This window comes from Hyperolius riggenbachi, chromosome 6 (genome assembly GCF_040937935.1).
Source record: "Hyperolius riggenbachi isolate aHypRig1 chromosome 6, aHypRig1.pri, whole genome shotgun sequence".
In the NCBI taxonomy this organism is placed as follows: Eukaryota; Metazoa; Chordata; class Amphibia; order Anura; family Hyperoliidae; genus Hyperolius; species Hyperolius riggenbachi.
In genome coordinates, this window is record NC_090651.1 from 337,274,009 (window position 1) to 337,346,097 (window position 72,089).

A 72,089-nucleotide genomic window follows, 5' to 3' on the forward strand; every position below is an offset into this window, starting at 1 on the left:
ATGCTGCGAAAGCCAAGATGATGAGAATCCCCAAAACAGGTGACATGACTGCAGTGCGGAGTGAGGTGGTCCAGTCCAACAAAATGATTGCAAAGTTTGGTGGAACTCCTTTTATACTCCTCTACATCATGCATGTGGCCATCCGGACGTGCTTCAAGACGAGTAGAAAAGTAGGATGTTGAAACCACTGAAAAACAAGTGCAATTTGGAGTTTCCTTATCTCCAAGAACACACCAAACTCTCAGAAATGATGTCAGCACTGTCAGAGGAGGAAATGCAATGTGCAATTTTTTATTTCCCACTTTAGATGTTTCAGTTCAGAAAAAGTAATGTAGTCTCCCAGACTTTTTATACATTTTGTATGTACACTACAGGGGCATAACTAGAGGGGAGAAGCCCTGCGGTTGCAGAGGGCCTAAAGCTGTTTTAGGGCCCCAAGTACTAACCTTCCCTTCCCCCGATACAGGGGACTGTACTTCTGATCAGGTGTTTTTGTGGCTACACTTCTTATGGGTGTGAAGATAATGGTGGCTACATTTGTTGTATGACCCCTATGAGATGGAACCCAAGCCAAGGCCACGGAGGGCACAACGGGGAGGCAAGGGAATGGGCTTGAACATCGGTTGGGTCACATAAATTGTTTTTCTGGGGGGCTCCAAAAATTGTAGTTACACCAGTGTCTGTATCACATTAAACCAAGAGAAACTGTTAGGCTTGGTGGTATATTTTCCACAGTCAGCACGTAATGCATATCCTGACGTGAAGGAGGTACACACGCTAGCACAAGTTACCAGGATATCCCCAGTTTAGTGGAGGAGAGAACTAACTCCAACAGTAGATGTGGCGCACAGAGCAGGCGTAGATCCGAACAGCCACAAACAATCCCTTCACTATAGTGGCTCAGCGCAAGGTAGCGCTGAGCGCATAAACCAGAACTCAGAAGATCAGGACAGGTAACAGAGTGAACGCTTGCTGAACTAGTCACTGCTTAAGTGACAGCAAACGTCCAAGACAAGACAGACTGGTATGAGGCAGCCAATGCGATTTCAGCGGTGGCGTGCCTCACAAGGACAGGACAGTAGTGGTGCTCACCGCCAGGTCGTGATCACGCTTACGCGTGGATTCACGACCATTTTGACGCATTCCGCCTTGGACACGCTAAGCCGTGAATAGATTTTCAACCACGAAAATCTGCTTCGGCTACGCGTGAATGCGGACAGAAATCCGCATTCACGGTCGTGAAACCCGGCGCTGAAGTCGTGGTTTGCGGAAATGCGTCAAACTATGCGGAAGTGACACATTGCAGGCCAATCAGAGTGCCCCAGCCAGGCCCTAGCAACCAATCACAGGAGGGGAGCTATGCCCTCCCCTCCTGAATATAAAGCGGCGGCCATGATGGAAAAGCTCTGTCCTTGCTAGACTGTGGTGCTGAGAGGATTATCTCCAGGCCATTGTTGTTTGAGCAAGTGCATTTATTGTGTTAAAAACAAAGCGTTTTTTTTGCTAACACTGCTCTTATACTGTACACAGTAAGCTAGTCAGTGAGTGATTGCTGTAGTTAGTTGTAGTCAGTGTAGTGTAGTGGGAGTGTGGGAGTCTAGTGATTATTTAACTGTGTGTAGTGCTGTGCAGGCAGGTTCAGTGCTGCAGTGTAGTGGGAGTGGGGATTATCTGTGTGTAGAGTGCAGGCAGGCAGGTTAGTGCAGCTGCAGTGTTCACTTGTATATTCCAGTGACAGTTATACACTTGTACTATTTGCAGGCAGCCAGTCACACCGCCGGCGCCGCCACTCTCTGCCAGCGCTGTTCATTCATTCTGTCAGTGACCTTGTGCCATGCCCAGTGCCCCCTGCTCGCTCGCTCGCTGGCATATGAGCATCTCATTACACAGTGTGACATCCTTGTGTGCCCACTGCATCCTTCAGTGACCTAGTTGTATATCCAGTGCCCACTGCTGTGCCCACTGAATCCTTCAGTGACCTTGTACTGTGGCCACTGCATCCTTCAGTGACCTAGTTGTATATCCAGTGGCCACTGCTGTGCCCACTGCATCCTTCAGTGACCTTGTACTGTGCCCACTGCATCCTCCAGTGACCTTGTACTGTGGCCACTGCATCCTTCAGTGACCTAGTTGTATATCCAGTGCCCACTGCTGTGCCCAGTGCATCCTTCAGTGCAGTGGCGGACACAGGCAGCAGTGGGCCCCTGTGCAAAATATCAATTGTGGGCCCTCTGACCTGCGGCGCGCGAAGAGCGCCGCGTCAAAAATGGGTGCAGCTATAACCTGCGGCGCGCAAAGTATAAACAATACTAGTTGCCTGGCGGCCCTGCTGATCTATTTGGCTGCAGTAATAAACTGAATTACACCAGCAACAAGCATGCAGCTTAATCTTCTCAGTTCTGACAATATTGTCAGAAACCCCTGACCTGCTGCATGCTTGTTCAGGGTCTATGGTTGAAAGAATAAGAGGCAGAGGACCAGAACGGCAACCAGGCAACTGGTATTGCTTAAAAGGAGAGAAATATGGCAGCCTCAATATTATTCTCACCTCAGGTTCCCTTGAAAAGTGCAACGCAAAGACAGTGGGCCCAAGTTTTGGTGACCCTTTCCCCAGAAAATTCACATAATTGTGCAGGTTTTCTCAAGAAAATACACATAATGTGAGCAGATTTGCCCAGAAAATACATTCAATCATGTCGGCAGATATGCCCAGAAAATACGTGCAATGATGTCGGCAGATATGCCCAGAAAATACGTGCAATGATGTCGGCAGATATGCCCAGAAAATACGTGCAATGATGTCGGCAGATATGCCCAGAAAATACGTGCAATGATGTCGGCAGATATGCCCAGAAAATACGTGCAATCATGTCGGCAGATATGCCCAGAAAATACGTGCAATCATGTCGGCAGATATGCCCAGAAAATACGTGCAATCATGTCGGCAGATATGCCCAGAAAATACGTGCAATCATGTCGGCAGATATGCCCAGAAAATACCTGCAATCATGTCGGCAGATATGCCCAGAAAATACCTGCAATCATGTCGGCAGATATGCCCAGAAAATACCTGCAATCATGTCGGCAGATATGCCCAGAAAATACCTGCAATCATGTCGGCAGATATGCCCAGAAAATACCTGCAATCATGTCGGCAGATATGCCCAGAAAATACGTGCAATCATGTCGGCAGATTTGCCCAGAAAACACATGCAATCATGTAGCAAATTTGCCCAGAACATACATGCAATCATGTGGCAGACCTGCCCAGAACATACACGCAATCATGTGGCAGACCTGCCCAGAACATACACGCAATCATGTGGCAGACCTGCCCAGAACATACACCTGCTAAAATAAATAATAAAAAAAAAACATTTACTCACCTGCAGCAGCAGACCTCCTGTCCCAGCCTCCATCCGGCGCGCAGCTCCCATGGGTGGTTGGGTGGATAGGTAGCCTGGTGGGTAGGTAGGCAGCCGGGTGGGTAGGTAGGTAGCCCTTAGCCGGGTGGGTAAGTAGCCTGGTGGGTGGCTGGGTAGCCGGGTGGGTAGCCTGGTGGGTGGCTGGGTAGGCGGGTGGGTAGGTAGCCTGGTGGGTGGGTAGGTGGGTGGTTAGGTAGCTGGGTGGGTGGGTAGGTAGCCTGGTGGGTTGGTAGGTAGCCGGGTGGGTAGGTAGGTAGGTAGCCTGGTGGGTAGGTAGGTAGCCGGGTGGGTGTGTAGGTAGCCGGGTGGGTGGTTAGGTAGCCGGGTGGGTAGGTAGCCGGGTGGGTAGGTAGGTATCCGGGTGGGTAGGTAGCCGGGTGGGTGGGTAGGTAGCCGGGTGGGTGGGTAGCCAGGTAGATAGCCGGCAGGGTGGTTAGGTAGCCGGGTGGGTAGGTAGCCAGGTAGATAGCCGGCAGGGTGGTTAGGTAGCCGGGTGGGTAGCTAGGTAGCCGGGTGGTTAGGTAGCCGGGTGGGTAGGTAGCCAGGTAGATAGCCGGCAGGGTGGTTAGGTAGCCGGGTGGGTAGCTAGGTAGCCGGGTGGGTGGGTAGGTAGCCTGGTTAGGTAGCCGGGTAGGTAGCCGGGTGGATGGTTAGGTAGCGGGGTAGGTAGCCGGGTGGGTAGGTAGCCGGGTGGGTGGGTAGGTAGCCGGGTGGGTAGGTAGGTATCCGGGTGGGTAGGTAGCCGGGTGGGTGGGTAGGTAGCCGGGTGGGTAGGTAGCCAGCAGGGTGGTTAGGTAGCCGGGTGGGTGGGTAGGTAGCCAGGTAGATAGCCGGCAGGGTGGTTAGGTAGCCGGGTGGGTAGCTAGGTAGCCGGGTGGGTAGGTAGCCAGGTAGATAGCCGGCAGGGTGGTTAGGTAGCCGGGTGGGTAGCTAGGTAGCCGGGTGGGTGGGTAGGTAGCCTGGTTAGGTAGCCGGGTAGGTAGCCGGGTGGATGGTTAGGTAGCGGGGTAGGTAGCCGGGTGGGTAGGTAGCCGGGTGGGTGGGTAGGTAGCCGGGTGGGTAGGTAGGTATCCGGGTGGGTAGGTAGCCGGGTGGGTGGGTAGGTAGCCGGGTGGGTAGGTAGCCAGCAGGGTGGTTAGGTAGCCGGGTGGGTGGGTAGGTAGCCAGGTAGATAGCCGGCAGGGTGGTTAGGTAGCCGGGTGGGTAGCTAGGTAGCCGGGTGGGTAGGTAGCCAGGTAGATAGCCGGCAGGGTGGTTAGGTAGCCGGGTGGGTAGCTAGGTAGCCGGGTGGGTAGGTAGCCAGGTAGGTAGCCGGCAGGGTGGTTAGGTAGCCGGGTGGGTAGCTAGGTAGCCGGGTGGGTAGGTAGCCGGGTGGGTAGGTAGCCAGGTAGATAGCCGGCAGGGTGGTTAGGTAGCCGGGTGGGTAGCTAGGTAGCCGGGTGGGTAGGTAGCCAGGTAGATAGCCGGCAGGGTGGTTAGGTAGCCGGGTGGGTAGCTAGGTAGCCGGGTGGGTAGGTAGCCAGGTAGGTAGCCGGCAGGGTGGTTAGGTAGCCGGGTGGGTAGCTAGGTAGCCGGGTGGGTAGGTAGCCAGGTAGATAGCCGGCAGGGTGGTTAGGTAGCCGGGTGGGTAGGTAGCCAGGTAGATAGCCGGCAGGGTGGTTAGGTAGCCGGGTGGGTAGCTAGGTAGCCGGGTGGTTAGGTAGCCGGGTGGGTAGGTAGCCAGGTAGATAGCCGGCAGGGTGGTTAGGTAGCCGGGTGGGTAGCTAGGTAGCCGGGTGGGTGGGTAGGTAGCCTGGTTAGGTAGCCGGGTAGGTAGCCGGGTGGATGGTTAGGTAGCGGGGTAGGTAGCCGGGTGGGTGGGTAAGGTAGCCGGGTGGGTAGCTATCCGGGTGGGGGGCCCGACTCCTATCCTCCCTCACTCACCTCGGGGCCCCCCTCCCGGTATGCGCTGCAGCCGGCGGGAGAGCAGAAAATACAGGAAGTCTCCGGCCGGGGCTGCAGCAGACGCTAGAGGCAGCTGCTGCTTAGTTTCCGATATGTCTCCAAAGTTGGAGACCAAGCGGCAGCTGCCGCCCCGGCCGGAGACTTCTTGTATTTTCCGCTCTCCCGCCGCATGAGGGGGGGGGGGGGGCGAGGTGAGGGGGGAGGACAGGAGTTGGGCCCCCCAGGTTAAAAAAAAAAAACATAAAAAAAAAAACAAAAAACCCTGCAATACTTAATGGGCCCCTGAAGCAGCAGAACTTCAGGGGCCCTTGTGCGGCGGCACGGCCTGCACGGCCGTATGTCCGCCACTGCTTCAGTGACCTTGTACTGTGGCCACTGCATCCTTCAGTGACCTAGTTGTATATCCAGTGGCCACTGCTGTGCCCACTGCATCCTTCAGTGACCTTGTACTGTGCCCACTGCATCCTTCAGTGACCTTGTACTGTGCCCACTGCATCCTTCAGTGACCTAGTTGTATATCCAGTGCCCACTGCTGTGCCCACTGCATCCTTCAGTGACCTTGTACTGTGGCCACTGCATCCTTCAGTGACCTAGTTGTATATCCAGTGCCCACTGCTGTGCCCACTGCATCCTTCAGTGACCTTGTACTGTGCCCACTGCATCCTTCAGTGACCTTGTACTGTGCCCACTGCATCCAGTGATTCATTACTAGCAACTTGTCTGGCAGGGTTTCGCGGGGTGAGAGGAAAGGGAGTTCAATTGCCTCAGCCACTTCTGGGACTGCTCCACGTCCAGGGAGAGGACGCCCAGCTGTACGTGGTCATGATGCAGCAGAAAGGGGGGCAGCAAAGCCTGGGCCGCGTCAGCGGACGCCATTGTCCAAATATTTTAAAGTTTCTGGTCCCCGTGTGGTGGTTGAGCAAATGGAACCTGACGTACTCATGGACATCATGACTTCCTCCCAGACCTCTACTGTGAGCACCACTCCAAGCAGCAGCAGCCAACGTCCCACGCTTGTTGTGACATCCACCCCAGCACCCACTGGTCAGCAGCCCTCCCAGGATGACAGCGTTCTGTCCCTCAGTCCGGCTTCTGGGAACCTGCTGATGCAAGAAGCTCAGGACTTACTGGGGACTGATGTGGCAGAGATTGAGATCGGGCCACAATCACAAGCGTTGTTGAGTTCTGATGATGAAGAAGAGGGGTCTGTGTCTGGGGATGTAGGGACAGAAGAGGAGGCAGGGGAGTCAGAGGAAGAGCTGGATTATGAAGATGCTGCTGATGATGACGACGTTGTGGACCCTAACTATGTGCAGCCTGCTGAGTCCGTGGAAGAATGGTCAGAGGCAGAGCAGGATGACGAGTCACCTCGGCCTAGGCAAGGATATCGCCATATGTCAGGCAGGGGCAGGGGCATGGGCAGCAGTGGGCGTGGAGGAAGTAGACAGGACACTGCTTCAGCCGGCACCACCACCATGCAACCCCCGGCAACTACTACCACACATTGTTCCGCTGCACCCTGTGCTAGTGGGGGCCGCAGTAAATTAAAGTCACCAGTGTGGGATTGCTTTGAGGAATGTACTGAAGACAAAAGGTATGCTGTGTGCAGGTTATGCAGCAAAAGATTGAGCCGTGGGAAAAGTCTGAGCAAGATGGGTACCTCATCCCTCCAGGGCCACCTAAGAAGCCGCCACTGCCGCGAGTATGCGGAGTTTAAGAGGAAGCAGGCACTGCTGGCAGGGGTTCCTGAGAGCAGAAGGCCCACCAGCGCAGCAGCATCATCCCTCCCTCAGGGTCGTGAATCCCCAACAGCAGCAGCAGTAGTAGCACGCAAGCGCTCTTCCACCTCGGCCACTCAGGACACAGACATTGAGGCTGGCAGCCAGTGTTCGTCTCTCTCCTCTGTCTCCCCTGCATCCCAGCGTCGTCAGACTCTGCTGAGCGACACCTTTCAGGGTCTGACCAAGCCTCTGCCTCCAAGCCAAAGGCGAATCCGCAAACTAAATGGCTTGCTGGCCCGGGCCATGGCATCACAGCTGCTTCCCTACTCCCTGGTGCAGGAGGGGAGCACCATGCGGACGCTGCTCCAATTTGGCATCCCCGAGTGGCAAGTCCCCAGTCGCCACTATTTCAGCAGGAGCGCGATCCCAGCACTCCACAAGTTTGCGGTGGAAAACGTGGCCCGTTCCCTGGACTACTCTGTGGGCAAGCGGGTCCACGTGACCATGGACTCGTGGAGTAGCAGATTTGGGACAGGTCGCTACCTGTCCTTTACGGCCCACTGGGTGACACTGATGGAAGGGAGGGAGGACAAGGGCGCATCAGCCCAGCTAGTGGTGCCACCACGCGGGATCAGGGGGGATGCAGAAGGGTCCTGTCACGACACTCCCTCAGCACCCAGAAAGCAAGCCCGCCTCTGCAGCAGCAGCGCCAAGCCTCGGCACTGCCAAGCCCTTTTAAAATTGGTGACCCTGGGGAAGGAGAGGCCTACGGCCACCAACGTCCTGGCCGCCCTCAGGAAGCAGGAGCGGAGGTGGCTGACCCCCAGAGGCCTGGAAGTGGGGTATGTGGCAGCCGATAACGGGGCCAACCTGGTGGCAGCAGTGCAGCAGGGAAACCTCCAGCACATCCCCTGCTTTGCCCACGTGCTCAATCTTGTGGTGCAGCGCTTCTTGCGCACCTACCAGGGGATGAGCGAGCTGCTGCAGGATGCCCGGGCGGTGGTACGCTTTTTCCACCTGTCAGCCACTGCCTCTGCACTCTTGTCCACCTTACAGCAGCAGTATGAAAGGCCACAACACCGGATGATCATCGACATGCCAGTTCGCTGGAATTCGACTCTGGCCATGTTGGAGCGGCTGTGTCAGCACAGGCTGGCTCTTAGGGCCTACATGCTAGACCCAAGTGTCCCCAGCAACCAGCAAGTCCCCATGATTACTGCCACTCAGTGGACACTGATGCAGCAAGTATGCCTGGTGCTGAGTCCCTTCCTGGAGGCAACCAAGATGGTCAGTGAGGAGCGGGCCTCTGTGTGCCAGTGGGTGCCCTTGGTTTGTCTACTGGAGCAGGCAATGGACAATTTAATTGAGCGTGGGGATGAAGCCCTGGGGCAGTTGGAAGAACAGGAGCAGATGGCAGCACAGTCCAGCTCAGAGGAGGGCTCACAGCAGGTAGTGGAAGAGTTGGAGGTCCCTAACCTGAATGAGGAGGAGGAGGAGGAGCAGAGTGCAGCAGGCGTTGTACGTGGATGGCGGTTTGAGGAGGACAACGACATGGCACAGGAAGAGGACAGGCATGCGTTATGGGACAATGGCGAGGACGAGGAAGATCTTGCTGGCAAGGCCCACTTGTTTCCCATGGCTGTGCACATGTTGCGCTGCCTTCGCAGGGACCCCCGGGTGATCCAGATGCGTTCAAGGGAGGACATCTGGATTACCTTGATGCTTGATCCCCGTCTGAAGGGGAAGCTGGGAGACTTAATGACGCCATCCACCACCGAGCAACGCACAAGGGAGTTGAAGGAGGCCCTTGTGCGCAGACTACTGGAAGCATTCCCCCAGCCTTCCACCCCCACTGTAACTGCTCTGCCAAGCCAGCAAGAGGTGCCTGCCATTGCCACTAGCAGCACAACAACAACCACCAGCAGCAGCAGCAGCAACTGGCGCCCCGGAGACCTGAAGAGCCTAAGCAAGAGCCTGTATGCAGTGCAGCAGCCCAGCACAGAGGTGCCCGCCACAGCATCCACCACCAACCAGCACAAGCAACGACTGACCACCATGGTGTCTGACTATATGGGGTCATCCAGCGGGCTCAATGACACCGACAGCCCCGTGGACCCCTTGGAGTACTGGGTCAAGAGACTGGACATCTGGAGCGAGCTTTCCCAGTACGCCCTGGAACTCCTATCCTGCCCTCCTTCCAGTGTCCTCTCAGAGAGATGCTTTAGTGCGGCCGGTGGCGTGGTCACAGAGAAGCGCTCTCGGCTCTCCCACGCCTCTGTGGACAAACTCACCTTCCTGAAAATCAACCAGGCTTGGGTGGAAGGTGAGTTCCTGGCCCCTATTGTCGGACACAGGGGGACATGAAGTGGCTGCTGCATGTGCTGTTGTTAACTATGCCTGCCTTTATAAAGACATTTACTACCTGCCTAGTGCCTACCTTGGTTAATTTTTTGGTGTTATGGTACTACTACCAGTAAGTTGCCATGGTCCTCCTTCTGAGCTGCTGAACTGACCGCCCGCTTTGTCCTCCTGACTCAGTCGCTACTACACTCTGCGTTCACACTGCCCGGGTCGCCGGGTGCATTTAATTTTTTGGCCAGCACTATGACGCTGTGCTACTACTACTGTGCTGCTGCTGCTGAACTGACCGCCCGCTTTGTCCTCCTGACTCAGTCGCTACTACACTCTGCGTTCACACTGCCCGGGTCGCCGGGTGCATTTAATTTTTTGGCCAGCACTATGACGCTGTGCTACTACTACTGTGCTGCTGCTGCTGAACTGACCGCCCGCTTTGTCCTCCTGACTCAGTCACTACTACACTCTGCGTTCACACTGCCCGGGTCGCCGGGTGCATTTAATTTTTTGGCCAGCACTATGACGCTGTACTACTACTACTGTGCTGCTGCTGCTGAACTGACCGCCCGCTTTGTCCTCCTGACTCAGTCGCTACTACACTCTGCGTTCACACTGCCCGGGTCGCCGGGTGCATTTAATTTTTTGGCCAGCACTATGACGCTGTGCTACTACTACTGTGCTGCTGCTGCTGAACTGACCGCCCGCTTTGTCCTCCTGACTCAGTCGCTACTACACTCTGCGTTCACACTGCCCGGGTCGCCGGGTGCATTTAATTTTTTGGCCAGCACTATGACGCTGTGCTACTACTACTGTGCTGCTGCTGCTGAACTGACCGCCCGCTTTGTCCTCCTGACTCAGTCGCTACTACACTCTGCGTTCACACTGCCCGGGTCGCCGGGTGCATTTAATTTTTTGGCCAGTACTATGACGCTGTGCTACTACTACTGTGCTGCTGCTGCTGAACTGACCGCCCGCTTTATCCTCCTGACTCAGTCGCTACTACACTCTGCGTTCACACTGCCCGGGTCGCCGGGTGCATTTAATTTTTTGGCCAGCACTATGACGCTGTGCTACTACTACTGTGCTGCTGCTGCTGAACTGACCGCCCGATTTGTCCTCCTGACTCAGTCGCTACTACACTCTGCGTTCACACTGCCCGGGTCGCCGGGTGCATTTAATTTTTTGGCCAGCACTATGACGCTGTGCTACTACTACTGTGCTGCTGCTGCTGAACTGACCGCCCGCTTTGTCCTCCTGACTCAGTCGCTACTACACTCTGCGTTCACACTGCCCGGGTCGCCGGGTGCATTTAATTTTTTGGCCAGCACTATGACGCTGTGCTACTACTACTGTGCTGCTGCTGCTGAACTGACCGCCCGCTTTGTCCTCCTGACTCAGTCGCTACTACACTCTGCGTTCACACTGCCCGGGTCACCGGATGCATTAAATTTTTTGGCCAGCACTATGACGCTGTGCTGCTACTACTACCACCAGTATGTTGCCGTGGTCCTTCTGTGCTGCTAAACTGACCGCCCGCATAGTCCTTCTCCTGACTCAGTCGCTACCACCACTGCACTCTGCGTTCACACTGCCCGTGTCCACTGACAACTCTGCTGCGATGTCATTGCTAATTGCTGCAAAAAAACCAAAAAAAAATTACAAAAACCTCTCTGGAGCCTTTTTGCCGTCAGCCACTCATCCTCCTCCAGCGGTACCTTCGCCGCCAAGTGCTATTGGAACTCGCCTTCACCTCTTTGACTGCTTAACGTGTGTATCCCTTTTTAAAACCACTTATTACCAATTAATAGCCCCATTTGAAGTGTTGATTTCACTTTAAAATCCATTTTCTCTAGAAAAAAAAAAATTTGGGAATTTTTTATGTTGAAGTTATGTTGCCCCTTATCACCTCGATAATCCATGCTATTTGGGGGACTGTAGCATGTATGGGGGCTTTGTTATTAACGTTAAAAGAAAATCCGCCTCCGGGCGTGAATCCACGCGTGATTACGCCATTCACGGGTAAACATCCGCGTGGTTGCGTGGACGCGGACGAAAATCCGCATGCGGCGGGGCCGAATGTGGATTTTTTTTGCAACCGCGCGGATTGCCGAATTCGTGGATGAGGCACATCCGAGCATCCCTGCAGGACAGAATAGTCGGGAAATAGAGTCAAAGAAGGCAGACGTAATACACACAAATATACAATAGGTATGATTCCCTAGCGTACTACGATTACAGCTATCAATGAAACTAAAAACAACTGACTGACATATGTATATATCGGCGATAAACCGATATATGACATAAGCAAGGAACACGAACTAATAACTGGAGCAGGACGAGGAACAGGACTAAACTAGCTAAGCACGGGTGATCACAATACGCGCAACCTACCAAAACGTGCTGGAAACTGACTGAATGAACACAGGATATAAACAGTCCGAGTATGTATATATCAGCGACACTGATGTATTAACGTAACACGAATATACGGAAAATAACAAACACGCTAGTATGCGTATATATTGGCGATGAACCGATATATGATTCAAGACTAGCAAAGTAGCAATTACTGATAAACAGAACAGGACTTAGAAGGACTCACTGACCCCTTTGCAGGAGTCAGTGCAGTCCACACGAGATCTAGGAGCGAGGGGGCCGAGACAGAGTAACAGACTGATCTGAAACTATGATAGTCCGAGGAGCCCTGCAGGAAGCAGAAAGCACAGGTGAATGGTAATCATTTAATCCTGAGCTGGCCAGAACTGCAGAGCCATTGCAGATGGAATCAGCAACTAGTTTGAGTGCAAACAAAACTATGCAAGCAAATGCATGTAATGACATCAAAAACTGCTTGTCTTCAGTAAAACTGCAGCCAGCAGTACATGCTGCAGACGTGATCATAACAGAAACAAGATGTAAAATATAATCAGGAATGAAAAAATGACATATAGGCTGAGTACCCGGGCTAAAGAACAGCTTTGCCTCTGGGTCTGTCTTTAACCCATTCGCGTTCCGTCGTTTTACTTGAGAAATGTTCACCTCCCATTCATTAGCCTATAACTTTATCACTACTTATCACAATGAATTGATCTATAGCTTGTTTTTTCCGCCACCAATTAGGCTTTCTTTGGGGGGTACATTTTGCTAAGAGCCACTTTACTGTAAATGCATTTTAACAGGAAGAATAAGAAAAAAACGGAAAAAAACATTATTTCTCAGTTTTCAGCCACTATAGTTTTAATATAATACATGCCTCCATAATTAAAACTCACGTATTGTATTTGCCCATATGTCCCGGTTATTCCACCGTTAAAATTATGTCCCTATCACAATGTATGGCGACAATATTTTATTTGGAAATAAAGGTGCATTTTTTCCGTTTTGCATCTATCACTATTTACAAGTTTAAAATTAAAAAAAAAAATAGAAATATTTTATCTTTACATTGATATTTAAAAAGTTTAGACCCTTAGGTAAATATTTACATGTTTTTTATTGTAATGTTTTTTTTTTTATAATAAACATTTTATTTGGGTATTTTTGGGTGGGTGGGATGTAAACAATATGTTTTTAATGTAATTGTGTAATGATTTTATTTATTTTTTACTTTTAGGTGTAGTTTTACTTTTTGGCCACAAGATGGCGGCCATGAGTTTGTTTACATTACGTCACTCTAAGCGTAACACACGCTTAGAGTTACGCATCCCCCATGCAACAGCCAGAAAAAGCGCAGCTTCCGAGAGAAGGCGGGGGAGAGGAATCACTGATCGGGCACCATAGCCGATTCACTGATTGCCTGGCTAACGAACCGCGGGCCGGGAGCGCGCGTGCAAGCGCAAGATCGGCCGCGGGGGCGCGCGGTAGTGCGCATGGTTCCTGGACGTAGTTTCTACGTCCAGGAACCAAAATAGGTTAATACACAATCATTAAACTCAGATATTAGCAATTGGTGTCTGATGGACACAACACAGGTCAGAGTATACTATGAAGTGCACCTCCCACCATTTTTGAGATAACAAAAAGGGGCAGCTTTAAGACACGCCCCTACCATGCCCCTAGTCATGCCCCCACTACACCCCTAGTCACTGATACCAGAAAGAATGTAATTTTATAATGTACATTACACCACTGATCCTTTTTATCATCACTACTTTTGCTTTGTATTAACATTTGAAATTAGGAAATATATCAATTTAAAAGATGAGAATAAAGTTTAGTAAAATACATTTTTCAGTAATACAATACATTCATTTATATAGATCTTTACATCAGTCCTGAAAGAGGGACAAATGAAGAGGAAAGAGGGACAGAGGGACTGGGTTCCAAAAGAGGGGTTCTAAATTCAAAAGAAGGACAATTGGGAGCTCTGCAAAATGTGAGTACATGTACAACATGTGCGCAAGCGTACACGATGTATGTGCACAGCATGTGGATACTACAGCATGAAAGATTACATTAGGTAGGTGAACAGTGTAGGAAAGTGAACACTGTTCATGTGTGTACAATGTGTGCGTACATGTACAGTGTAAGACATGCCCCTGACACACCTCCAACCACACCCCACCACACCTCTCACCATGCACATTAGGATTCAAAAGATGTAGTTTAATCATTCAAACCACGCCGGTCCTTTCTATCCTCATTCATTTTTCTTCATTTTAACATTTGAAAATAAGAAATATATCAATTTAATTGATGGGAATAAAGTTTAGAGTCAATTAAACACACACATTTTTCAGTAGATAAATTCATATATCTGTACATCAGTCCTTAAAGAGGGACACATGAGGAAGAAAGAGGGACAGAGGGATTTGGTTTCCAAAGAGGGAGTTTCCAAAGAGAGACTGTCCTTCCAAAAGAGGGACAGCTGGGAGCTGTGCATGTGCTGTATGCATGCACATGCACAGTTTGTACATCACACCCCCCACCGTACCCACATACACATACACTTTATGTACTGTGTACATTGCACTCATGTGTTTGGTACATTGATCATATTTTTCAAATCAGAAACATTGATTGTGACCCTTGAATTGAAAACACATTTTGAAAAGTGTATAGTATGTGTGTAGTGTGTGGCCACCTTAAGAGTATTTCATGAAATTTTAGTTTTCAGATTTTAATCTCACTTCAAGCAAAAAAAAAAAAACAACAAGTCTTACATAAAAATAAAGCACTGTAAGGTAGCACAGTAGTGGGTTATTAACTACTTGCCGACCAAGTCACGCCGATGGGCGTGGATGCGGCGGCAGCCCCAGGAGCACCTAATGCCGATCGGCGTAAGGTCCTGTGGGTTTTGCATCTCTGGTTGTTAGGCGGAGTTCTGCCTTCAGTCTCCCAGTAGCAATCGCCGCTAGGAGACTGTTAGACGGCGAGACTGTTAGACGGCGCCGTCTAATTACCCCGTACAGTGCTGCGATCTAAGGCAGCGCTGTACTGGGTACAGTCGTGTGACACGGCTGTCCCCTCTGGATGCACAGTGGTGATCGGCTGTCATAGGCTGAAGCCTATGACAGTCGATCACTGTGATTGGCTGGCTGGGGGAGGGAGGGGAGTATAGAAAATAAAGAAAAAAATAGGTAATTTTATTTAAAAAATAAACAAATAGATATTGATTAAAAAAAATTAACATTGGGGAGCGATCAGACTCCACCAACAGAAAGCTTTGTAGGTGGGGAGAAAAGTGTGTGTGGGGGGGGGGGGAGAGGGCGAGAATCACTTGTGTGCTGACATGTGCGGCCCTGCAGCGAGGCCTTAAAGCTGCAGTGGCCTATTTTTTGACAAATGGCCTGGTCTTTAGGGGGGGTTAACACTGTGGTCCTCAAGTGGTTAAAAGGCGAGCACTTTAGGGGGTACACTTTAGCACAGCTATGGAGGCCACAAATGGAGCAGCAACATAAGGGTTGCCTTTGGGGAAATAATTGAAGTCAATGGGAATCATAAAAACAAAACAAAACAAAAAAAAACAGATACTTACCTAAGGAGAGGGATGGCTCTGGGTCCTATAGAGCCTTCCTGCTCCTCTCCCGGCCTCCTCTGCTAAGCACTGGCTCCCCCGTTTGAATCCACCACCGCAGGGGACTTCAGAAATCTTTGGAGGCCGAGTCCTCCTAAAGACAGACTGGTCCACACTGCGCATGCACAAGTGCACGGGAGAGGGCGCTCACATGTGCGCAGTATGGAGTGGCCCATCTTTGGGAGCACTCGGCCTCCTGAAGACTTTCAAATCGGCAGAGAGAGCAGTATTTGACCATATTGGTCGAATACTGCTACCGGGGAGCCAGTACTGGAATGGGGACCGAGAAAAAAGCAGCAAAGGTCTATAGGACCCAGAGACTTTGCTCTCTTTAGGTAAGTATCTGCCTTTCTTTTTTTTATGACTCCCATTGACTTTAACTAAAGACAGTTATTTGCCATGACATTCATATGCTATGCTACTGCACAAATGCAGGCTTTGTTTAGACTAGGGAGGGGCGGTTGTTGAAAGTGAGCCTTGGTCAGCTAAAAGTCCAGACCTCGCTGTGGTGATAATATGTCTGGGGACATGTCTTTCAGAGTAGAATTTTAGTTTAATCAGAAAATAAAATAAAAAGTTGTATGTACACTAAATTGGTGTTAATATATCTGTCCTGTAGGTGTCCCTGTTCTAGTTGTTGACTGCACAAGATGATGTATGCTGTGGTGGGTTGTTGGCTCCGGCCTGCAGAGGCTAGAGGCATGCAGAGAAAACAGTTGGTGTAGACAGTTGGTGGACCCGTGAAATAAAGAAATCTGATTTGGAGTAATCCTTTCGCTGCAACTATTGTAACACGGAGAGCCAAAACTCCTAGGAGTGTGTAAAAGGCTAAAAGGAACCAAAAAGCCCTTTTACTAAAATGTTATGCAAACAGGGTACTCTACTCACGCATTATTTTGTTTGCAGAGTTTGTCAGCTTTTTGTTAAAGTTCTGTTTCCTCCCCTACCAAGATCTAATCATTTTGGAAAGCTTGAAATTCCTGGCTGTACTTTTCACCAGGTCCCGGGTCGTTGTAATGCTCCATTCCCAAGTTAAAGGGTTTTAAAGGAGGAGTGTCCCCTGCACTTGGCTGCAGAAAGCGTGATTAGAGTAGTACTGGACGAACCCGACATTTATGATCAGCTGCGCAGGGAGGTCGGCTTCTTCTTTCGCAGGGCTCTCATTACAGAGGAAGAAGGAGCAGCCCAGCTATACCCCTCGTCTCCTTTCTCTGTGTGTTAGGGGCCGGAGCTGGAGACTCGATTCTATTATGCTCTCTGCAGCCAAGTGCAGGGGACACCCTTCTTTCAAACCCCCCTAACTTGGGAATGGGGCATAGATAGCACTTACTGGGGACATGATGCAACGGAAAGATAGCTAGGAATGTCAGCTTTCCAACAATGGCAAAATCTTGGTAAGGGAGCAAACAGAACAAGAAGTTGCCAAACTCTGCAGACGGAATAATATGTAAGTACCTAAGTACCTAAAACAGAAATGTGCCTTCTTTAAGCAGAAGCTATTTGTGATTATTCAGGTTGGAGTGTGCTCCTGAGGTCTCCCACAATGCATCACTGCTGAATATGCAAGTTGCCCCTTGAGCTTTCTGGATAATCACAAACACCTTCTGTTTTTAGAAGATCGAAAATTTCTGTTTTGCAACTATTGTACACAACAACTTGCTGACTTAACTGGAGAGCAGATCTATTTGCACCTAACACCCTAGCACTTAGCACTTTTCCCTGATGACGACTCCAATTAAAGAGACTCTGTAACAAAATGTTCAGCCTTATTTCTTCTATCCTATAAGTTACTATACCTGTTCTAATGTGGTCTGTCTAACTGCAGCCTTTCTTAGTTGCGCAGTGGCTGTGTTATCTCTTTTATATGATCTAATCTTCTCTCTTCAGTTGGCTCAGTCGACTGAGGCTGTAATGTGTGGAATGTGCTGCACTGCTCGTCATTGGCAGAAGCTATACACACCCTCTCCAAGCTCTGTATAAGTCAGAGACCGAGCTACTCTCAAGCCTATCACACTCTAGCTAGAAGCCATGTCTTTTGTATGTAAACACTGCCTAAAAATGGCAATTACAAGCCAGGATTGCAGCAGGGAGTGGCAGAAACAGCACAGAGGGGCCCAGGAGAAGATAATGAATAGAATGGTATGCTTTTAATTGTATGAATATTAGAGTACAGATTCTCTTTAAGGGTTTGAAACATGTTGGTTTGGTGGGGGGTTTCTTTATTATTTGGAGAGTAATTCAGCAAAATAGAGGAGGTATATGTGTTCAAATTCATACAGATCAGCATGGTTGGCAGAATCGTATGCTTACCAAATAATGAGACCAATCCTCGTCTGATATTTTATAAATCAGTCATTATGAAAACAAGTTCTTAATAATAATAATAATGAAAGTTATGTTTTAAACGTACATAAAATATTTCTTAATAGGATCAAAAACAGTTTTTTGTGTGACATCATGTCAGATTGAGACTACAGAATCATATATAGGTCTGTATGTGATTCAAAACGTATTATTGTACAGTTCTTCTGATACAGCTCTGCATAATGCCTGAAGAAGAAACTTAACATTTCGAAAGCTTGCAATAAACCAAGTACAGTTAGTCATTAAAGGTATCACCATTTGTTAGATCAGTTAGTGTTACATTTTGCTTCACTATTATTACACAATGGGTTGGCTCATTCACACATTGCGAAAAAGTTTGACATTTCCTATTTTCCAAAATTGGGAAACAAGCCTATTTGTGACAGTTTTATGTAAGCCCAGCTGCTGTTAAAAGATCATCAGAGGGTCTCCTATAGGCCTGATGGCAGGGCAATCACTTTCAATGCAAATGGTTGGGCTGTTCATAGTTCTCAGAACAGTGAGTGGCATTTGAGCAGCTGTTATTACTATACATGTGTGTACTGTACTCTCATGGTCTTCACATCATATTGTCTTTATAGAATCCTAGAGGTTCTGGTTCTAGAGCTGGATTAAGGCCAAATGGGGCCCTAAGCAAAGTAGCAGATTTGCCCCCCCCCCCTCCCCCCCCCCCCCTCAACTTCCCTTTAAAAATGTGATTACAAATTTATTTTATTTAAAAAGAGATGCCTTATTTATGTATGGGAAGTTGTGCAGAGTTATACCGTACCTCCTGTGTCCCGGCATCACCCTCCATTCTTCTCCAATTTGCCTCGTTCTGTCCCGCCTGGTCAGTGCAGTCTGAGACTTCTGACCCGGACATAGTACATTGTGCATGCGCAGTATGTCGACTAGGGCTATTTACTACTGCGCTCCCGTTGCGGTGGTCACGTGATGACTGACTTCGGAGCAATGGAAACCCAGGACTCTAGAGTAATCAGATCATTGCCAGCATCTCCCGGGTCCCTTGCCTTAACAGTGAGCACCACACTTGCTCCACTGCATCTAGCTTCACCTCTGCTTTCTGCCCTTCCCTCCCATATTGAGCCCCGGGCCACAGTGCGCCTTGTCTGTCCAAGAAATGGGCCTGCAGGCATCAGGGTTGCCAACCTAGTTTCTAATTTTTCATGGACAAAAGGTCCCAAAAATCTGAACACCCAAATTTTTAGATGGACAGGGGGCAGAGTTAGCGGGTTCGGCTAAACTGAGCATGGCCATATTTTTAACCTTTTTTTTTTTTCATTTAAATTAAAGGACGCAGTAGGATTTTTCAAGCTGGGTGTTGCTAATAGAAAGGCTGACTAGTAGGGTGCCATTGGGTGCTACTTGCAACAGGGAGTGGGTCACAAAAACCTTGATATTAAAATACACTTTTAATATCCATACATGAGAGAGAGGAGAGAGAGAGAGAGGGTGAGAAAAGAGAGATTCTTTTTAAATGAGCCTCTCTGACTTTGCTACACATAATTTAAGATTTCAGATGGTCAGAAAACTTATTCGTGAATTTTCTGTGTCCATCAAAAAGTGATGCTACTTACAAAACAAGAGAACCTCTTTACTGAAGAATATATATGAATATGCCAGAGCCTTGAAAGTTACATTGCTTGCTGACTTGCTGAAAGGGTTAAAGAGACTCTGTAACAAACATTTCATCCTTTTTTTCTACCATCCTACGAGTTCCTAAACCTATTCTAATGTGCTCTGACTTACTGCTGTACTTTCTACTAGTGTTGGGCGAACACCTAGATGTTCGGGTTCGCGAACGTTCGCCGAACATCACCGCGATGTTCGGGTGTTCGCGCCGAACTCCGAACATAATGGAAGTCAATGGGGACCCGAACTTTCGTGCTTTGTAAAGCTTCCTTACATGCTACATACCCCAAATTTGCAGGGTATGTGCACCTTGGGAGTGGGTACAAGAGGAAAAAAATATTTGAAAAACAGCTTATAGTTTTTGAGAAAATTGATTGTAAAGTTTCAAAGGAAAAACTGTCTTTTAAATGTGGAAAATGTCATGTTTCTTTGCACAGGTAACATGCTTTTTGTCGCCATGCAGTCATAAATGTAATACAGAGAAGAGGTTCCAGGAAAAGGGACCGGTAATGCTAACCCAGCACAAGCAGCAGCACACGTGATGGAACAGGAGGAGGCGCAGGAGGAGAAGGCCACGCTTTTTGAGACGCAACCCAGGCCTTGCATGAGGACAAAAAGCGTGCGGATATAGCAATGCTTTTTGCCGCCATGCAGTCATAAATGTAATACAGATGAGAGGTTCAATAAACAGGGACCGGAAATGCTAACCCAGGCCAGCAGCAGCAGCAGCACACGTGATGGAACAGGAGGAGGCACAGGAGGAGAAGGCCACGCTTTTTGAGACACAACATCCCAGGCCTTGCATGAGGACAAATAGCGTGCGGATATAGCAATGCTTTTTGCCGCCATGCAGTCATAAATGTAATAAAGATGAGAGGTTCAATAAACAGGGACCGGCAACGCTAACCCATCACAGATGGTCATTGTTCATGTTACTTGGTTGGGGTCCAGGAGTGTTGCATAGTCGTTTCCAATCCAGGATTGATTCATTTTAATTTGAGTCAGACGGTCTGCATTTTCTGTGGAGAGGCGGATACGCCGATCTGTGACGATGCCTCCGGCAGCACTGAAACAGCGTTCCGACATAACGCTGGCTGCCGGGCAAGCCAGCACCTCTATTGCGTACATTGCCAGTTCGTGCCAGGTGTCTAGCTTCGATACCCAGTAGTTGAAGGGTGCAGATGGATTGTTCAACACAGCTACGCCATCTGACATGTAGTCCTTGACCATCTTCTCCAGGCGATCGGTGTTGGAGGTGGATCTGCACGCTTGCTGTTCTGTGGGCTGCTGCTGCATGGGTGTCAGAAAATTTTCCCACTCCAAGGACACTGCCGATACCATTCCCTTTTGGGCACTAGCTGCGGTTTGTGTTGTTTGCTGCCCTCCTGGTCGTCCTGGGTTTGCGGAAGTCAGTCTGTCGGCGTACAACTGGCTAGAGGAGAGGGAGGATGTCAATCTCCTCTCTAAAGTCTCCACAAGGTCCTGCTGGTATTCTTTCATTTTGACCTGTCTGACTCTTTCTTCAAGCAGTTTTGGAACATTGTGTTTGTACCATGGATCCAGAAGGGTATAAACCCAGTAATTGGTGTTGTCCAGAATGAGGTACACAGAGTGGCAGTAAACACAATGCTATATAGTGTGGCTGAGCGGGCAGTGTACTACTGTTCCCAGCAGACACAGAGTGGCAGTAAACACAATGCTATATAGTGTGGCTGAGCGAGGTACACAGAGTGGCAGTAAACACAATGCTATATAGTGTGGCTGAGCGAGCGGTGTACTACTGTTCCCAGCAGACACAGAGTGGCAGTAAACACAATGTTATATAGTGTGGCTGAGCGAGGTACACAGAGTGGCAGTAAACACAATGCTATATAGTGTGGCTGAGCGAGCGGTGTACTACTGTTCCCAGCAGACACAGAGTGGCAGTAAACACAATGCTATATAGTGTGGCTGAGCGAGGTACACAGAGTGGCAGTAAACACAATGCTATATAGTGTGGCTGAGCGAGCAGTGTACTACTGTTCCCAGCAGACACAGAGTGGCAGTAAACACAATGCTATATAGTGTGGCTGGGCGAGGTACACAGAGTGGCAGTAAACACAATGCTATATAGTGTGGCTGAGCGAACGGTGTACTACTGTTCCCAGCAGACACAGAGTGGCAGTAAACACAATGTTGTATAGTGTGGCTGAGCGAGGTACACAGAGTGGCAGTAAACACAATGCTATATAGTGTGGCTGAGCGAACGGTGTACTACTGTTCCCAGCAGACACAAAGTGGCAGTAAACACAATGCTATATAGTGTGGCTGAGCGAGGTACACAGAGTGGCAGTAAACACAATGCTATATAGTGTGGCTGAGTGAGCAGTGTACTACTGTTCCCAGCAGACACAGAGTGGCAGTAAACACAATGCTATATAGTGCTGGGTGAGCGAGGTACACAGAGTGGCAGTAAACACAATGCTATATAGTGTGGCTGAGCGAGGTACACAGAGTGGCAGTAAACACAATGCTATATAGTGTGGCTGAGCGAGCGGTGTACTACTGTTCCCAGCAGCGACACACAATGACTGGGGGGACCCTGGCTAGCGTGGCTGGAGCGCGAACTACCCTGCCTGCCTACCCAAAGCTAAACCCACAGACAAATGGCGGAGATATGACGTGGTTCGGGTATTTATTTACCCGAACCACGTGACAGTTCGGCCAATCAGAGCGCGTTCGGGTCCGAACCACGTGACCCGTTCGGCCAATCACAGCACTAGCCGAACGTTCGGGGAACGTTCGGCCATGCGCTCTTAGTTCGGCCATGTGGCCGAACACCATCAGGTGTTCGGCCGAACTCGAACATCACCCGAACAGGGTGATGTTCTGCAGAACCCGAACAGTGGCGAACACTGTTCGCCCAACACTACTTTCTACTATCACCGTCTCTGTAATAAATCAATGTATCTTTCCCCTGTTGGACTTTTCTCCCTGTGTCTGGAAGGCTGCCAACTCTTCCGTGCTGATCTGTTATGCACACCCCTCTCCAGGCCCCTCTATGCACACTCCAGTGTGTGTGTTATTTACATAAGCCAGCGGCGTCTCTGCTCTCTTATCAGTGAGAGAAGAGAGCTGGATAAAAATCCTCCTCTGTTAGGCTGTGAAAGGAGCTGGCTGACACATACTGAGGAATTACAGACAGGGCAGACCTGTCTGCAGGAAGAAACGATCAGCCTGTCACTAGTATTCAGTGGATGAGAGCTGCAGGGGGACAGAAGGTAAACACACAAATGATCTCTTCAGATTCAAAATAAAGGCTGTATACAGCCTGCTTGTGTATGAATGTATTTTCTATGTGTGGACATACTGTACATCAACCTACTTCCTGTTTTGGTGGCCATTTTGTTTGTTTATAAACAAACTTTTAAAAACAGTTTTTGACTAATTTTAATGCGGCGGAGAGCGGCAAAATTGTGACAGAGGGGAATAGGAGATGTCCCCTAGCGCACTGGTATGTTTACTTTTGTCCGATTTTAACAATACAGATTCTCTTTAAGTACCCCATCCCAGCCAGATGTAGGATGTACTTGAAAAGCTCACCGCCTGTGTGTGTGTGTGTGCAGACAGTCCAGGTCAGGGAAGCTCTGCGCTGCAGTTTGAGGAGGGGAGAGAGCGAGACTTGGCCAGCCAGCTAGCAAAAATGCAGCTCTAATCTACAAGTGAAGGAAACAGAACTTGCTGCTAATTTACACCCTGCCAGGAGAAAGACTCCCATCCATCCCTCCTGCGAGTCACAGCCTAATCCATCCTCCAACTGTACCTGCAGCTGGAGTTTTACTAGCTCCCATGTGGCTGGCACTTGTGGCTGGCAGAAGTGTGGATTAGGCTGAAGCAGGAGACTTGCACTGCCATCCGCACTACAGTAGCTTTCTCCTCTCTCGCTGGCAGGGACAGAGGCGGGGCATGCTCGGCTCGCTCTCTCGCTTTCATTGGCTGAAGAGAGGTGCCAGCCGAAAAATGAAAGTTACTGAATGGAGGGAGAGAAGGAGGGAGAGGCAACATCCCGAACTAATCTCTAGCCACTATCCGTGCACTGAAGAGAGTGTTCCGCATCACAAAAATCAAATTAAACACACATGCTAATAAAGGTATTTTGAAAGACAGGCAGAGCTGTGCCTACCTTGCCTGGGGCCCCAAGCAAGTGCTTCAATTGCCTGGTTGAAAATCCGGCCCTGTCTGGTTCCCACTAGATTAACTAGCTCCTCTGTAAAATTCGGACTTCCCAATTCCTACCCATAAAGCCATATTAATCCCTGTCTTGCACTGATGAACGTTTGAAATGGCTACTGTCTGAAAATTGGATGATATGGCTCTGTAAGATTAAAGGTATCCATACATCTAGCGACTTGGCGGCCAATCGACCATCCGTTGATAATTATCGACGATGCAACCAATATCATGGATTGGACATGCTGCAAGATGTCGAACTGTCGTGGTCGGTCGGGTGTCGTGGCGGTTGTCAGAAACCGGCCCCACGGCAAGCCTGCAGAGACAGGTTTCAAGGAGATCGAGAGGGGGAGCAGCCTTATTCAAGCTAACACAAGGCTGTCGCCCCTCTACAACACTCTGCCACCACTAGCAGATGCTAGGCACTTCAACAATTCCCACTCTGCTGTCGAGCAGCCTGCACACAGACTGGCGTTTACGTACTTTGGGTCAGCTTCAAGCTTTAGGACCGAATATGAGAACGCCACGTACACAATGCAATCACACACGGTAGCGATACACAATCTGAGCATACAATCAGACACTAAACTTGTAACACAATTACACTGCAGTCTCTCTCTAGGAGATGGAAAGCTCTGCTTAGTACATCAGAAGACTAGCATATTAAATAAAGATTTAATATTCCAAAAAGTGGAACAGTGCAGAAGTAAATATATACAAAGATATTTACAAAAAACAAAGTAAAAAAGTACAAAGGCACACAACAAGACAATTTGTTTATAAAAAAAAAGGAATTGGACTTTACCAGCGCAAAGGTCCGAACTTTAGTGTGTAAGGACACGGGTTCTGATCAGAAATCGGTGGACTCCCCTAGCTACTTTCACGAGAAGATGCTTACTGGCTCTGAGAGCTGTTTTTTATAGGGGGACATGTATCCTTGGGCTACCCACTTCTAAACCAAAAGTAATTTCCTACTTTTCTATAAAGACCGATGCCAGGATCTCTGGTACACTCAAGCTTGCTTTCACATGCAGATATCACAGTTTGCTTCCTGCATTCTCTCTCTGTAGCCTCTGAGATGCCAAAAACAGTCAAAGTATTTACATGTGACAATAAGGTCTTTGCATTGACCTTAGCTTTATAATGCCTATGGCCAGGTTTTTGCAGACAAGTGTGCTACTGAATGTCAGCTGCTAGCGGGGTGCGGATTTACATGTCATTATGTGTAGGCTTCAGAGGGAATGCAAACGCCATCATAATGCAATTATATTGTAATGATACTGTTTGTTTACTTTGGCATTTTAGTGGTGCGGTATGATGGATCCGTCTGCAATAATGTGATGCATGTAATGCGATACCACTGTATAAACTTGAATGTACATAATGTGCAACCCCTCCCCCCCCCCCCCCCCCCCCCCACACACACACACCCTGTTTTTCCTGGGAACACAACACAACTCCCCAGTGTGAAAGAAGGCTATAGGCATACTGTACTCCTTCAGCTCTGGATCTATGTTTGAGTTTCTGGGACAGACTTTCTCAAACTTTTTCCACTGGAGGAACCCTGCAAATAACCTTTGGATCTCAAAGAACCCCTGCAAGCAATTTTTGGATCTCGAGGAAACCCTGCATTTATTTTGCAGGTGGCATGGTCTTTAAAAGTAGGTGTGGCTGTTTACTTCACTACCCCCAATACACTGCCACTCATTATATGGTCTCCTTATCCTAGTGCTTTTTATTAATTTATTCATTATTATTCTGACCCTTAACTTAGTGCTTCTTGTTACAGTACTCCCTATTATAATGTGCTCTATCATACTTCCCTCACGATGGGGGGAAATGCCAAGAAACCCCTGCAGAGTGCTCAGGGAACCCTGGTTGAGAAAGCTTACTCTAGGACATAAAAGCATGATTTTGAAATTTACTCTCTAAACAGAAGTGTTTGTATTTAGTTGGGTTTAAAGGACAACTGTAGTGAGGCGTATGTGGTGGCTGTCATTTTTATTTCCTTTTAAGCAATACCAGTTTCCTGGCTATCCCGTTGATCCTCTACCTCTTAATACTTTTAGCCATAGACCCTGAACAAGCATGCAGCAGATCAGGTGTTTCTGACAATATTGTCAGATCGGACAAGATTAGCTGCATGCTTGTTTCCAGTGTTATTCAGACCCCACTGCAGCCAAATAGATCAGCAGGGCTGCCAGGCAACTGGTATTGTTTAAAAGGAAATAAATATGGCATCCTCCTCATACCTCTCACTACAGTTGTCCTTTAAAGTTATGATAAAGGCATAGCTATCAGGGAAGCAGTCCCCTCAGCCACAAGGGACAGGCATTCACAGAGGTCTGACCTCTCTTCTCCCTCATCTGGAGCCCTCCTGCTGTGCACCCCCGTTACTCCTCCATCCCATGCAGAGAAGTGCAATGGTGGTGCTAGATTACCTTGTCCAATGCTGTGTCCACTATTCGTCCTTCCCTGTGCTGCAGTCACTAGCTTTATGCCTCTAACTTAGTCTTTTGTATGTTGTGCAGTGGGTGGCAATAGGGGATGCAGAGATTGCGACCGCACTCGGGCCTTGGACTAGAAGGGCCCACCAGTCGAAACAAGAAAAAAGGATGCCTCAGCACCAGCTATTAGAAGAGTCTAAATTTACATTCTTTGCCATAAGGGCGAGGCATGCCGATATGCAAATTACAGCATGACAAGGATTAGAAATCTACGCCCTGGCAGGGATACGCGACTGTAAACAAGGTGTCAATTTTAACTACCAAGGTTCTGAAGAGGATAATATAGGGTCATTCAACAAAAGAGGAAATAATTTTGGGCCATATGCAATTCAGTTTTTTCTCCTAAGTTTTCTCCATCTTCTGTTTAAAGTGAACCTAAAGGCACCCAAAAAAATGAGATGAACTCACCTGGGGCTTCCCTCAGCCCCCTGCAGACGATCTGTGCCCTCGCAGCCCCGCTTCGATGGCCCAGGACTCGCCGGCGAACACTTCCGGTTCCAGGAGGCCACAATAGCAGCATAGGGGGCGATATACAGGCTGGGAACGCGAACAATCACTCGCGTTCCCAAGTCCTGGGCCATCGGAGCGGGGCTGCGAGGGCACCGATTGGCTGCAGGGGGCTGAGGGAAGCCCCAGGTGAGTTCATCTCATTTTTTTTTGGGTGACTTTAGGTTCTCTTTAAAATAACTTTCCAGCACACTTCAATTAAAAAAGTACGAAAAAACAGGTGAAAAAGTACTCTCAACATTATTCTTAGTATTTTATTGCTTGCTGTTGGTTTAAAAGACATTTTATTGATAAGGTGTGAAAAAATCACTTAGGAGAAAAAGCGAATTGGCGGCTCCGTTCCCTCTGGCGGCTCAGTTACCGGCGACACTCCCGCTGAGTGTCGGGCCCTGGCTCCCTGATCCATGACGCTCCTCGTCATCACACCGCCCGCTACGCATCATCGCGGCAGCCGGCGTGACAGTCCTGCTCATGGGCAGTTTTCTAACTATGAACCACACATGCGCAGGACTGTCACGCGGACGCCGCAATGACACAGAGCAGCCGGTGTGATGACGAGGAGCGTCACCAATCAGGAAGCCAAGGCCCAACACTCAGCGGGAGTGTCGCCGGTATCGGAGCCACCGGAGGGGCCCAGATTGGAGCCAGGAGGACACTGGGGGACCTCGCAACCTACGGTGGGCTGGAGGAAGGTAAGTACCAATTTTAAACTTACCCCACTGCTCAGAGTCCCTTTAAGTTTTCTCCTAGGTGATATTTTCACTTAACTATAGCAGGGTTTGTATTCTATTTCCTCCAAATCACAACCATCTTAAATTGCCAACAAATAGGGTTTGTGGTAGAATCAGAATAAAATGTTGTGGGGATAAAAAAAAACAAAAAACAAAAACGATGGGATTTGTTGAGAGTTTTACACTGAGCACAAGTAAAAGTGTAATCTAGAAGTAGAAGGCTTCAAAAATAGAAGCACATTTTGCATTTCACTTATAAACCTTGACTGATTACCAGGGCCGGTTCTAGTAACAATGAGGCCCCAGGGCAAAATTACCCCAGGGGCCCCCCAACAGACAACCCCTGACCAAAAAGTGGCATTAGGGGTCCTTTGATGCAGCCAAATTTCCCTCCTGAGCCGGCTGCTGACCCTACCTTCCAATCACCTCCCAACCTGACTGTGCTCCCTGGGGCTCCTGCAGAGTCTCTGGCAGTGTAGCATCTCTCCTGCCTGCCAGCACATGGGAGACACTACTCTGCCAAAGACTCTGCATAGGCCAAGGGATCAACAGTTAAGGTGGGTGAAACACATTGGGGGCCCCTACAGGCTCTGAGGCCCTAGGGCAATTGCCCTCTTTGCCTCTATGGTAGCGCCGGGCCTGCTGATTACTAATTACTAAACTCTGAGTCATATTAAGCTTATTTCTATGCCTCCTTGTGGGGGTTAAATGGAATCCATTTTGAATAATAAAATATGGTTTATTTTCAGTAATAATAAATAACAATACAGTACTATACATATTTGATAATGCAAAAGTCACAAAAAATGTAAAAAGTCTAAAAGTAAAGTGTAAGAAGACAAGCTAATTTGCTAGAATTTGCTACAGTGAATTGCACAATGATTGGAATCGATGTACATTCTACTTCCGATGATTGTACAGTGTTTCCGTCCACCTTTTTTTTTAGGTATGCTGTGTACATAAATGTTAAACTAGTTGCTGAGTCTCCCAAAGTCAATTTCGTCCGTCTTCCGGCACATAGTCCTATACCTTTGTAAACTTCTCTATCTCGTGCTAGGGGGCAGGGCTATGTGCCAGAAGTCGACTAAAATGGATCTCGGGAGACCTGGCAAGTGAAACTTTATTTACACACACACATTGCCCACAAAGTCCCTGCAAAATTGCTTTTGAAAAGCTATTCAAAAGCAATTTTGCAGCACTTCTATCTTTTGCGTTGGAGTGCAAACACTACAAAAATGCTGCGAGACCCATGATTGCCATTTGACTAAATCGTAATTGCACCGGTAGGCCCACCTCAATTCACTTTCATCAGCATAGCGCAGTTAATACGCTCTAGTGGGCCCCAGGTCTTTAAGGAACCAATTAGTAGGTTGGAAATGTGTCTTCAAAATAATTATGCAAGCCTCTCTAAATCCCTACATGTTTGGAAGATATCACACTCTCTGCTGAAAATTGATCGATGCTGAATTAGGATCCAGCAACTGAAGGTGTTGCTGAGTGATATCATGTCATATTTTACTGTTTTTATGACATATAGAGCATGTGTGTGTTGTTGTGGTTTTACATTGACCAATATACACTTTAATAAACATGAAAAAGGTTAATTTTGTGTCTCCCTAAACAGTTTTGCTCATCTTTAATCTACAACAGCAAACTCATCAGAAGAACTGAAACAAGGGATGGTATGGCGAGACCAACATGGAGTCCAGGATCTCCTCTATTGCAGATGGATTTATAGGCCGTTGTTAACGTCCTAGTGGTGAAATTTTGCTTGTCGAGGCTGCAGATGCTTTTTGTAGCACAACCATGGAATGCCAGTGCTGCTGTCTCATACACTGTAAGGCAAAGACATAAGATTATTTCAACAGCAAACCCCAATATTTTCTCTGATGATAATTCTGACAAGGGCTTTGAGTAATGAGGCTAGCGTATCGGAATAATAATAAAAACATCTTCTTGTTTTTATAGTATACCTGAGATGAACTTATGCCAAGGATTTTTACTTACCTGGGGATTCCTCCAACCCTCTGTAGTCCATTAGTTCCCTCCCTGTCCACCTGTCTGCAATCCAGCTGGGTTGCGGGCCACTGCGCATGCGCTGTTATGGGCCGTGCACCTCTTCCATCGTGCTCCCCTGGCCATGAGCATTCTGCCCAAGTGCAAATGCAGTCTTAACAAACTGTGCATGTGCAGAATGCTCCTGGCCACAGGAGCGCGATCGGTGGTGCGCATGGCTGGGATTGGGCAGTAGCGCATGACTGAGCTGAGTTGCTGACTCTACCAGGCTGGTAGTGGCTAAAATGAGGGGACCAGGAGGACAGCAAGGGAGCCCATGGATTACAGGGCACAGGAGGTAAGTAAAATTCTTTGAATCTGTTTATCTCAGATGCACTTTAATCATTTTTTATGTTAAACTAGTGTATTGATAACAGTTGAAAATTGTTATAATAAATGTTTACAGCACGGATGGTTGTAGTCAGCCAACTTCGCTACGCTGAAACTACGCGTAGTTTTATGCAATTACGCTTCGCCAAGCTACGGCTTCCAAATCAAATATTCGTTTCGTATGCATTTCGTAGGCTACGTGTTAAAATATGCAATTACGCGTAGTGCGAAGCATAGTGTATGCGAATGCGTATGACGAAAATTTAACGCAATAATTCCACTGGTAAATGCTTAAACCGGGAACACTTCTACGCGTACATTCCCCTTTCCAATGCGTAAATTCGTACGCATACAATTGCACGCGGAAAATAAGACGCGAGTAACACATTCGTAGTTCACTACGCAATACACATGTTAACTACGCATAGTGGGCGTAAGCTACACGTAGCGGTACTTCGCTACGCGTAAATTCGTAAGCGTAGTTTTCAAACATCACCTACGAACTACGATGCGTAAATTTGCACTGGCGTAGTTTCTGCTCATCCCTGGTTTACAGTATGTAATTAAAGCTTTTAAGATTAAACCAGTGAAAGGAGCTGCGTTTTGTACTCATTAGTTTACATTTATTAATATTTTTCAAGAATGAGTTCCTGGATCTACAGCAGGGGTCTCAAACTCAATTTACCCGGGGGCCGCAGGAGGCAAAGTCAGGATGAGGCTGGGCCGCATAAGGGAGTTCACGTGTCCACGCCGCAAAACGAGGGCTGCAGAGCCCCCAAATCGCCCCGGGGGCAATCCGCCGGCATTTCCTGGAAGGGGCAGAGCTTTCAGCTTCAGCTCTGCCCCTCCTGACGTCAATCGGGGCGGATCACCGCCTCTGCCCGCCCACTCTAAACATAAAAAAAAAAATTGGGAAAATAGGAAAAAATGCCCGGAATCTTCATACAGCCATATTACGGCTGTATAGCGATCCCTGGCCAAAGCGCTGCGGCTGCGTATGGACCCCCTGGAAACTCTGTCAGGAAATGTATTGCTCTTTCTTTTGATACATGTAAAATTACACTACCGTTAGGCTTGCTACTAAAAGTGACATTTACCGCATTTAAAAGTATACTATTTTCCTTCGAAACTTTAAAATCGATTTTCTCAAGAACTATAAGGTCTTTTTGAAAAATTGTTTTTTCCTCTTATTCCTAATGATCTCCTTAACATATCCTGCAAATTTAGGGTTTCTAGCATTTAAGGTGGATTTGCTATTAACCATTAAAGTCGGCGGGTTTTTAAATGTGTATTTTTTTCCTTTGCAACTTTAAAATCGATTTTCTCAAAAACTATAAGGCCGATTTGAAAATTTTTTTTTTCCTCTTGTAGCCACTGGGGGCCCCTACAAGCTCTGGGGCCCTGGGGCCACAAAATATTGTATCGCGGGCCGCAAATGGCCCGCGGGCCGCGAGTTTGAGACCCCTGATCTACAGTAAAAGAAAATCAGAAAAACATTTCAGTGAAAGTTGGCACTTTTTATTGTAGTACTAGTAAGTAACTCCATATTACAGCCTAACATTTTATAAATGAAAGGACATATTTATAAAGAGGTGCTAAAAATTTGTCTGAACTGTCAATTCACACCAGATCTAATTCATTTGTTATCTTATTCATAAAATACCAGTACTTTTTGCTATTTTTTTTTTCAATTGCAGAGTGCAAATGTTATTTTAAACAGAACATGAAAAAAATCACAAATTAAAAAATTAAAAATGCCAGTATCCTTCTTATAATGTTGCAGGGAAGGAGGGTATGCTTTCTTTTTCTCAAGACAGAAAATATATTTGTAAGATGAAAGTAATTGTTATTTACCTGTGACTGTTGTAGCAAACTGTACACATGTGGTCTCATTTCCCGAGCACAGCATGCTCTCCTTGGAGGTACACTGATCGCTGTTCATTGTCAGGCACTGCTGGCATTCCATTCCATTTGTTATATTAGTGTTGTACTTTTGCACTTCATGTTGGAAGGAAAACACAGTGTGTTACTACCGTAGTATATCATAAATAAACAACACATACAGTCAGAGCTGGGACAAAGTCCTTCAGCACCCAAGGCTGACTGAGACACCAAAGTGCGCCCCTCCATCCCTCCCACCCCAGCCGTCACACTCTGATTGGTATAAAAGGTGCGTACACATGCACGACAGCAGCCAACGATGGGTCCGTCGGCACCTCCTGCTGGGTGGGTTTTCAGCAGACTGTAGTGCGTGTGTACGCACTGTCGGCGGACTGATAAGGCTGTTCCTGAACAATCCGCCTGGTGGATAGTTCAGGAACAGCCTTATCAGTCCACCGACAGTGCGTACACACGCACTACAGTCTGCTGAAAACCCGCCCTGAGGGAGGTGCCGACGGACCCGTTGTTGGCTGCTGTCGTGCGTGTGTACGCACCTTTAGACTAAGAGGTGCCCCAGGCCGCCCCAACACCATATTCTCTAATTATCTGGCTTGCAGTCACTGCCATGTATCCCATTTCCTTATTTCTCTCTGCTTCAAACACAATAGAGAACTGATATCTGAGTGAGTTGTGCACCCCCTCCTACACTGCATCCTGAGGCTGGAGCCTCTCTCACCTCTGCCTCGGCCCCGCCCTACCTACAGTATTAACTTATGGTGAATGAGCCTTACAATCCGAACACTGTTAATCCAGCACAGGAGACTTGGGCGCAGCCGGCGCCACCATAGGCCGTAATAGGAATTACGGCTATAGCGGCGCACAGGGAGTAACTTCAGCGCCGTCAGAAGATGGAGCTGAAGTTACTTTTAAAACACTATAATTGCTGGAAGCCGAATTATTTCATTCTCCACCCTCCATGGCGGCCTGGAGGGGAAATCGTATTTAACACGGCCAGGAACTTGTGCAGCAGCAGGATCAGCCATATACAGGCTGTATCCTGCGCCCAAGTCTCCTGCGCCGATTCCTCTCGTACGCTTACAACCAAGGTTCATTGTGCAATCTATGTTCACTTACAGTGCTTTGAAGCAAGTTTGTCACACACAGCAGCAGACATGAAACGTAGGATGACAAAGTTCATAAAAAGTATCTTACTCTCTATTATAATTATTGATTTATACAGCATCAATATATTCTGTCACACCTTAAAGTGAATGTTTACCAGTAAAAAAAAGAAAAAGTCAGATACTCACCTAAGGAGAGGGAAGGCTCGGTCCTAATGAGCCTTCCCTCTCCTCTCCCGGTGCCCGGTCCCGCGCAGGATCCCCCGTGGCAGTATTCGACCAGTTCGGTCAAATACTGCCACTTCCGCATGCCCTCGGGACCTTTCGGAAGCCTTCGGGAGCACTCGGGCTCCCGATGACGCGGCCGCTCCATACTACGCATGCGCGAGCGCCCTCTATGACGCACTCGCTCGTACGTAGTATGGAGCGGCCCGTCTTCGGAAGCCCGAGTGCTCCCGAAGACCTCCGAAGGTCTTGAAAAATAGGTACTTTCACAACAATGAATAAGTTTAGCAGTTTGTAATGTATTTTTTTAAACTATTGGCATAGTGGACAACACTCTTGCCTTGTAACGCTGGATCCCTGGTTTGCATCCCAGCCAGGGAACTATCTATGTGCGGGATTCTGGTACAGGCTTCCAGGTCTTGAGCTGCAGACCCGTCTGGTGTGGAAGTGTGTTATTATGAAGTGAACTATGTGGAGTTTGCTTGAGTTTCCTCCCACATCTCAAAACATATTACTTAACCTGCTTGCTCCTATATTGGCCCTATACTGCAATGGACATACAACTATGATAGGGATCAGATTGTGAGCCCTTCTCTGGGACATTTAGTGACACATACTATGTAAAAGCTCTGTGGAAGATGTCAGTGCTATATAAATACTAATAAATAATAATAATCCTTTATTAGAAACTCCTGTGCCCCTACATCCTCTTCCGCCCCTGTGTCTGTGCATGTTGGCCAGCGCGCATGCGCGGCACGTGGGTGGACATAGGGCAGTACAGGAGGATGGGGCAGGCAGGCGGGCGTGTGCGCATGCGGGTACACGTCGCACGCCTATGCACACTGACCTGCGGCTGATGCGGCAGTGGGGACCGGGGCGGGAGGGGGGTTGTGAGGAGTGTAGCAGCAGAGACCTAGTGCCTGTTATTGTAACAATATTACAATAACGGGTGCTACCCCTCTCCCCTAACAACCCCCTCCTACCGTGACAAATCTATTCAGATTTCAGTATAGGTAAAAGTGAAAAAAAAAAGATAAAGGAACAAATGAAAGGAAGAGGGGAAGAGGAAGGGGAAAATGGGAAAGTAAGGAGGAAGGGTTAAATGGAAAAGAAAAATGGAGAAGAGGAAAAGTTGACATTTTAATCTTACATAGTGGTTTTTCTGGAAGACATTGATTAGCTGCTGAACAGCAAGTTGTGGCCATCTGCAGAGATCCTCCGGGAAAGGTGCTGCTCCCGCTAATGTTACACTGGCGTGGTTCTGAACAGGAGCGGAAGAAATTTGTAGAATTTGTTCCATCTTTAAATAGTAAATGGAAAAATAGTATGGTGTTAGCTGAAAGCATATATTTAATACACAGTATGCCGCTAATTATTGTCACTATACTTATTTATTTTGTACCAAAGCTGCTCAAATAAACAGTATTATTATTATTTATTGTATTTATAAAGCTCCAACATATTACACAGCGCTGCGCAATAGATATTTCAATACATATTTGTATGAGATAGATATCCTACCATGTCCTAGGTGGGTGGCGGTTGGTGCAGGGTAAAAAACGAGTAGCCTAACAGCCGTTTCGCACGGCGGTGCTTCCTCCGGGGCTGTTTAATTGGAACAGCCTCGGTGGAAGCACCGCCGTGCAAAACAGCCGTTAGGCTACCCATTTTTTGCCCTGCACCCACTGCCACCCACCTAGGACATTGTAGGACATCTATCTCATACAAATATGTATTCAATGTCACCTTAGCACGGAATCACTGCTTGTGACCTATGTACCTAAAACAACTACAATCAATTCACATATGATTCACTTGATGCTTTGAAGAGTGAATAAATTCCAATCCACTGCAGTGCCTGATAGTACTCATTTTTCTTCTGAACGATCCATGCCAAGCTTCTATTTACCACTTCATGAGCAAGCAGTTGTTTGCAACTAGGTGGTGTGCGTCTTTATATCACCCTTAAAGTTCCTCAGATGTAACCTGCAATCGACAGTCAATCTAGTAGTGCCGGCCACTGTGTACTCTCTTTGAATTGGTTCACCATGAGCTTGCTGGGTTCTCTAGTCTATAGCACTGGGTGTTTCAAGTCTTACTCTATAGAGCCACATTAATCCATACCATGCACTAATGAGGATCAATCAGCCCAAAACAGTCTGTATGCATGTTGGATTATTGTGGCTCTAATATTAAAGTGGTCTGAAACTCTGACATAACATTTAATAAAAATGTATTTTCCTACTTTTTATTACCTGTACAGTTATCATATTTGCATTTGTGCACAAGTAATATTGCCTGTTTACAAATTACAAGTTCCCAAAGTGCCGTTTTTGTGCTCTGAAAGCTGCCATTGCATTTTATTCAAGCTGATTTTATTATATATTAAAATCTTCTAGTGAGCTGTTCTGAACTGTGTGCATGTTTGAAGCAGAGAGAGCTTTTCAGAGAGTGTTTTTAATTGTTACACACAAAACGTAACAACATTGGAATGTAAACAAAAATAATGTTATATCCAGTATGGATGCGGATCTTAACCACTTCGGGAGCGGCCGCCTAACCCCCCCTTAAGGACCAAGGCATTTTGCGGTGGAGGGGGGTGCATGCGTTTGGGGGGAGGGGGGTCGAGCGGCCGGATCCCGTCTGTGGCTGGCTGGGCAGTGTCCCCCCCATGGTGGCAAGTATCCCCCCTTACGCCAGCAGCAATCACTCACCTTCCAGGCTCCAGTGATGAGCCGCAGTAGCCCCCTTCTTCTCCAGCCAGCATCTGCGCTCCAAATGATGCTCAGGTCGGGTCGCAGCTTGATGACGTCATCAAGCCGGGACCCGCCGCTGACGTCAGACAGAGCAGAGATGCCGGCCAGAGCAGAGGGGGGCGCCGATTGTCGCTGGAACAGCAGGGAGGTGAGTGGATCCTCTTCTTTTCCCCCCTGCCGCCGCCGCCGCTGTCAAAGTGATCACTACGATCCGACGGCGATCGTAGTGATCATGTGATCAGCAGCCATACGCGATGGCTGCTGATCACTGAGGGGAGATGCCAGCTGTCATATGACAGCTTAATCTCCCCTCTCGGGTGAGCACGATCGCATCGGGACAGTTCTTTAGCGCGGACGTTGAATCAACGTCCGGTCAGAACTGTACCACCACCTGCTGGACGTTGATTCAACCTACGGCGGTCCCCAGAAGGTTAAGCGGGATAGCCTTTTCATGACAGGACAAAGTGCTTTGTTTAACTGTATGAATGCTGTTTTGCTTCAATTTTTTTTTTTTTTTTTGTGGTAGTAGCTTTAAAGCTGTAAGGAATCTTTTAGAGCAAAGAAGAAATGCTGACTTTCAGACCACTTTAACAAGCTGACTCATCATTGTATTCCAGCGGTCCTGTAGGTGTGTTTAGCTTCCATGAATAACAAAAAGACAGATTGCTTATTCAGCAGTGATGCATTGTGGGAGACCTCATATGCTCACTCCAACCTGAATAATCACAAATACCTTTTGTTTTAAGAAGGCAAATGTACTTTTTTTTCCACAGGGATAATGATGAGTTCTTAAAGGACTTACGAGCCCAAAATGTCTAAAAAAGCAAAGTACCTGTAAGCTGTTTAAATGCACGGAGGACGCCGTCCGCGCCCTCCGTGCAGTTCCGCCGGGTCCCCTTCCTGAGATCGCCCCCCGCGCCGACCCCGACCCCCCAGGCCGGGTCGGGCTCTCGTGCCGCTCTCAATATGGCCGCTTCCATTGGCCGCGGCTGCGCAGTCCGCCTGGCCGTGAGTGCGGCTGCGCAGCTCTACGGCCAACCCCCCGAACCACGCACTGTAGCGTGGATCGGAGGGGTTGGCCGTAGAGCTGCGCAGCCGCACTCGCGGCCAGGCGGACTGCGCAGCCGCGGCCAATGGAAGCGGCCATATTGAGAGCGGCACGAGAGCCCGACCCGGCCTGGGGGGTCGGGGTCGGCGCGGGGGGCGATCTCAGGAAGGGGACCCGGCGGAACTGCACGGAGGGCGCGGACGGCGTCCTCCGTGCATTTAAACAGCTTACAGGTACTTTGCTTTTTTAGACATTTTGGGCTCGTAAGTCCTTTAAAGGAAAACCAGGGTAAAAAGAAAAAAAAAAGCATGCTCAGTAGCTCACAACCAGGGCATGTGTTGGTGGCCTTCCGTATGTGAAAGCCGGATCCTGTGGTAGAACGGAACATCAGTGAGAGACCACACAGACTTCTAGAGGCTGGAAGAAGCCCAAGATAAGTAAAACTTTTTATTATTTTTTTACCTCGGTTTTCCTTTAATGTTTAAAGATAGATTAGATAGGGAAGCTAATTAAGGCAGTATTATTACAGTTTCCAGTTTGTTTTTATCTAGTTTAAAGAGAACCTGTACTGAGTAAAAATATTTAAAATAAACACATGAGGTAACTTCAAATGAACATTGCATAGTAACCTTGCCATCAGTTCCTTTCAGAAGATCACCATTTTCTTCTGACATTAATCCCTTCCAGTTCTGACAATATTTTGTCAGATCTGAAATATATCAGTTGCTGTCAGTAAAATATCAGTTGCTGTCAGTTATAGCTGAAAGGAAAACTGATGTACCAGGTAATGTCCATGTTTCCCTATGGCTCAAGTGGGCGATGTTACAGTTTAACTGTGTGCTGACCAGAAAGCTGTTATGGGTAATGGCCATTTTCAAAATGGAGGACGGAAAATTCTCTTGATCACAGTGAACAAACAGGACGCAGGACAGGAGAAAGACACTGAGGAGTAGACTACATGGAAGGCAAGTATGACTTGTTTATGCTTATTTTGACTTTTAATTGTCAGTTTAGGTTTTCTTTAAGAAAGAGAGAGAGTACATGAAAGGGAAGACCAGAAGAGAAGTTTTTAGACCATAGGTGTCAAACTCAAGGCCTGCTGGCCAAATCAGGGCCCACCTTACCAATGTATGTGTCCCTCAAGAACTTTAATCACATGATTGTCTTGAATAAGATATATGGTAATTTAATGTGCACATTTTAAGTGCACTTTGGTTTTGTGACGCACAAAGTGATATCCAGCTACTAGAGTGCAGTGTTTGTATTTTAGAGTTTCCTAGCTGATCTTTCCATGAGCAAAGATGAGAAATGTCAACAATCAATCTCAAAATTTCCCAAAGAAAGAACAGTTGATGCTGAAGGAAAACAATTTAATAAAAGCTGGGAAAGCAAATATTTATTTTTGTTTTCAAAAATACAAATCAGTATGTATTTTGTGTTATAATGCAGTCTATGGAGTGTGCAGGAGTACAAAGTATGTTGGCATTTTGACTCCAAAAATGGAGCTAAGTATGCTAGGAGATCTACATAGGAGACCTTGGGCAAGACTCCCTTACACTGCTACTGCCTACTGAGCGTGTCCTAGTGGCTGCAAGTCTGACGCTTTGAGGGCTCGTTTCCACTGTTGCGGTGCGGAATCGCCTGGATTCCACAGCGGACGAAATCGCATGCGGATGCGTTTCTGCATGCGGTTTTCCGCGCGATTTCGCATGCGATTTCGCATGGCTAAGAAGCAGGCAAATTTAACCATGTCACTGCCTGTGTAAATTTCCATAACATTACATGCGAAATCGCACGCGAAATCGCGGGGAAAACCGCATGACAAAGCCGCATGCGATTTCCCTATTAAAAGCATTGCGGGCGATTCACCCGCATTCCAGCCGCATGCGAAATCTGACGGCTCTGCCGTGCAGATTTCCCCCGCACACCAAAACGCACCCGCACGATGCACAAGTGGAAACAATCCCATCCACTTGTATTGCCTATGTGAATCCGCATGTGGTGCCCGCATGCAAATTCGCTATAGTGGAAACAAGCCCTCAAGAGACACTGAAGCAAAAAAAAAAAAAAATGATATAATGAATTGGTTGTGTAGTACGGATAATTACTAGAATATTCGAAGCAAAGAAAATATCCTCATATTTTTATTTTCAGTTATATAGTGTTTTTTTTATAACATTACATCGTTCTCTAATATTTGACGTTTCCCCACTACTTAGAATTCTAAATGATTTTTACAGAGCAGACCAGTGAACTTTTGACCTGTCCTGAACTGTTTTCTGCAGAAGAAAAAGCCTGACAGCTGAGATAATGAACTTCAGATAACAGAGCTCTCTGTGACTTTGAAAGTCATTGAGCTGAACGGATTGTTTTGCATAGATAATAACTAGAGTGTCTTAACTCTTCCTGTACTGCAAACCATATTAGACCTATGTCTCTGCTCCTAATGTTTTATTTCTTAGCTGTCCTACACATACAAATCATTATATCATAATTTTTTTCCGCTTCAGTGTCTCTTTAATTACGCCAGGAGAAAAGCGTGAGATAAATGTTATTTGTCTTGGTGTAAATATACCCAATCACCGCAGGAAATGTTTGCTAACACTACAGTCATAAATGTCACAGTGGAGAAAGCTAGCTTCATCGTGGCTGAACAAATTACCTTAGCCGAAAAGTTTTAAGCCGCATCTACACGAGTAGATGCGGCCGCGATGCTCCTTATCAATCGAGCCGCCGATGCGGCTCGATTGATAAGATCCGTCAGGACGGATCTCCGCACCGCCGATTCCCTGCTCGCTCCCCGCGAGGGGACAATGGCAGGGAATCGAGCGGAAGATAAGCGGCGCCGGCGGGGACGAGCGGGCACGAGTGGGGAATCGAATGCGGCGCACGCGCGGCGAGCGGGGACGCGGCGGGCACGCGGAACAGGCGATACGGCGGCTAATCGAGCCGCCGGATCGCATCCTCATCTACCCGTGTAGATGAGGCTTTAGACTCTTCAATAAGTGAATAAGTGTTAACTCTTAGATTGGAGTAACCAAGCAGCTCAGGGTGACACAAACCACTCTTAGATTGGGTTTTAGTCGTTGGCCTCTATGATTGGGTTTCCACCCCTGATTTAAACTGTCAAACATTTGAGATTCTAAAGCAGAAGATCAGAAGATGAAAGATAGATTTGGATGTCATCCACATACAGTAACATATCAGTATCAGTGACACTGATTGCAGAGTAAATTAATAGGTTGGTCACTGGTCAGCAGTGATGAGCAAAAACATCAATATTCTTTTTGCATTAAAATAATGAAAACATTCACTTTTGAGCAAAAATACTTTTAAAAATAATTTTGTAATACATTCACGGTTTTTCACTTAAAAAAAACCCCAAAAACATTATGTGTTGTTAAATGGCACAGTACAGAGCGTGTTCTTGTCACACATATGCACGTCAACACTAGTTTGCGTCATGGCTCGTGATTGGCCACCTGGAAAAGCAAAGACAGAACTAGAGCAGGAACTGTTTGTCTGCAGCCAGCCATTGACATCATTTTTGTGGCAAAATTTTTACGTTCCTTTTCGGTGACCATATTGTTTTCACAATGTATTTTTTGCAAATATATTTTTGAAATAGAAAATAGCACTTTTGATGCTAAAACAACTCTGGTGAATATTCGCAAGCAACACAGCTGATCAGGGCCATAGTTGTACAATTTGATATGCAAAGATAGAAAGTGAACTCCACCTATTTACAGAAGGTACAATACTTTAAAAAAAAAAGTGTATACGATTTTATTTTTTTAAATAGTGATAAATATAAATATTTCATAAAGACTGTGACTTACTTGAAGTAATGACGATATATGTGGAGGAGCACTGGCTTTGATTTGGACAGACTACACTGCCTCCCGTACACTCCTGGGATGTTGAGGTGGAACACGTTGTGCATGACAGACAATAACCTTCCATTTTTAAAAAAATAAAAAATAAATAAAAAATGATGCAAGATTTAGGAAGGAAGAGGTTATTGTTAATATATATTTATATAGCTCTGTCCTATATACAGTACAGAAAGTAGTGGGCAGGGGCGTAGCAATAGGGGTTGCAGAGGTTGCGACCGCATCGGGGCCCTTGGGCCAGAGGGGCCCCAAAAGACCCACCCTCAACTTCAGTATTAGCTCTCTATTGGTCCTGTGCACATAATAATGACTTCTATAGATACTTTGAATAGTGGTAATCATTAAGCTGCTCCCCATTCCCTTCTTGCACCTCTGGCACTGTGGTTGCCATTGGCAGGTTTTGGTGCGCCATATCAATTGTTATGTATAGAGTGCTTGGGGGGCCCCATTGTAAAATTTGCATCGGGGCCCACAGCTCCTTAGCTACGCCACTGGTAGTGGGCCTTGTTCACACTGAGTGCATTGCATGCTTTGCAACATGCACTTTAAAGAGAATCTGTACTGTCCGATTTGTACAATAAAAAACATACCAATCGAATCACTGTGATCTCCTGGATCCCTCTTTGCCATTTCCGCCGCTCCCTGCTGTGATCCTGGCTTTTAATCGCCAGTTTTAGGCAGTGTTTACAAACAAAAAACATGGCCGCTAACCATGAAGTGATGTGTGTGTGTGTGTGTGTGTATATATATATATATATATATATATATATATATATATATATATATATATATATATATATATATATATATATATATAATGTTACAGTATACTACAACTTTTTATTACATAGTGAACTCCAGTCAGGGATTCTCAGTTTCTCAGCATGGCTCTGCTCTCATTCCCCCTCAGACAACCTGAAATTGAGAGCATAGAGCTGTCTGTGACTAATAAACAAAGCACACACACAGAGCCTGCAGGGGGCGTGGAGGGGGCATGCATAACTTCTCCCTATCACAGCAGTGGCAGTGCATTCCTATCTGGCTCGAAAAGGCTTGATAAAGAAAAGGAGATTAGATATATTAGAGAGATGGTGCAACTAGAAAAGGCTGCAGTAATCCAGACCACATTAAAAACAGGTATCGGAACTTATAGGATAGAAGAAATAAGGCTGAATAAATCAAAGAATCAATACTTACCTGGGGCTTCCTCCAGCCCCATAAGCACATGTGAGTCCCTCGCCCTCCTCCCTGCGCAGAAGGATACAACTGATGTGACTGAATAATTTTTTTTAATACGTATGTCAAGAGGGTATATTATTATTAAATTATGGGCTTGTGATTAGTGATGTATGTAAAACTGAAAAAATGCACCTTTATTTCCAAATAAAATATTGGCACTATATATTGTACTAGGGATATAATTTAAACGTTGCAATAACCGGGACAAATGGGCAAATAAAATGTGTGGTTTTTATCCACAGTTTTACATTTTATTTTAAAACTATACTGGCCAAAAACTAAGAAATAATGATTTTTTTTCCCCATTTTTTTCTTATTACTCCCATTAAAATGCATTTAGAATAAAATAATACTTAGCATAATGTAACACCCAAACAAAGCCTAATTGGTGGCAAAAAAACAAGTTATAATTATGTTGTGATAAATAGTGATAAAGTTATTGGGGAATGAATGGGAGAAGAGCTGAAATGTGAACATTCTTCTGTCTATAAGGTGAAAACAACCTGCGGGCTGAAGTGGTTAATCAGAAAATGATTTGTAAAAACAAAACAGAGGACACCAAGAGCCCAATAGTGCAATATTGTCTGGTAAGCTCAATATATAATGTAATGTCAAAGGTTCTTATACTCACAAAGGTGGGTTACCATCAGGCAACCACTTGACAGGCAGGTGGGGAGTATTAGTACCTGACCCCACTCATATAAAAGTCGCTCTCTGTAGATAGGAAAATGGGGAAAGAACCCCTCCACTAGTGTTGGGCGAACACCTGGATATTCGGGTTCGGGCCGAACAGGCCGAACATGGGCCAGATGTTCGGCATGTTCGGCCCGAACGCCGAACTCAATGGGAGTCAATGGGACCCCCGAACATGCCCATTTTGGGGGCCCTATGGGGTCGCAGGCATAAGGGGGGAGCATGCCCCGGTCGCGGGGGGGGGTCGGAAATTCCCCCCACCCCCTCCGCTAGCGCTCCCCCCTCTGCCCGCTTCCCCATACAAAAAGTTTAAATCAAGTTCAATAGTACCTGGGCTGGTGGCATTGGCTGGCAGTGGAGTGAGGAGGAGGAGGAGTCCGAATAGCAGAGTGACGTTGAGGCCGGGCAGCGGGCGGTTCAGCGCTAGTACCCTTGTGGTACTTCCGCCCTTTCTCTGACCTCACGTCCTCTGCGTGATGACGCATACGAGGGTACGCGTGATGCGTACCCTCGTATGCAGAGGACGTGAGGTCAGAGAAAGGGCGGAAGTACCACAAGGGTACTAGCGCTGAACCGCCCGCTGCCCGGCCTCAACGTCACTCTGCTACTCGGACTCCTCCTCCTCCTCACTCCACTGCCAGCCAATGCCACCAGCCCAGGTACACTACTATTGAACTTGATTTAAACTTTTTTTATGGGGAAGCGGGCAGAGGGGGGAGCGCTAGCGGAGGGGGTGGGGGGAATTTCCGACCCCCCCCGCGATCGGGTCATGCTCCCCCCTTATGCCTGCGACCCCATAGGGGGGCCGTATTGCGGCCTGTTCGGCCGAACAGGGCCCTGTTCGCCCGAACAGGGGCCCTGTTCGGGGGCATACAGAAGTTCGGGGCGAACCCGAACTTAAAAGGCCGAACACCATCAGGTGTTCGGCCGAACTCGAACATCACCCGAACAGGGTGATGTTCTGCAGAACCCGAACAGTGGCGAACACTGTTCGCCCAACACTACCCTCCACCAGGGGTGGACTTAATCGTGCTGTAATATGTACGAACAGAGACGCCAGGAAGAGTAAAACAATGTTCTAAAAAATGATAAAAAGAGGGAAGTCGAGGCGGACTTACCTCCCTCTGGTAGTGGACATATACTCAAATGCAGAGTAAAAAATATACAATTTATTCACAGCTCCATAAAATCGCAACGCGTTTCGCGGTCAACAGTCCCGCTTCATCAGGCAGTACAGGAGCATATAAAACTGGTTCAGGTCCATAAAGCGTGTGAGCTCACACGCTTTATGGACCTGAACCAGTTTTATATGCTCCTGTACTGCGCCTCTGTTCGTACATATTACAGCACAATCAGAAAATGATGAAGTGGTAAGCCTCTGGATCCTCCAGAAGCTTCCACAATCCTCCATGACCCCTCAGTTGCTGGCTAGAACCCTCTTCATGGCCGTGCTCCCCTCCATGTATGAGCATGGCTGCACTTTGCATGTGAAAGTGGGTTTGCATGGAGCCTCTTTGCTCCCTGCTACCACACAGGCATAGGCCATATGTTGTGCCTGCACAGTTCGGTCACAGTCATACAGGGAGGGGAGCGCAGTTGTGAGCAATATTTTACAATAATGTTGAAGATTGTTCAGAGGCTCCTTACTCAGGAGCAGAGGGGAATGGGGAGCCCAAGGATGCCTCTGGGCAATCTAGAGGCTCCTCCCTACTGAGGTAAGTATATAACTTTCTTTTAATACCATGGGCATCCTTTAACAGAAAGGAATAAACAGACCTGACATGCAGATATCAGATACAAGTTACATAATTCAGATAACAGACCTGTAAGTAATGTCATCTCACACAGCAATCAGCAGCAATGGATTTCAGGGAACAAGACTTGCTCAACTTTACCAACACTGCTAAAGTCGGTACAAAATTATGAGAAATGTATGCAAATATTACTCAAAATTACAAATGCATTTTACAAAAACAGTTGAATGTGTACATGTAATCACGCTAGGCTGTAATTGCAATAATGTATGCGAAATTTCACGTAATCATAAGCAGATTACGATGATCACTATCTCTTGCTGCTTCCTCCAGAGCCCTTTCTATTTGTGCAATGTTGCGTGAGACATCTGATATCCATCTGTACATACGGTCTAGTCATTCCTTCCTGAACTCTCTCCCTCCATGGCTTACTTTAGCAACTTTAAACTAGACACAGGACAAGATGTTGTATTTCTATTGGAGCTGAACGTGAAATAAAGAGGATGACCAGAAAAATATAGAAATTTAATTGAAACTGTCAAGGAATAAATATTGCAGTTACTTTCAAATAGTTTTCAAAATCCTAGTGACATCATCATGCAGCATAAGGGCTAATAGGACAGGTTAGGGCAGTTTTCTACACCAACTGCATTTTGGACACAGACATATGCAGGCCCGCCATCAGGGGGGGACATCCGTGACTCCCGTCACGGGCCCCGGCCCTGCAGGGGGGCCCCATCCCCGCCGCGGCCCTGCCGGGTGCCGCCCGGCCGCCGCTCAACCCCCCCTGACCGCTTCTCCCTCCCTCTCCCTCCATCCCTCTAGCCGCCGCCGCCGCCGCCTCCGCCGCCTCCGCCTAGTCAGACCCCGATCAGGCGGCGACAATAGTGCGGGCGCTAGGACCCAGCGCCCGCACTGATATGCGGAAGTGACGTCACTTCCGCATATAGAGCGGGTGCGTCCAGCGCCCGCTCTGGTCGGGTCGCCGCTGATCTTGAGGTCTGACGCTGGGCAGCACTCACTGGCAAGGTAGGGGAGGCAGCGGCGGCAGCGACGACGACGGCGGCGGCTCCCTGTCACTCGCTCACTAGCTAAAGGGCCTCCCTGTCACTCACTCCCTAAAGGGCCTCCCTGTCACTCACCCACTACTTAAAGGGCCTCCCTGTCACTCACTCCCTAAAGGGCCTCCCTGCCACTCACTCACTACTTAAAGGGCCTCCTTGTCACTCACTCACTACTTGAAGGGCCTCCCTGTCACTCACTCACTACCTAAAGGGCCTCCCTGTCACTCACTCACTACCTAAAGGGCCTCCCTGTCACTCACTCACTCCCTAAAGGGCCTCCCTGTCACTCACTCACTCCCTAAAGGGCCTCCCTGTCACTCACTTCCTAAAGGGCCTCCCTGTCACTCACTCACTAGCTAAAGGGCCTCCCTGTCACTCACTCACTACTTAAAGGGCCTCCCTGTCACTCACTCACTACTTGAAGGGCCTCCCTGTCACTCACTCACTACCTAAAGGGCCTCCCTGTCACTCACTACCTAAAGGGCCTCCCTGTCACTCACTCACTCCCTAAAGGGCCTCCCTGTCACTCACTCACTACCTAAAGGGCCTCCCTGTCACTCACTCCCTAAAGGGCCTCCCTGTCACTCACTCCCTAAAGGGCCTCCCTGTCACTCACTCCCTAAAGGGCCTCCCTGTCACTCACTCACTACCTAAAGGGCCTCCCTGTCACTCACTCACTCCCTAAAGGGCCTCCCTGTCACTCACTCACTCCCTAAAGGGCCTCCCTGTCACTCACTCCCTAAAGGGCCTCCCTGTCACTCACTCACTAGCTAAAGGGCCTCCCTGTCACTCACTCACTACTTAAAGGGCCTCCCTGTCACTCACTCACTCCCTAAAGGGCCTCCCTGTCACTCAATCACTCCCTAAAGGGCCTCCCTGTCACTCACTCACTCACTCCCTAAAGGGCCTCCCTGTCACTCACTCACTAGCTAAAGGGCCTCCCTGTCACTCACTCACTACTTAAAGAGACTCTGTAACATTAAAAACATCCCCTGGGGGGTACTCACCTCGGGTGGGGGAAGCCTCCGGATCCTAATGAGGCTTCCCACGCCGTCCTCTGTCCCACGGGGGTCTCTCCGCAGCCCTCCGAACAGCCGGCGACTGTGCCGACTGTCATTTCAATATTTACCTTTGCTGGCTCCAGCGGGGGCGCTGTGGCGGCTTTCCATTCCGAACTACACGGAAATACCCGATCTCATTCGGGTCCGCTCTACTGCGCAGGCGCAGGAGACTTGCGCCTGCGCAGTAGAGCGGACCCGACGGCGATCGGGTATTTCCGTGTAGTTCGGAATGGAAAGCCGTCAGAGCGCCTGCGCAGGAGCCAGGAAGGTAAATAATGACGTCACCGCTGCCCGGACTCCACGGAGGGCTGCAGCGAGACCCCTGACGGATGGAGGACGGCGTGGGAAGCCTCATTAGGATCCGGAGGCTTCCCCCACCCGAGGTGAGTACCCCCCAGGGGATATTTTTATGTTACAGTTCCTCTTTAAAGGGCCTCCCTGTCACTCACTCACTACTTGAAGGGCCTCCCTGTCACTCACTCACTACCTAAAGGGCCTCCCTGTCACTCACTCCCTAAAGGGCCTCCCTGTCACTCACTCACTCCCTAAAGGGCCTCCCTGTCACTCACTCACTCCCTAAAGGGCCTCCCTGTCACTCACTCACTCCCTAAAGGGCCTCCCTGTCACTCACTCACTAGCTAAAGGGCCTCCCTGTCACTCACTCACTAGCTAAAGGGCCTCCCTGTCACTCACTCACTAGCTAAAGGGCCTCCCTGTCACTCACTCACTAGCTAAAGGGCCTCCCTGTCACTCACTCACTAGCTAAAGGGGCTCCCTGTCACTCACTCACTAGCTAAAGGGGCTCCCTGTCACTCACTCACTACCTAAAGGGGCTCCCTGTCACTCACTCACTACCTAAAAGGGCTCCCTGTCACTCACTGCCTAAAGGGCTCCATGTCACTCACTACCTAACCTGGGGGTCCCTGTCAGAATCCAGGTGAGAGGTGTCTACCATAATAAGGGGGCATTCTGCCTATTTATGTGAAATGCTGTCTATTTATGTGCCTCATGACTGCTGAATTTGTCTTGTTGGGGGCCTAATGATTGAATTTTTACTTGTTGGGGGCCTCATGATTTGTTGGGAGCCTCAAGATTGCTGAATTTGTCTTGTTGTGGGCCTCATGATTGCTGAATTTGTCTTGTTGGGGGTCTCACGAATGCTGAATTTGTCTTGTTGGGGGCCTCATGATTGCTGAATTTGTCTTGTTGGGGGCTTCATGATTGCTGAATTTGTCTTGTTGGGGGCCTCATGATTGCTGAATTTGTCTTGTTGGGGGCCTCATGGTTTGTTGGGGGCCTCATGATTGCTAACTGCGAGACTATGGGAAAATCTGAATCATTACCATATGAGACAATAGCATTAAACCTACTTTTTTAGCTTTTTTGAACAGAAAATAAAACTGGGAGGTTCTAAAAAAATGATGGAGCACTTCCTCCTTCCGGCTTGAAGGAGGAAGTGCTCGATATCGAGGCTTGCAACGCGTCCATTCAGACACTTGCACCTCGTTGAAACGCTGGGTGAAGATCGGCGTTCTGGGTAATTAACCCCGCCGCATCTAGCCGCTTAGCTGTGGCAATTAGAGCTAACTTGAATCACGAGTATCCACCGTGGTTATTCGTGATTAATTTGTGGACAGCAAGCCTCCAACTAGCTCTGCCAACATGTAATGGCTACACACATTTCTCAGTTTGTGGGGGGGGGGGGCCCGGACTGATGATTTGTGAGGGGCCCCAAAATTTCTGATGGCGGCCCTGGACATATGCCTTCCATAATGCCTAGGAGTCTCCATCAACTGTGACACCCTAGTTCAGTGATCTGCAAACTTGGCTCTCCAGCTGTTTAGGAACTACAAGTCCCACAATGCATTTGCCTTTTGAATCATGAATGTGACAGGCAGACTCCTGCAATGCATTGTGGGACTTGTGGTTCCTTAACAGCTGGAGAGCCAAGTTTGCAGATAACTGCCCTACTTCATGTCTTAATCATGCAGGATGATGGTGAGGGACCAGGAAGACTTCAGACAGCTGGAAGACGTCCCAGGTAAGTAAATGGGCTTTTATTTTTAAAATTAAAGGGAACCCGAGGTGAGAGTTATATGGAGGCTGCCATATGTATTCCCTTTTAAGCAACACCAGATGCCAGGCTGTCCTGCTGATCCTCTGCTGCTAATACTTTTAGCCAAATACCCTGAACAAGCATGCAGCAGATCAGGTGTTTCTGACATTATTGTCAGATCTGACAAGATTAGCTGCATACTTGTTTCTGGTGTGATTCAGACACTACTGCAGCCAAACAGATCAGCAGAGCTGCCAGGCAACTGGCATCATTTAAATTGAAATTAATATGGCAGCCTCCATATACTTTACGCTTCAGTTGTCTTTTAACATCTTTCCATTTGTAGTCAGCATTATAGTTTAAAGTAAACCATCAGTCTATTTACAGTTTCAATGAACTTTCCTGTAGCAAGAGCCCTGTACAATAAACAGTGCTACTTACCAGTTGTACAAAAGGTGGATAGCAGAGAGAAGAGGAATAGGAGCATCATCACCCAGTCCTCCACAGCTTGCATCGGGTCTATAGCAATATGTGAGACTTTTTACATTTCTTTTACTGGTTATACAGACTAAACAAGGTGTGGAAGAAAGTGATGACACTGAATGTACGCCACAAGATGTGATTCAGAAAGGAAAAGGACATTCCGACAATGGGTGTGACCTTTACGTCTACCTGCATTTTTTTGACCACTTGTCAGTTTCATGAACGTGTGAGGTGTGCTGCGACTTAAATACTATAAGCCTGTGCTTTTAAAGAGACACTGAAGCGAAAAAAAAAATGATATAATGAATTGGTTGTATAGATAATTACTAGAACATTAGTAGCAAACAAAATATTCTCATTTTTATTTTCCGTTATATAGTTTTTGTTATAACATTGCATCATTTGCTAATATTTGCAGGTTACACACTACTCAGCATTCTAAATGATTTTACAGAGCAGGCTAGTGAACTTTTGAACTGTCCTCTGCAGGAAAAAAAATACAGTGACTGACAATTGAGATAATAAGCTTCAGAAGACAGAGCTCTCTGAGACTTTGAAAGTTGTGGAGCCAAAGGGCTCTTTTGCATAGATAACAACTGGAGTTTCTTAACTCTTCCTGTACTGGAAACAATATTAGACTCATGTATCTCCCCCTAATGTTTTATTTCTAAGCTGTACTACACATACAAATCACTTTATCATCATTTTTTTTTTTGCTTTAGTGTCTCTTAAGTGGTGTCATAAAATTGCAATTTTTTTCTGCCGGGTAATTTTTATCGAATGTTTGTTACTAATCGTTCTATGCACAGAGGGAGAAATTGCATTCTTGACAGTTGGAAAAAGATGTTATTCCCCACACTGCAACGAAGTTCACAGACAGCAAACTGTCAGGACCTTGGTCATGACATCACACTGTGGGAGGGGTTTCACCACAATATTAGCCACACAGACCCCCCTGATGATCTACTGGAGAAACAATAAAAACGTTTCATGGGAAAAGAGGGTATCGGCTACTGATAGAAGTTCAATCCTTGTTTAAAGTTGGTGTTTAAATAGGCAGGAAAACCATTCTACAAGTTGTAAAATATTTACATCACATCAGCACTGGAAATAGATGGTCCTTCATGAAGAAGAATCTTAACTTTTGCGTTAAAAAATAAAAAAAAATAAAAAAACCTGTCAGGAGACTGGTGAGTTAACTGAGCACTTGAACTGAAAGCTTTAGCTTTGTGTATCTGCAAATAAACTTCTACCGTGTGCAAAAAAGGCTTTGGGTGTGGCGTTCCCCAAACACTGTGCTGCTTTTGTGTTTACAGTTTACAGTGCTTGAGAAGCACTAATATTATTGGATTTAAAGAGATTTAGGGCCCTTTTCTACCAGCTTTTCCACTAGCTTTGCTTCTGTTGTATTCCTGTTGCATTTGCATTGTGTTTCTGCTGTGTTTTGAAAATCACATTCTTATTCACTTGAATAAGAATTGTGGCTAGATCGTGTCAATATTGTCATGACTCTCGTTCAGGCCCTTTTAAAGAGACTCTGTAACAAAAAAAAGTTCCCCTGGGGGGTACACACCTCGGGAGAGGGAAGCCTCAGGGTCCCAATGAGGCTTTCCCCTCCCCTGTAGCTGCAGGCAGTCCAGCGCTGGCTCCTCCGAAGCGTCCCACAATCCTCCCCTGACAAGCCCAACAAGGCTTGATATATTTACCTTCCCTGGCTCCAGCGGGGGCGCTGTTGCGGCTCTCAGCACGGAAATTGCCGATCTCTGTTGCGCTCTACTACACAGGTGCAGGAGACTTGCGCCTGCGCAGTAGAGCGGACCATCAGCGATCGGCTATTTCCGCCTATCTCCGAGCGGAGAGCTAATACTGCGCCTGCGCTGGAGCCGGGATAGTAAATATTTACATCACCGCTGTTCGGAGGGGCACAGCGAGACCACCGTGGGACACAGGTGGATGGGGGAAGCCTCGATAGGATCTGGAGGCCCCCACACCTGAGGTGAATACCTCCCAGGGGAACTTTTTTTAGTTACAGGTTTTCTTTAACACTAGCTGGGTAAACTTGCCTTGCGTTACCCTATTTTGCCACAAGAGGCCATAAATGCAATGTGTTTCTGGTCAACCTATAACAAAGTTTGTACAAAGTTGTCACTTTAGCTATGACTAAGGACCCAGGAGGGTCAGAAACGCATCAGATCTTGCACTGCCATGTACCACTGTTGTACCTTTTAATGATGATTTAATAAAGATATGGATTTTTAATATGATGAAGTAGTGCGGACCACTTTGCTTCATATGGTCTTTAGGAGTTGTGTTCCTGTCTCCTGCACCCTTCCACACACAGCACAGCGATATGTGGTGAGGTGGAGCAGCTTTTTTTTTTCTTTTTCTACACAATGTGAGTCTATGGAGACTTTCACACTTACTGTGGTCTGTTGCAGTTGTAAATGATCCGAAGCAAGGGCCACAGTGCGTTACCGCAAGCACCGCGCTTAACACGGTGCTTTGGGTAATATAAGTCTATGGGTGACACATGTAGTGTAAATGACAGAGCATGGTCTTTTGTGGCACACATGTGCAGACTCAGGAATTCAAGTGACGTACTTCCTGTCCAGAAGGGAGTACATCACTGGGCGAGGGGCGGACCTAAACAAATGACACTGTTGGCGCATTCTGCTGCAGGGTCATACGTTTGTCATTTTTTGTGTTGTGGTGGGATGAGGCAGAAGCTTTGGAAATCCCCCATTAAGAGATGTAATAGTCCGAAACCAAGAGAGACGTGTTAGATTATTAACCCATTAGCAACTTCAATAAAATTGTCTCGTTTGAGATAAGTGCACTGCCTTTGACTTCCGTCAGCAGAACTCGTGTGCTGTAAATGCTTGGAATGCTTTGATCTCTCTCTACTGAGCAGAAAATATAGAAACTGAAAGCAGAAGTCCTCTATTATTGTTTCATACTGACCACCAAGGACAAGTGGCCTAAATACATATGACAGCTGTATTAATTAAAACAGGGAAATGTAACAAATAAGAAATGAAAAAAAATGTGCTAAAATAATTTGGCCTGGGGCAATTGCAAACCTCTAAAGAAATTAGCTGCCAAAGGGTTACTGTAAGTGCCAGTAACACAGGAAAAAAAGGAATGATACTCAGGGACTCTGTATACATGTTTTGTGACAGTGGTCCTTTAATACTGTTGGATGCCAGGGACTGACTCAGGAAGATAATCCTAGGTAAGGCTTTGGCACACAGAACGCATCTTTGTATCATTCCTACAAGAATGTCTTGGAAGTGTTTATGAACCTTCTATGTCTCGATCTTTTTTATTTTCTTGTGAGATAACCTTCCATGAGCCAAAACTGTACTTTGACTGTTTTTAGAAAACAATAATTACAGAGATGCAAACTGCACAGGCTTTATTTTAAACTTAAAATAACACATTCATATACAACACAGTCACAACATTCAGCCCCGTTTCTAGAGGTGTGCAGGCCGTGCGGCCGATTTGAGTGCTGGGGGGGGGGGGGGCAGGCGCCGTGATGGAGGGGGTAGCTGAGGCTGCAGGAAGGGTATCCCTCCCTTCCTCCCCCCTCCGCTGCAGAGTTAAGGCAGGGAAGCCGATCACTTGCCGCTGGTCTCTGCATAATCCTGCTTATCAGGAAGTAGAGCGTGTATCAGCGGCTATGCAGAGACCAGCGGCAAGTGATCGGTGATTGGAACGGCAGGTAGGTGAGTTGCTCTATACAAGGATTCCCTGCACTAACTCTACAGTGGAGGGGGGAGCATGGAGGGCAGAGGAAGGTAGGGAGAAGTTGGGCTGAGTCCCCCTCCATTATGGGGGGCCACCTACCTATGTAACCTATATTGCGGGAACCTACCTATCTAACCTATACTGGGGCATCTACTTATATAACCTATACTGGGGTCATCTACATATCTAACCTATACTTGGGGCACCTACTTATCTAACTTATACTGGGGGCACCTACCTATCTAACCTATACTTAGGGCACCTACCTATCTAACCTATACTGGGGGCACCTACCTATCTAACCTATACTTGGGGCACCTACCTATCTAACCTATACTTGGGACACCTACCTATCTAACCTATACTGGGGGCACCTACCTATCTAACCTATACTGGGGGCACCTACCTATCTAACCTATACTGGGGGCACCTACCTAGCTAACCTATACTGTGGGCACCTACCTAGCTAACCTATACTGGGGGTGCCTACCTATCTAACCTATACTGGTGGCAACTATACTGGCCACCTATATTTGAGGCACCGACCTAGCTAACCTATACCGGGGTCACCTACATATCTAACCTATACTGGGGGCAAATATACTGGCTACCTATATTGGAGGCACTGACCTAGCTAACCTATACTGGGGGCACCTACTATCTAACCTATACCAGGGGGCACCTGCCTATCTAACCCATACTGGGGGCAACTATACTGGCTACCTATAATGGAGCCACCCACCTGGCTAACCTATACTGGGGGCAATAATACTGGCTACCTATACTGAGGCAGCTATGCCTGGCTACCTATACTGCACTGCACTACATAATAATTTCATCAAGGTTTCTAAATTGTCTCAACTGTTACCTATTTCAAATCTTTTCTAACATTGCAAAGCATGATGGGAGCTGATCTTCTGGAGAAGATTGGGTAGCAGGGGCATAATAAGAGGGGAGCAGCCACTGCAACTGCAAACTAGCAGGACTGCCAGGAAACTGGTATTGTTTTTTTTGTTTGTTTTTTAAACATGTTTTATTAAGACGTCTATAAAGGAAAGAACATCTTGGTACAAACTGATGCTGTCAGACAAAACCACCTGTGTAGTACACACAAAGTTATACAATGCAATTAAGAAGAGATCAAAGTGGAGTCTATTACAAAGCTATAACTTGCAAACTACTCAATTAAGGGGCCCATACACCTAACGATTTTCCCGCCGAAATACGGCCGTTTCGATCACAGTGATCGAAACGGCCGTGAAATCGCCGCGCACACCGCTGACAGAACGATGGATTTCCGTCCGAAATCCATCGTTCCCATCGACTCCCGTCGATCCATCCGTGCGGAAGATTTTTCTCGATCGCCGGCGGGTCGGGAGTGCGTCGATAGCGGCGTTCAAATGCACGACGACCGACGCAATATAGCAAAGATACATTACCTGCTCCTCCAGCGCGAGTCCCCACTGTCACCGCTGTCACCTCCTGGCTCCCGGCTGGCATCTCTTATGCATCACGGCATCCAGCATAACTTCCTGTGTCACTGCAGTGACAGTGGAAGTACAAATAGAGGGCGCTCTATTTGTACTTCCGCTGTCCCTGGAGTGACAGAAAGTTATACGCGGATGCCGGATGTGTGATGCGGAAGGTGATGGGAGAAGATGCCAGCCGGGAGCTGATGCAGAGAAGATGCCGGGACCAGGCGGAGAAGAAGACAGCGGTGGACCAAGGGACTTGCGCCGGCCGGAACAGGTAATGTATGAGGATGGGGGGGGGGGGCAGCAGCGGCAGCTCCACAGATTGTGATCGGTTTCAGGCTGAAATCGATTCACAATCTGTTTGCAGTAAGGTGGCCATACGATCCCTCTCTGATCAGATTCGATCAGAGGGGGATCTATCTTTTGGTCGAATCTGATGGCAAATCGAACAGTGTATGGCCACCTTTAGACCAAGTTTGTAACATATCAAAGTTAGTTCAAAGACTATCAGCGTAACAAACAGCAAGTGGCTGCTTAACTATTGCATAAACTCAACAGCTGCAAAACAAAAAGATTATAGCAATACAGTTATGCAACATGTCTTAGGATATGTCATGACAGACCACAGCATGTTTCCAAACTGGTATTGTTTAACCTGGCGTTCAATTGTTGCGGCCACGTGTCCGTGGGAGGGAAATTTTTGTTTTAAATAGTGTAGCTAGCACTAGGCTAGCTACACATGTGCCCCAAGTCCCCCGGCATCGCTCTGATCTGCCCGATCGCCGCCGGCTATATTTACCTAGCCGCGATCCCGCGAGAACGGCAACTTCCCCAAACAGCGATGATCGGACATGACGTCACTGACGCAGTCCCGATCCTCCTGGAGGCTATTGGAGAGGCTGTGCCATCTCGAGTTCCGGGGGAGGTATGTATAAGGGCGGCGATCGGAAGGATCAGAGGGTGCCGGTGGTGATCGGGGGACACATGTGGCTAGCCAAGTGCTAGCAACATGATCTAAAACTATTTTTATCAACAAAAAACCCCACCCGGGGCCATGCGATCCCCTGCGGTGGTATGGACAAGCTGAGCTCGTCCATACCGCTCAGGTGGTTAAAAGGAAATAATCATGGCAACCTCCTGTCACGGAACAGGCGTGAGAAACGAAAACGCAACCGCAATCGGTTTCCTGCCTCGATTGTCATTGCGCTGCCAGATCAGAATCTCATGTCTGTGGATACCAGGCAGTCCAGCCTGGGGGGTCTCTGCTGTCTTCATAGGAGATAGTTAGCAGAGTCTTTTCATGGAAACTGGCCCTGTGACTTGCTAATTTAGCCAGAGGTGTAAAACTCAGTTTGACCAAGCTGATCTCACTCAGATGCTAATTAAGAACCCCAAGGCCAGTGTCCTGCCTTTGGGGAAGACAGGATGAGCCCACAGCTCACACTTTAATGTGAATTGACTAGCAAATAGGGCTTCCTCCTGCTCACCAGACAAACTGTCTCCAGGAGTTAAAATGATGAAGCATGTGAATTATGATTTCTGCTTATTAAAGGAAAACCAAGTATCACCCAGAGGTGGGAGGAGTGTATTCGGATCCGTTGAAATTGGACCAACGTCTCGGTATACAAATCATAATCATACCTCCTTCGGTTAAGGAGTTATGGGCTCCTCGGTAACCATACACCCTAGCACCCGCATCCAAGGTATCATATTAATCGGTAGGTTCTGGGGATCGATAATATGTAATTATTATTTGTGTGCAGGCCGCGTAGGTTGACCTAGAGAAAATGTCAGGGTTATGGGGCTGGTGAAAGCTTCTGCCCAGATGTGATTACCCTAATCCGGCCCAGGGGCCAACTCTGGAAGTCCGCCTCTGAACTCAGCTCAATTAAAAGAAATGAGCTGTCCGGGCAACTCAGTCCTCCACATTCCATCTATATGAGAACGGTCTGTTGCCAGCCAGAGGACACATGGTTGGCGGCCATCTTGCTGAACTTTGAAATTTGCTCTGAAACAAAGAACTTTGCGGAACTTGAAACCATTTTCTTGTATTTTAAATTTAGCTGAAACAAAGGATTTTACCAAGGACTTTATGATTCTTCCCACAAAAGGACATCTTTCCATGAAACTAAGTATTTTTTCTCCCTTTCTTTTATTTTTCATACTGGATATTACTGTTTCAATAATTGTTGATTTTAATAATTGTCTGTATTTATTAATTATTTATATTGCCCGTGAATAAAAGACTTTATCAAAGTCATTTACTGTTCTGCTACCCTATTATTCAGCATACACAGAAAATGAACTCAGGTCTCTGAATAGACACTACTATTGTTGATATCTAGACAGAAGAGAGTGTGTTTAACCATTTTTATTCGCAGGACCAGTCAGTCAGTCGGGTCCACTGGCCCATACCAGTGGTGGTGGCAGATACCCTGAAATAGTGTGTAAAGTTGTAATTACCGTACCTCACAGGCTCCCTTCTGGTCGGGCTGCTGCCCAATTTCTGTCGGTTTCTGCGCAAAGATCGCGACCAAAGCTTGCATGGTCTGTGTGCTGAAACCGATTGGAAGGCAATTTGCGGTCTGACCACTAGGGCTCCTGTGACACCTCCATATACTTCTCACTTCAGGTGTCCTTTAAGATGCATACACACAACAAATGACTGGGACTCAATCCGCCCAGCTGACGGTTCAGGGTGCTGTACAGACGCATTAGAAGGCTTCAGGCTAGTGACATCTGTTACTGTGTGGGGCACAATGACTGACTTTGAGTCAGAGGGATAAGAAAGAGAACAATGCGCTTGCCTTATATTAACAGGCTGAGAGGATCCAGCACTATGGGTATCTCAGTGATGCATCAAGGCAGCCATACAAATGCTAGAGTCTTGGCAGAAAGCGCCCCAACCTGCTGCCTGGCAGAGAACCATATAATGTGTGTACAAAGTTTACGACTTATTTTATTCCTTCTTCCTTCAACAGCAGGCTCCAGCCTCCAGTATCTCCCCACTTACGTCTCCTCTTTACTCTGAGGTAACATGCTGGTCAGTCACATGGGGAGAGACATTACCATGGAGACTAGAGGATGCATTGAGGAAGAAAGTAGTAGATATTACATTCCACTGTGTTTACTCTACATTCACCCACTGGATGTGACCTCTCTGATGGTGGCACCCTAGCCCCTGTCACCCCCATAGTGACACCACTGAAAGGGGGAGACTTGGAGGCCCCCATGGACTCTGGGGCTCTGATCAGTTTTCAAGCTTGCCCTAATAGTAGAGCTGGCCCTTTCAGTATAGAAAATACAAAAATGTCTCCAAATGTCTGTAATCTAGATTAAATCCCAGTCATTAAACATCTCCTGGACATCCTTACAACTCTGGACTCTGGAGGAGGGGCTATGCATTACAGGCTAGCAAAGTAGAACCCTATTAACTTCCACAGAAGTGGAAGGGGTGTCTTGGGAGTCCATCCTCATAAAATAAACATTAAGCAAAAAGTTACTTACCTGCACTACGTCCAGCCCCACTCTTCCTGGTCCCTTGCCATCATTCCAAAAAGTGTGATACTGTGTGTTTATTTCTCATCAGGAAAACTTCTACTCACGTTCTGACTCTGGGACCACCATAAAGTTTTGTGATTTTGATCAGTGTTGCTCAAATCTGATCCGGGAGATACCCAGTTAGTTGCTATCTGGATATCTCCCAGCAAACCTGTGACCTGGGTGGGGGGTGGGGTTTCAATCTTACCTGTCTGACGTCTTCTTCGTCCGTCGGCGCCTCCCATGATGCGCTCCATGCGGCGGTCACATGACTACAAACACTTCCTCCTTCCGAGTTGAAGGAGGAAGTGTTTGTAGTCACGTGATGGGCGTGAACCTCATCGTGGGAGGCGCTGAGGGACGGACGAAGAAAACGTCATACAGGTAAGATTGACCCCACCCAGGTTTACTGGGAGATATCCGGATAGCAACTAACTGAGTATCACCCGGATCGGATTTGAGCAACACTAATTTTGATATTAAAACTGGTGGTCAGGCTCAGGGGGCGGATTCACAAAGCTTTTCTATTAAACTATCTCACGTTACTTATTAAAGGGACTCCGAGCACCTTTCATAGGCATGCCTTTTAGATTCCGACCAGTACTGCAAAGTACTTAAAGATGCATATCTTTCTGTAGCTTGTGTTGTTTTGTTCAATTTCAATTTAAAAATCGTGGCTGCCATCTTGGCTATGTTATAACTTTCGGGTCACCCCTGTCTCAGTGCAGCACTTAATGAAGCAGGAAGAGGAAGTGGCACACATGGCCATTGCAAGAGGCTCCTCCAGAGGGGTCATAACACGACTTTGTTGGAAGTCGTCTGGCTTAAAGGCATGCCCGTGAGAGGTGCTCAGAGTCCTTTTAACTAACAATGTATCTCTCCTTATTTGACTCATTATTTAACTGTCTTTATCTGTTTACTCATGAATCATCTTTCCTTATTTGTTTATCTCACAAATTATCTGTCCTTATTTGTTTATCTCATGAATTATCACTCCTTATCTGTTTATCTCATGCTTTGGCTCTCCTACAGTTAAAGTGGACCTGAACTCTTGCACAGGACAGAAGAAAAACAGATATATGCACCCTGCCTGTCTAATTCTCCCTAATTTGTGTCTAATCACAAGTTATAATTATATCTCCCCCTTGTGTCACATAACTGCCATGGCAGAGATGGCAGATACGCTCATTTGAAAGTAAAGGCTGATAACAATATGTCTGCTTCCATGAACCTGGAAGTAGCAACTGTGCCGATTTATTTTAGGATTTGCATCAGCTGTAACAAAGAAATGTTTTTTCTTTAAAGGTTATTATGTTGTTGCATATCTTTTAGAGCAGAGAGGAAGCTCTAAGTTCAGGTCCGCTTTAAGTTGAAAAATAAGTAAAGGTGTCCATACATCTAGCAACGATGAGCAGATTTCACAAAAAGACAAATATCTCTCTGCTTGATTCTGTTTAGAGAGAGATCTGTCAGATGCCCATACGCCACATGCCGGTTCTCAATCAATTTCAGCATGAAATCTGCCACATCTGCTGGCTCGCTGTTACCCCCAGTGTATAAATGTGCCCCCCGAGTGCATTTATACATTACCTGTCCTATGTCATCCACCGCATGGTGTCCATCCATCTTCTGCTTCCCTCTCCTCCATTTGCACTTCACACACTGCCTGCATTTAACTCGTGGCACGTGTGACGTTACACACATGCCACACGCTGTATGCCGGTGGTGTGCGAGGCACACATGGAAGAGGAAGAAGCAGAAGGTGGAAGGGCACCACGCTGTGGGCAATATAGGACAGTTAATGTATAAATACATGGGGGGGGGGGGGATTTATACACTATGAGGATCAGCACCCGGAGTTTGGTTGTTTTCATCGCTCGTCCCAATATCCCTCGTCGTTACTGCCGCACACGCAATCAACCACAATTCCCTAACATCTTGCATCATGTTCAATCGAAAGATGTGTCCGAAGCTCTTGGCTGCACCAATTTTCATCCGATTTCATAATAATTATCGAATCAGATGGCCGATCGGCCACTAAGTCGAGAAATGTATGGCTACCTTAAGCTTTGTGCATCACCCTCATCTATTCTAATTCTTTCCCACTCTACAAATATATATATATATTATGTGTTACTGTTTTTAAAGTTTTCTCCACTTCCTTTCTGGTTTGGAAGTAGTTAATATTCTAAAAGATAAAGGGCAGCACGGGGCCGGGCCAAGGCAGAGGCGAGAGAGGCTCGCGCCTCAGGGCGCAGTGTAGGAGGCTGTGCACAGCTCACTCAGCTATCATTCCCTTTTGTGTTTGAAGCAGAGAGAAATAAGAACAAGGGATACATGCCGGTGACTGCAAGCCAGATTGCTAGAGATTAAGGTGTTTCGGGCCCTAGGGCGACTCTTAGTCTAATAGCAATCAGAGTGTGACGGCTGGGGTGGGAGGGATGGAGGGGCACACTTTGGTGTCTCAGCCTTGGGTGCTGAAGGACCTTGGCCCGGCTCTGGGGCAGCAATACAAATCTAGATGAGTTTCTAAGCCTTTGCCATCTATATATATAATAGAGCAAGTGCCTCAACCTTCAAGCAAGAAGAAGAAGTAGCGCCCTGCCTCCAGGGCCGGTCCAAGCAAGAAGTAGGGGCCGGTCCAAGCAAGAAGAAGAAGTAGTGTCATATCAAACCAAGGGCAAAGAGGGATAATTTGCATATTCAGTAGCAGTGCATTGTGGGTAACCACAAATGTTCACTTATAGCTGAATTATTGCAGATTTGCTTCTGTTTTAAGAAGAAAAATTACACCAAACTTGGCTTTTTTTTCAGTAGGAGGGCTTTTTGGTCTCTTTTATCCTCCTATACATTCTTAGTAGTTTGGGTCACCCTGAGCTGCTAGGTTACTCTGTTGTACTAGTCCAAGCCCTATCGCATACAGCCTTATCAATCCCTGCTATGTACTGATGAAATAGGCTGTCCCATGTGGGTTTGATATGACTGTGTAAAACTTAAAGGGATACTGTAGGGGGGTCGGGGGAAAATGAGTTAAAGTTACCCAGGGCTTCTAATGGTCCCCCACAGACATCCTGTAACCGCGCAGCCACTCCCCAATGCTTCGGCCCCGCCTCTGGCTCACTTCTGGAATTTCAGACTTTAAAGTCTGAAAACCACTGCGCCTGCGTTGCCGTGTCTTCACTGCTGCTGATGTCACCAGGAGCCTGTCACCCAGTATGGTCTGTGCCTGCGCCGTATGCTCCTGGTGACCAGTGTTGGGCCGAACCTCCGATTTTCGGTTCGCGAACTTTCGCGAAAGGTTCGGTTCACGTTAAAGTTCGCGAACCGCAATAGACTTCAATGGGGATGCGAACTTTGAAAAAAAAAATAATTATGCTGGCCACAAAAGTGATGGAAAAGATGTTTCAAGGGGTCTAACACCTGGAGGGGGGGATGGCGGAGTGGGATACATGCCAAAATTCCCCGGGAAAAATCTGGATTTGACGCAAAGCAGCGTTTTAAGGGCAGAAATCACATTGAATGCTAAATGACAGGCCTAAAGTGCTTTCAAACATCTTGCATGTGTATACATCAATCAGGTAGTGTAATTAAGGTACTGCTTCACACTGACACACCAAACTCATCGTGTAACGCACCGCAAACAGCTGTTTGTGTAGTGACGGCCGTGCTTTACTGGTGCGCACCATGGCGAGAGTGCAGGTTTTGGTGGCTTTACAGCCCATATGGTCACCTGGCTGATGTAGCTGAATGACAGAACAGTGACTGTCCAGCTGATCAAATTTGGTCTGACCACAATGAGGCAACGACCTTATTATCGTGGGTGTGCCCCCCGAGACACTCATCTAGGCGCCGGTCATTGCTCCATTGTGATACGCAAGCCCCTTCACCACGGCAAGGTAATGATCACGAAGGGGAATGGGCGCATGTACATGCCTTTTCTTTTGTTGTTGCAGCTGCCCGCAGTGCAGCCAGAAAAATTAGGCAGTCATGTACACGCACCCGAAAAATTATTACAGCGGCCGCTGCTAGCAGCTAGCAGCGGCCTAAAAAATTCAGCAATCCGCCTGGAGTCCCGGACCCTGTTGGTGGTGGCGGAGAAGGTAGTCAAGCGGCCTGCAGGCAGACATGCTGTGTGGAGGGACTGGGAGCGACATAGTCTTCTTGGGGCAGGCCAGGCAGCCAGTCACACGGCGTGCAGGCAGAGATGCTGTATGTGCGGGGACTGACTTAGTCTTGGGGCGGGCAGCAGCCCTCCGGGATCCATGCCTCATTCATTTTGATAAAGGTGAGGTACTTAACACTTTTGTGACTTAGGCGACTTCTCTTCTCTGTGACAATGCCTCCAGCTGCGCTGAAGGTCCTTTCTGAGAGGACGCTTGCGGCAGGGCAGGAGAGAAGTTGGATGGCAAATTGGGACAGCTCTGGCCACAGGTCAAGCCTGCACACCCAGTAGTTCAAGGGTTCCTCATCGCTGTTCACAGCAGTGTCTACATCCACACTTAAGGCCAGGTAGTCGGCTACCTGCCGTTCCAGGCGTTGGTGGAGGGTGGATCCGGAAGGGCTACGGCGAGGCGTTGGACTAAAGAACGTCCGCATGTCCGACATCACCATGAGATCGCTGGAGCGTCCTGTCTTTGACTGCGTGGACACGGGAGGAGGATTAGTGGCAGTGGTACCTTGCTGGCGTTGTACCGTCACATCACCCTTAAAGGCATTGTAAAGCATAGTTGACAGCTGGTTCTGCATGTGCTGCATCCTTTCCACCTTCCGGTGAGTTGGTAACAGGTCCGCCACTTTGTGCCTGTACCGAGGGTCTAGTAGTGTGGCCACCCAGTACAGCTCATTCCCCTTGAGGTTTTTTATACGGGGGTCCCTCAACAGGCAGGACAGCATAAAAGACGACATCTGCACAAAGTCGGATCCAGTACCCTCCATCTCCTCTTGCTCTTCCTCAGTGACGTCAGGTAAGTCAACCTCCTCCCTCCAGCCGCGAACAATACCACGGGAAGGTTGAGCAGCACAAGCCCCTTGCGATGCCTGCTGAGGTTGTTCTCCTGCCGCTGTCCCTTCCTCCTCCTCCTCCTCCTCCCCCAAAGAAACACCTTGCTCATCATCCTCTGAGTCTGATTCGTCTTCTGCACACGACTTCTCTTCTTCCTCCTCCTCCCCCCTCTGTGCTGCCGCAGGTGTTGAGGAAACAGCTGGGTCTGATGAAAATTGGTCCCATGCCTGTTCCTGCCGTAACGGTTCCTGGCCATGCTCATTCACAGCTTCATCCGCCACTCTACGCACAGCACGCTCCAAGAAGTAAGCGTAGGGAATTAAGTCGCTGATGGTGCCCTCACTGCGGCTCACCAGGTTGGTCACCTCCTCAAACGGCCGCATGAGCCTGCATGCATTCTCCATCAGTGTCCAGTTGTCGGGCCAGAACATCCCCATCTTCCCAGACTGTTTCATTCTACTGTAGTTGTAGAGGTAGTGGGTCACGGCTTTCTTCTGTTCTAGCAGGCGGGAGAACATGAGCAGGGTCGAGTTCCAGCGAGTCAGGCTATCGCAAATGAGGCGTCTCACCGGCATGTTGTTTTTGCGCTGAATTTCCGCAAAGCGTGCCATGGCTGTGTAAGACCGCCTCAAATGCCCACAGAACTTCCTGGCCTGCTTCAGGACATTCGCTAAGCCAGGGTACTTTGCCACAAATCTTTGAACCACTAGATTCATGACATGTGCCATGCAGGGTATGTGTGTCAGCTTCCCCATATGCAAAGCGGCAAGCAGATTGCTGCCGTTGTCGCACACCACGTTGCCTATCTCCAGGTGGTGCGGGGTCAGCCACTCATCCACCTGTTTCTTAAGAGCAGCCAGGAGAGCTGCTCCAATGTGACTCTCCGCTTTGAGACAAGCCATGTCTAAGATGGCGTGACACCGTCGTACCTGGCATGCAGCATAGGCCCTGCGGAGCTGGGGCTGTGTAGCTGGAGAGGAGAACTGCCACTCAGCCAAGGAGGAGGAGGACAGCGAAGAGCATGTAGCAGGAGGAGAGGAGGTGGCAGGAGGCCTGCCTGCAAGCCGTGGAGGTGTCACAATTTGGTCCGCTGCGCCCTGCTTGCCATCGTTCACCACCAGGTTCACCCAATGGGCTGTGTAGGTAATGTAGCGGCCCTGCCCGTGCTTGGCAGACCAGGCATCCGTGGTCAGGTGTACCCTTGACCCAACGCTCTTCGCAAGAGATGACACCACTTGCCTCTCAACTTCACGGTGCAGTTGGGGTATGGCCTTTCTCGAAAAATAAGTGCGGCCTGGCATCTTCCACTGCGGTGTTCCGATGGCCACAAATTTACGGAAGGCCTCAGAGTCCACCAGCCGGTATGGTAACAGCTGCCGAGCTAACAGTTCCGCCACGCCAGCTGTCAGACGCCGGGCAAGGGGGTGACTGGCCGAAATTGGCTTCTTCCGCTCAAACATTTCCTTCACGGACACCTGACTGCTGCTGTGGGCAGAGGAGCAGGAACCGCTCAAGGGCAGAGGCGGAGTGGAGGAGGGTGCCTGTGAAGGTGGAAGGGAGAAAGCGGCAGAAGCAGATAATGCACCTGATGGAGGAGGAAGAGGAGAAGGAGGGTGGCTTTGCTTTTGTGTGCTGCTGCTGCTTTTGCTCAGGTGGCCATCCCATTGCTGTTTGTGCCTTTTCTCCAGGTGCCTTCGTAAGGCACTTGTCCCTACGTGAGTGTTGGCCTTTCCACGGCTCAATTTTTGTTGGCAGAGCGAACAGATGGCTTTGGTCCGATCTGAGGCACACACATTAAAAAATTTCCACACCGCTGAGCCACCCTGGGATGTGGGCACTATGGGGACCTCAGCAGCTGATGCTGAAGGGCAAGTTGGCTGGCTGTACATAGGTGGCAATACATGGTGCCGGACACTGCCACCAGCTGTTTCTGACGAAGAGCTGCCCCAGCTTCTTTCAGCAACTTCTCTCCTCCTCCTACTCTCTGACTCCCCCTCTGAACTGTCCCCCTCTTCATCTCCTCTATTGGGTACATACAGAGGATCCCTATCATCGTCATCATCATAATCATCCTGCCCAGCTTCGCTTGCCTCAGACAAATCCAAACATGCACCAACATCAGTAGGTCCTTCATCCTCCTTACACGTTACATCCATAATGTTGCCGCGTAACTCAGACATATGAGCTGGTGAAAATTCATCTGGCTGTAACAACAATGGCTGTGCATCAGTGATTTCACCACTAAATAATTCTTGCGAAGTGTCAAATGCAGCGGAAGTGGTGCTAGTAGTAGCACTGGTGGCTGAGCAAGATGAGGTGTTCTGTGTCGCTAAATACTCAACCACGTCCTGACAATCTTGGGAGGTGATGGGACGTGCCTTCTTCCGAGCACTGTACTGTGGGCCAGGTCCACACGAAATTACATTTACACGACCTCGCGCAGACCTGCCGGGTGGCCTTCCTCTGGCTCTGCCACTACCTCTTCCTCTACCTGTTTTGTCCATATCGGGTATGCACGGAGTGGTATATCACACTGCGTGCACTCACGTAGGTAGGTGGGTTCACTTAACTGCACAGGTATGCGCACTGATGCGGTGGGTTCACTGAACAGAACAGGTATACAGTGGCGGGTTCACAGAAGAGGTATGCAGTGGCGGGTCCACTGAACAGAACAGGTATGCAGTGGCGGGTTCACTAAACAGAACAGGTATACAGTGGCGGTTCACTAAACAGAACAGGTATGCAGTGGCGGGTCCACTGAACAGAACAGGTATGCAGTGGCGGGTTCACTTAACTGCACAGGTATGCGCACAGATGCGGTGGGTTCACTGAACAGAACAGGTATGCAGTGGTGGGTTCACTAAACAGAACAGGTATGCAGTGGCGGGTTCACTAAACAGAACAGGTATGCAGTGGCGGGTCCACTGAACAGAACAGGTATGCAGTGGCGGGTTCACTTAACTGCACAGGTATGCGCACTGATGCGGTGGGTCCACTGAACAGAACAGGTATGCAGTGGCGGGTTCACTAAACAGAACAGGTATACAGTGGCGGTTCACTAAACAGAACAGGTATGCAGTGGCGGGTCCACTGAACAGAACAGGTATGCAGTGGCGGGTTCACTTAACTGCACAGGTATGCGCACTGATGCGGTGGGTTCACTGAACAGAACAGGTATGCAGTGGCGGGTTCACTAAACAGAACAGGTATGCAGTGGCGGGTCCACTGAACAGAACAGGTATGCAGTGGCGGGTTCACTTAACTGCACAGGTATGCGCACTGATGCGGTGGGTCCACTGAACAGAACAGGTATGCAGTGGCGGGTTCACTAAACAGAACAGGTATACAGTGGCGGTTCACTAAACAGAACAGGTATGCAGTGGCGGGTCCACTGAACAGAACAGGTATGCAGTGGTGGGTTCACAGCACAGGTATGCAGTGGTGGGTTCACAGCACAGGTATGCAGTGGTGGGTTCACAGCACAGGTATGCAGTGGTGGGTTCAATGAACAGGTATACACAGTGGCGGGTCCACTGAACAGAACAGGTATGCAGTGGTGGGTTCACTAAACAGAACAGGTATGCAGTGGCGGGTCCACTGAACAGAACAGGTATGCAGTGGCGGGTTCACTAAACAGAACAGGTATGCAGTGGCGGGTCCACTGAACAGAACAGGTATGCAGTGGCGGGTTCACTAAACAGAACAGGTATACAGTGGCGGTTCACTAAACAGAACAGGTATGCAGTGGCGGGTCCACTGAATAGAACAGGTATGCAGTGGCGGGTTCACTTAACTGCACAGGTATGCGCACTGATGCGGTGGGTTCACTGAACAGAACAGGTATGCAGTGGCGGGTTCACTAAACAGAACAGGTATACAGTGGCGGTTCATTAAACAGAACAGGTATGCAGTGGCGGGTCCACTGAACAGAACAGGTATGCAGTGGCGGGTTCACTTAACTGCACAGGTATGCGCACTGATGCGGTGGGTTCACTGAACAGAACAGGTATGCAGTGGCGGGTCCACTGAACAGAACAGGTATGCAGTGGCGGGTTCACTAAACAGAACAGGTATACAGTGGCGGTTCACTGAACAGAACAGGTATGCAGTGGCGGGTTCACTTAACTGCACAGGTATGCGCACTGATGCGGTGGGTTCACTGAACAGAACAGGTATGCAGTGGCGGGTTCACTAAACAGAACAGGTATGCAGTGGCGGGTCCACTGAACAGAACAGGTATGCAGTGGCGGGTTCACTTAACTGCACAGGTATGCGCACTGATGCGGTGGGTCCACTGAACAGAACAGGTATGCAGTGGCGGGTTCACTAAACAGAACAGGTATACAGTGGCGGTTCACTAAACAGAACAGATATGCAGTGGCGGGTCCACTGAACAGAACAGGTATGCAGTGGTGGGTTCACAGCACAGGTATGCAGTGGTGGGTTCACAGCACAGGTATGCAGTGGTGGGTTCACAGAACAGGTATGCAGCCAGACAGGAACAAGCTAAGCCTAACTAATCTTTCCCTGAGAGACAGTCTGCAGCAGCTCGCCCTACTCTGACTAATGCAGGCACACGAGTGGCCGTAATGGCCGCCGCTGCCTGCCTTATATAAGGGGGGTGGGGCTCCAGGGGCTAGTGTAGCCTAATTGGCTACACTGGGCCTGCTGACTGTGATGTAGAGGGTCAAAGTTGACCCTCCATGTGCATTATGGGGCGAACCGAACTTCCGCAAAGGTTCGCCTGCGGGACGCGAACGCGAACCACTGAAGTTCGCATGGAACCGTTCGCAGGTGAACCGTTCGGCCCAACTCTACTGGTGACATCAGGGGGAGCAAGGACACGGTAACGCAAGCGCAGTGGTTTTCAGACTTTAAAGTCTGAAATTCCAGAAGTGAACCAGAGGCGGGGCCGGAGCATCGGTGAGTAGCTGCGCAGGCACAGGATGCCTGCGGGGGACCATTAGAAGCCCCAGGTAAGTTCAACTCATTTCCCCCCGACCCCCCTACAGTATCCCTTTAAAGCGGACCCAAACCAAACATTTTTTTAATTCAAAATATTTAGTTGCACCACTCTGACACATACAAATATAAATAAACACTCCTTCAAGCCTATGAGCATTTCAGTGCATGCTTTTCACCCTCCTCTTTGCATAACTAGGGTTATACAGGGGGCAGCCATTAGCAATTCCTCTTTTGCTGGACACCATCTACTCCACCAGTTTGCCGGATTTTTTGCCGGCAATATGGAAGGAAGGGAGGGGTTTCTCCAATACATGTAAAATATTTTATATTTGTCATCATGCAGCTGAAAAAAGGCTGCTATTTATTATTATAATTTAGAAAATAGATTTTATTTCGGAAATCTTGTATTTTTAGTTTGGGTCCACTTTAAAGCTATAAACTTGCTTGACTTACCAAGAGTGAAAAGGAATAGTTTGCATATTCAGTGCATTGTGGGTAATCACAAATGTTCACTTATAGCTGAATTATTGCAGATTTTCTTCTGTTTCAAGAAGGCAAATTACACCAAGCTTTGATTTTTTTAGTAGAAGGTCTTTTTGGTCCCTTTTATCCACCTATACATTCCGAGTGGTTTGGGTCACCCTGAGCTGCTTGGTTAGTCTGTTGTACTGATCCAAGCCCTATCTCATACAGCCATATCAATCCTTGCCATGTACAGATGAGGACCAAAAGTCTGAAACAGGCTGTCACAGGTGGGTTTGATCTGGCTGTGTAAAATTTAAAGCTATAGGCTTGCTATACACCATTCGTTCTGGATGCTTGCTTGGCTTACTAAGGGTGAAAAGGAATTATTTGCATATTTAGTAGCAGTGCATTGTGGGTAACCACAAATGTTCACTTATAGCTGAATTATTGCATATTTCCTTATGTTTTACGAAGGCAAATTACACCAAGCTTTGCTTTTTTTTTAGTAGGAGGTCTTTTTGCTCCCTTTATCCCCCTATACATTCCGAGTGGTTTGGGTCACCCTGAGCTGCTTGGTTACTCTGTTGTACTGGTCCAATCCCTATCTCATACTGCTGTATCAATCCCTGCCATGTACTGATGAGGACCAAAAGTCTGAAACAGGCTGTCTACATGTGGGTTTGATTTGACTGTGTAAAATTTAAAGCTATATGCCTTCTATACACCAGTGGCTCTGGATGCTTGCTTGGCTTACCAAGGGGGAAAAGGGGTAATTTGCATATTTAGTACCAGTGCATTGTGGGTAGCCACAAATGTTCAATTATAGCTGAATTATTGCAGATTTCCTTCTGTTTTAAAAAGGCAAATTACACAAATACAGTGTGCGGCATTGCAGGAAGTGACGACAGTGGAACGCACAATGGAACACGGAAGAGGTGAGTCATCCCTGCCCGTTGCCTCTTACTAATAGTGGTGGCTGCTACTGTGCTTAAGCAGGAGGGGGAGCGCACATGGGGGACCCAGGTGGGGGGGGGTTCCTGCTGAGCTTAAGCAGGAGGGGGAGTGCACATGGGGGACCCAGGTGAGGGGGGGTTCCTGCTGAGCTTAAGCAGGAGGGGGAGCGCACATGGGGGACCCAGGTGGGGGGGGGTTCCTGCTGAGCTTAAGCAGGAGGGGGAGTGCACATGGGGGACCCAGGTGAGGGGGGGTTCCTGCTGAGCTTAAGCAGGAGGGGGAGCGCACATGGGGGACCCAGGTGGGGGGGGAGGTTCCTGCTGAGCTTAAGCAGGAGGGGGAGTGCACATGGGGACCCAGGTGAGGGGGGGGGGTTCCTGCTGAGCTTAAGCTGGAGGTAGAGCACACATGGGGGACCCAGTTGAGGGGGGGTTCAACCCCCCTTCCCCGCCGCTGTGCCCAATACCCCCTTCCTGCCCTCTACCCTCTTATGCGGCGTATGCTACGCCGCGGGTCGGCTAGTACTATCTAAAACACAACAAAAATTAATAAATAAATAAATACAAAAATAGTAGTAACACTATTCCCACAGAAAAATTTTGAACAGTAGGGCTTGGCTATTAAAAAAAATAAGTTTTAGCAAGTCAAATGATAAACACACATTAATTAAAAAAAAAGTTTTTTTTTTAATTAAATATACATAAGATCTAGTTTGAAACATTAAAATAAAACCATTGCAAATGTCACAGGATATGTAAACATGGAACTACAGCATGACGCGCATTTCACAATACAACAAAATGCTTAATCGGCGGGCTATTTAGATCCTCCCACAGCCCACCGCTCTATACCTATTCATTTTAGCGCATCAAATTGCTTTATTTGTATCCAGACTGGGTAAGGTCTGTGTATTTCTAGTACAACAAAGCGCTCATGTACAGAAGACAAAGGCTGTGCAAGAGCAGCGTCATTATACCGGCCATGTGCAGAGCTTATTCACGCATGCCCAGGCCAGATGTGCTCGTCTACAGGTGGGAGAGCAGCCAGAGGGTGAAGAGGGATCCTGTACTGGAACAGTGGACTCTTCAAGTAGGTAAGTATGCAACTTTCCCCCTCCCCTCCTCAGGTTTGTTTTAATGCTCATTCAAATTACTCATTGTGAAAATGTTCAAAATTCTGGTCTTGGTCACTGTTTCAAGTTCATAGTGGATTCTGGGAGTAATCCAGGCCAGGTTGCCGAGCAGTCCTCCACCCTGATGTTTAAAACTCCATTTTGGTGGTAATCCGGTGATCTGTGGACTTCCAGTTGGTTAAGAATATGAAACACCAGAAACTTGATCCCATCCTATTCACTTACATCTACTTAATTTCTCACACAAGTAGAAATGATACTTTAAAGTTATGAATTAAACAGTATTATCTGGATTTTAAAATTCATATACAAATAAATACAAAAACGAAAGGCATTGCTTAGTCTGAAATAATGTGACCTCAGGTGTAGGAAGTTGATTCTCCCACCATGTGTCAGCATTGTGCAGCAGGAAGAGGGCCATGGATGGAGTTGTTGGAGTACTCAGGTAAAGTTGGGCAATTACTGTGTTTCTTGGAGACCATTATGGACTTAACGAGTTTTACACAGAATTTTTCTTTCATAATTCTATAATACATATTTTAGCAAGAGGAGTAAAAGAAGGGCTGGAGCAGTGATAGCAGTGTGTATTCGGATACTTCCATTGGTGCAAAAATAGTTATATGACGTTGTGAAATCACTGGAGTTGAAGGATTGGCTGCCAAAACTGCAGATGTTTTTAGTAGCACAGCCTCTCATTGCCATCAACACCTGTTGAGAAGAACCTGCAGAAATCAAACATAGGGTATGAATACACTTTTAAATTATGACTTTTGAATTTGTTCATATAGACACATATAAAAGAAACTTTTCCGCTTCCCTCTCCTCCATTTGCACTTCACACACCGCCAGCATTTAGCTCGTGGCACGTGTGACGCTATACACATGCCACACGCTATATGCCGGTGGTGTGCGAGGCACACATGGAAGAGGAAGAAGCAGAAGGTGGAAGGGCACCACGCTGTGGGCAACATAGGACAGTTAATGTATAAATACATGGGGGGGAGGGGGGGCATATTCATACACTATGAGGAGCAGCACCGGGAGTTGGGCTAAATTATTTTGTTTATTCTGTTTAAAATTACTTCTCAGTACTGTGCAGCTAAAGAAGTATCAAAAAGTAGGCGAAAAAGTGCTATCAAAATTATTTGGAGTATTTTCTTGCTTGCCAATGGCTTAAAGAGAGTCTGAAGCGAGAATAAATCTCGCATCAGACCTCATAGATAGCAGGGGCATGTGCTTAACGGGGGTCTCTTTACCCCCAAATCTCCTCCGTGCAGCGGGGGAGCGCTTCCGCATTGGGGCAGGGCTAACCGCCGCAGCCCTGCCCCACGCGCGTCTGTCAGACGCGTATCTCCGCCTCTACCCCGCCCCTCTCAGTCTTCCTTCACTGAGAGGGGCGGGGGAGAGGCGGCGATGCGCGTCTGATAGACGGCGCTGAGAGGCAGGGCTGCAGCCGTTAGCCCTGCCTCCAGGAAGAGAATTTTACGACCAAGTTTGCGACCAACTTTTGCGGGGGTGGGTTTGGGGGTGAAGGGACCCCCGTTAAGTCGCGGGGTAGCAGCGTTTTAGCAGGGGCACACATGCCCCTGCTAACTCTGAGGTCTGAAGCGAGATTTATTCTCGCTTCAGAGTCTCTTTAAAGGGCATTTTATTGATAAGCTGTGTAAATACCACCTAGAAGGAAAAAAGGGGAATTGTAGCCGCTCCATAGCCTGGTGTCATCAAAACTGTGA

At 47.8% G+C, this 72,089-nt stretch overlaps 2 protein-coding genes across 2 annotated transcripts in view; both read right to left on the reverse strand.

Annotated features, from left to right (window-relative positions):
* Positions 1 to 27,901: 27,901 nt before the first annotated feature.
* On the reverse strand, positions 27,902 to 49,164 carry LOC137522945 (phospholipase A2 inhibitor NAI-like). Its single transcript, XM_068243104.1, has 5 exons — positions 49,032 to 49,164; positions 40,670 to 40,786; positions 34,177 to 34,326; positions 31,654 to 31,797; positions 27,902 to 29,249 (listed from the first exon to the last, which is right to left on the reverse strand). The coding sequence occupies exons 1-5, from the start codon at positions 49,102 to 49,104 to the stop codon at positions 29,056 to 29,058; spliced, it is 678 nt and encodes a 225-aa protein (XP_068099205.1). The 5' UTR covers positions 49,105 to 49,164; the 3' UTR covers positions 27,902 to 29,055.
* A 20,776-nt stretch (positions 49,165 to 69,940) lies between these two features.
* Positions 69,941 to 72,089, reverse strand: part of LOC137522946 (location of vulva defective 1-like) — a 24,256-nt gene continuing 22,107 nt past the window's right edge. Inside the window, exon 5 of the mRNA XM_068243105.1 lies at positions 69,941 to 71,078. Within this exon, the coding sequence (XP_068099206.1) occupies positions 70,882 to 71,078 (197 nt within the window). The 3' untranslated portion in view covers positions 69,941 to 70,881. The remainder of the gene's footprint in view (positions 71,079 to 72,089) is intronic.

Coding starts and splice junctions, on each gene's coding strand:
- LOC137522945 (XM_068243104.1), bottom strand. CDS start 49,104: ATGCAAGCTGTGGAGGACTGGGTGATGATGCTCCTATTCCTCTTCTCT. Junction 40,787..49,031: donor ATCCACCTTTTGTACAACTG/GTAAGTAGCACT, acceptor TAAAAATGGAAG/GTTATTGTCTGTCATGCACA. Junction 29,250..31,653: donor GTTTGCTACAACAGTCACAG/GTAAATAACAAT, acceptor TTTGCCTTACAG/TGTATGAGACAGCAGCACTG.